The 72089-nt window shown below is 32.6% G+C and overlaps 5 protein-coding genes and 1 long non-coding RNA gene across 9 annotated transcripts; 4 read left to right on the top strand and 2 right to left on the bottom strand.

The window, feature by feature from the left end:
* Positions 1-12440: 12440 nt before the first annotated feature.
* Positions 12441-16005, top strand: LOC110693229 (upstream activation factor subunit UAF30-like). The gene is made up of 3 exons (XM_021870373.1): positions 12441-12598; positions 12719-13003; positions 15557-16005. Exons 2-3 carry the CDS (start codon positions 12737-12739, stop codon positions 15680-15682), a joined length of 393 nt encoding a protein of 130 aa, XP_021726065.1. The 5' UTR covers positions 12441-12598; positions 12719-12736; the 3' UTR covers positions 15683-16005.
* A 376-nt stretch (positions 16006-16381) lies between these two features.
* On the top strand, positions 16382-18933 carry LOC110693228 (probable disease resistance protein At1g12290). Of its 4 annotated transcripts, none has more exons than XM_021870368.1 (3): positions 16382-16646; positions 16902-16964; positions 17576-18933. In XM_021870368.1, the coding sequence occupies exon 3, from the start codon at positions 17596-17598 to the stop codon at positions 18745-18747; it is 1152 nt and encodes a 383-aa protein (XP_021726060.1). In that variant the 5' UTR covers positions 16382-16646; positions 16902-16964; positions 17576-17595; the 3' UTR covers positions 18748-18933. The 4 variants fall into 4 exon arrangements, with proteins under 4 accessions (XP_021726060.1, XP_021726059.1, XP_021726061.1 ...); XM_021870367.1 differs by having other exon boundaries at positions 17588-18933; XM_021870369.1 differs by lacking the exon at positions 16902-16964.
* A 1772-nt stretch (positions 18934-20705) lies between these two features.
* On the top strand, positions 20706-23828 carry LOC110693231 (putative disease resistance protein At3g15700). Its single transcript, XM_021870375.1, has 2 exons — positions 20706-21719; positions 22488-23828. Exons 1-2 carry the CDS (start codon positions 21707-21709, stop codon positions 23654-23656), a joined length of 1182 nt encoding a protein of 393 aa, XP_021726067.1. The 5' UTR covers positions 20706-21706; the 3' UTR covers positions 23657-23828.
* A 392-nt stretch (positions 23829-24220) lies between these two features.
* Positions 24221-28021, bottom strand: LOC110693230 (PAP-specific phosphatase HAL2-like). Its single transcript, XM_021870374.1, has 4 exons — positions 27538-28021; positions 25575-26244; positions 24723-25052; positions 24221-24289 (listed from the first exon to the last, which is right to left on the bottom strand). The coding sequence occupies exons 1-3, from the start codon at positions 27971-27973 to the stop codon at positions 24749-24751; spliced, it is 1410 nt and encodes a 469-aa protein (XP_021726066.1). The 5' UTR covers positions 27974-28021; the 3' UTR covers positions 24221-24289; positions 24723-24748.
* Positions 28022-47261: 19240 nt separating this feature from the next.
* LOC110693325 lies at positions 47262-48213 on the top strand. The gene has a single exon (XM_021870478.1). It carries the CDS (start codon positions 47396-47398, stop codon positions 47603-47605), a length of 210 nt encoding a protein of 69 aa, XP_021726170.1. The 5' UTR covers positions 47262-47395; the 3' UTR covers positions 47606-48213.
* A 2796-nt stretch (positions 48214-51009) lies between these two features.
* LOC110693326 lies at positions 51010-53524 on the bottom strand. Its single transcript, XR_002505576.1, has 3 exons — positions 52778-53524; positions 52602-52687; positions 51010-52376 (listed from the first exon to the last, which is right to left on the bottom strand). It is a non-coding gene; the product is annotated as an uncharacterized LOC110693326 (long non-coding RNA).
* Positions 53525-72089: the final 18565 nt, after the last annotated feature.

The raw sequence follows: 72089 nt of genomic DNA on the forward strand, positions 1-72089 counted from the left end.
CTCCAAAACATCTCCACGGTCATCCAATTACAAACAGCCGGCACATATTACATTCTACGAAGTCAGTCGGCACACCTAGCATAAATCAGCCGGCCTTATCACCGTTTGCATTACTTGCCTAGCTCACCGACTGAATCAATAACACAGATAGCGCCCAGCCCCAGCCAGGTGAATGTGTAAAGCGCACAAACTCACCTAAAACAGTCGACTAGCAATATAAACTGGCGGACTCCAAGAAACTCTAAAAGCCGAGTCGAATGAGTGTTTGTAAGTACAAAATAGGCGGCTAGGCGGCTGTATGAGTGTAGGGGAACACTGTACCACCGGTTGTTAAGCCATTTTAAGAAGCTAATAAACCCCCTTTCTCTCATACAAGCAGCAACATCATACCATCCGTCTAGAAATACAAGCGCCCCTATTGACGAGTCGAAAGGCACTATATTTTCATGTGTTCATGTGCTCATATAAAGAAACCATATATGCTCCGGCCGAGTGTAAGTGAAGCTTAGAATTTGGCCATGAAATCAAGCAGCTATAGGCCCATGACCCTACTACACCTCAAAAAACGATCCTTGAAAGCAAGGGCTGAAATGAACTTTGCTTCGAAATGCCCGCATGGTTTTAGCTCAATTCAATGATTATGGTGTCGAGCATACTTTGATGCAAATGAGTTTTGGTACCAGCTTGCATAATTCAAGGGACAGCCAAGCACGGATGACCGAGTATAATTATACAACCGGCAATTTCTTGATAAGTCAGAACCTTTATTACTCTTATTTTAGTGAACGGATGCGCAATAAAATCTAGCAACTTCTCGTGGACGCTTCAGCTTGGGTAGCCGGCACTTTGATGGCACCTTCATTGGTCCTCACAAATAGGCTGGCAGGCGGCATGAAATCCATCAAAGAATAGGATGTTTTTCAAACCAGGCGGCATGCCGAATGTCTGGTTTTATGGTTTGCGTGGTTTCATAGCCTTGTTAAAGCTACCTCAATCATTATTATGATTATCCCAGTTATGTGATCACTTGTCATTCTCATTTAAAGAATATTGCCTAAGTCTATGAAGCAAGAGAGGCGGCATGAATAGTAGTCGGCCCCCTATACAATGAAGTCTCGTAGCTATGAAAGCAGCCAACTCTCATTAATAACACCATCCATCCTTTATGGAAGGGAACTAGGTGATCCATCTGCTCTAACACTTGAAATGATTTCAATACTTGATACTGATTCAGAGGGGCAGGCCGCCTATACATTTACAGTCGCCTACTCTCCATTGAGTATTTCACTTTATCATCAGAGGGGCATGCCGTCTGTACCTTTACAGTCGGCTACTCTCCATTGAGTATTTTACTCTATCTTCAGAGGGGCATGCCGTCTGTACCTTTACAGTCGGCTACTCTCCATTGAGTATTTTACTCTATCTTCAGAGGGGCATGCCGCCTGTACCTTTACAGTCGGCTACTCTCCATTGAATATTTTACTCTATCACCATAGGGGCATGCCGTCTGGACATACAGTCGATTCCAAGACAGACGACCACCCTCCTATACTTAGCTAAAAAATGATGGTGGCCTGGCCGACCCTGTGCCTAAACATGCGGCTACCCTCCTCTTACTTAGCACCTACGTTCACCAAGAACTAACCAAGGCCACAAGCCGAATGATCAGTCCAGGCGCCAAGCCAACTGATCCAATCTTTAAACTAATACGACCTGTCCCAACATCATAGCAGGCGTCCGGCGGCATCCCTCCGGATGAAATTCGTCGCAGAGAGCAGCTCCCTTTTGGGTGGAACATTGCTCTATAAACTAATTACACGGCACCTATACGACTATCCCCAAGGGCAACCACGTAGCCGTTTTTGAGACAAGGATAACTCTATCACTAACCAAACCAGTGGTAGCAGTTGACATCTGAGTCAGATGACCGCCTGTATTACTTGGGATAAATGCAGGGGGTACCTCTTGAGTTAATAGCCAACAAACATTGGCGAATCAAGGGGTCTAGCCGGCCTTCGCCGCCTGGTACCTCTACTTCTCAAGCAAGAGTGACGGCGACTGAGTAACACCAACGTTAACTCATAGTCACTCCCTCAAACTTGGTATGGAACCTAAAAGGTTTGAGTAGACCGCCTGTTTTTTGGCAAATAGGGGCACTCAAACCCCTATTCCTACTAGGTAACCACTCCTTGGGTTAATAGCCAACAAACATTGGCGAATCAAGGGGATCAGCCGGCCCCCGCCGCCTGGTACCTCTACTACTCAAGCTAGAGTGTGACGGAGACTAAGTAACTCCTATGTTAACTTATAGTCACTCCCTAAAACTTAGTATGGAGCCTAAAAAGTATGAGTCGCCCGCCTGTTTTTAGCAAACAGGGGCTCTCAACCACTACTCCTGCTAGGTTAACAACCTTTGAGTTAATAGCCAAGAAAAACTTGGCGAATCAAGGGGACTATCCGGCCCCCGCCGCCTGGTTTCCCTACCACTCAAACAAAATAGGCAGTGATTGACTAACCGCAAGGTTAACCAGTCGCCCTCCTTAGTACGGAACCTAAAAGGTATGAGGAGTCCGCCTGTTTTTTGGTAAACAGAGGTACTCGACCACTATTCTTACTAGGTTGGCTATATTTAAAGTTGTCGTCTGTAACCCAACAGACGTAGCTACTTTGGTTGGACGTCCTGTCTGACGCCTGCTTCTATGCAGCCACCAAAGCAGACGACCAGCCATCCCCCAACGAAATAAACTAAGTACCGAACTTAGTATATTGAATCAAAAGAGGCCAACGGCCGAATAATGCTAAAACGCTTACCCCTTGTGCAATAGTTGACAGTCCACCTGATCAGGGGCTATCTGCATAGTAGGGCAAAGAATCGGCATCTGTCTAGTTCGGCGGCAATCATTATTATGATTGATTAACTTTGAAAATGTCATACCGCCCAAGGTATCAAAATTTTCTAAGTTAATCAAGTCCATCTCCCATTAGAACTAGACAAGATGCCGACCTAGCAAAGCTTCGAGGGTCTAACCTTCGAAAGGAGCAATCCCTCCTGGAAAGAGAAATAACTCCTTCCGAGGGGCAAATGTTTAGGGTAAAATTACCCATGACAAATGGACCAATCCGGACCTGCCACGTGTCCACCACGTGGGCCAATCAGCGTCCGCCACTTGTCACCCTAATAGGTCCAACATGGACTAATCAGGTCACATCATGTGGCCCATTATCCGCCAACCTGGAAAACGGCCATCGCAGGCCCAATTCCCGAGGCAAGCCCAATCAGTCTTAGGTTTTTCCCAGAAAACCTAGTATTGGGCACAAACTTCGAGGCTATATAAACATGTCATTAGCCTCCATATTCAGAAGAATGACTCTCACCTAGAGAAGTCTAAACACATTGATCACTCCTCCCCTAGAGGAACCAGATCTCCCCCCTTTAATTTCCGCACTTATTACTCCTCAAACAAGTACTGACTTGACCGTTGGAGGCGGAGCTCCCACCACAAGGAGTCTTCGTTGTTTTGCAGGTACAGGCGTCCGGTTCCAGTCTCGGTGTTGTAACTCTCCCGCAGGACACCAGAAAACCCCGAAACATATAGTGTTCTTTAGGACTTCTTTCAAAAAAAAATAAAATAATGAGAATATGAGATAGACCAGGAAAATGGATTGTATCATAGAAAATCAATTCGCTTTATAAGAATCTATATCTAAAACTAATATAATACTAAAATAACAACCGCTTACATCATCCTATTCTAAAATTAGACACATGTTATGTTGTTATTAAAAATTATCCTAATCATTTTTTGATTTTTATTAAAATTCTGGTAAGTTATATTGTTAGTAGTAATTTAGTATCAAGCTCTATTTTTTTTTATTATTATTATTATTATTTGATGTATTATTTGTTTTGGGATTTTTTTTTTTTTTGTTTTTTTTTAATATTGGTAAGAAAATATAAACAAATTTAGAAAATTTTATTTGTTCAAATAGCATCGCACGAGACTAATCTAGTAGAAGAATATATAAATTTTCAATTTTGGGTCTTATTTGCTTTTAAACCTTCTAAATAACAATTTTGGATGGACTAATTTAGAAGTGTTGAATAATACCCTCAAACTCTTGTAACAATATAAATTACTTTAAACAGAAAATAAGGTGAAAAATAAGGTGCTTAGAAAAATAAGAAAATAAGGTTAAAAATATATGGTGCTTAGAAAAATAAGGTGCACTTATTTTTTCCTTCAAAAAAAAAAAAAAAAGGTGCACTTATTTTAAGTAATTAGTGAAAAATAAGATGCTTAGAATAATGTATAAACATTCTAATTGTTCACCAAAAATAAATATTCTAATTAAATACATCATATAGTATAAAGTCAACTAAACTCACTAAATACTGAAACCTGTCATTATATTTTAGGACGATCTAGGCTAGAAACCGACAAAGTACCAATTAAACACATTAAAATGATGCCTATCACTACATGTAGAGAAAGGCAGACAAATCCAGGAATTGCATGATAAATCGCCAATTCTTCAACAAGAAGCCAGATCTAGAATTAACATTTAGCCTAATTATAAAGCTAATTGATGTTCCATTAAAAGAGAACTTTCGCATAATTGGAAATATGCATTATGCTCAAGGAAATGAAGTAGTTAGTACTATAATAAGAGAAGTGTTGAAGAATTCTGGTATAGATCAATTAAGTGTGATTGTTAAGCTCTATTTTATTTTTTGTGAGACAGATACCACAATTAAAGCCTAAAGAATCAAATCACATCTAATAAATAAATATACACTTTATATAAAAATAAATAAAGATTGAGTTATGAGCTGAGTGTCTTTAATTCAATAGTTACGAGTTTAAATCGGTTGCCTTCAAATAGAAGTGGACGTTTCTCTAACTTAATTAAATACTACATACTATTCACATATTTATTGCATGGCCACTTTACTTCATTCCAAAAAAATCTATCGTACATTCACCTAACTACCCTTGACCTTTTTTTAAAGAATGAACAAAACAAACTACTACTAGTGGGCTTGCTAGTTTACAGTAATAAGGGTACTACATTGTTTGAGGTTCGAATATGGCATTGTTAGCTATTGATGGTTGTATGTTTGATTGTTCCATATTGGTTGGTTTGATTGACTTATTTGACCAATTGTTTGATTGATTTTTTTGTTGGTTGTTTGACTTTTGATCTGTATGAGTATGATCGGTAAAAATTGATAGTTGGATGTACGAGGTAATAACTTAGGTACTGAAAAGTTATAAGCCAAAAGCTGCTCCAGGAAGTCTTTTCATTTAGCCTTGAAGTTAGCTTTTGGGCTTGCTGAAAAAGCCAATTATCAAACAAATGTTTAAGATGTTTGACCAAATGAAAAAGTCAAAATCCAATAAAAAGTCATTTACCAAACAGTCAATTATCAAACAAATGTTTAAGATGTTTGACCAAATGAAAAAGTCAAAACCCAATAAAAAGTCATTTACCAAATAAAATTACAGTAGCTAGTCATGTTTTAGAATAAATCAAGTATAGATCATCGAGTTTGATCAGAGATAAGTCATTAGTTTAAGGTTCAATTTTAGTAAAAACAAAATAGTATTATTTTGATTGATGGATATGTTGCTGAATAAAATGTTACTTCCTTTGTTCTTTTTTTACTTGACTTGTTTCTTTTATCACGTTTACCAATGTAAAACTCTAACAATCAATAACTTTAATTCTCCATAAGTAAAAATTATAAAAGTTATATATTATAATAGTATTTATTGAGACGAATTCAAAAAGATCTCACATGAATATGTTTTTCCTTACATATTATTCACAAAAGACGGTCAAAGGAGGGGGGTGGTGAATAGTGTAAAAGTTAAAGCGGGTCAAGTAAAAAAGAACAGAAGAAGTATGAAATACAATCAATAATGAGTCCTATATATTTTGGCTTAAGTCTAATCATGTCGAATTCATATCAAAATCAGACTGGATATTTGTTAGGAAAAGAGCAAATACGTGAGTTAAGATTAGTCTTCTCATACTAAATAAACTGAAAAAAAAAAAGATGGCCAACTTATAAGACTAGCGAGCTACTACATTTATTACTAATTGGTTTTAGAATGAAATCATGCTTATTAGACAATATAGTTGAGAAACTTTGTTTATAGGCCGGTTTTCTGATTGAGCTTACTAATTGTTGGTGCTTAGTCATCGTCAATGCTGTTAAGGTCGCTTGTGTCTAAAGATTTGGATGCCCCTACCTTAGCTTGTTGCAAGGTTGATGTCTTATGTACTTGCAATAATGATCGTGATTTGTGAGGATATAAATGTGTGGTTTAATTCGATTTAATATCTTGAATCAGTGTTACACCTATAGTCCTATCATCATATAGAAGCCACATTTTCTCCTTTCCCTCAAAAAAAAAAAAAAAAAAAAAGGCCACATTTTCTCCTAAAGTATGGTGTTAATGCCAATTATACCCCTTATAGTTTGTCCTTCGATATTAAATACAAGTACAGTTAAATTATTCTCATTTTGGTAGGTAAATAGAGTTGGCATATCCGAGTGGAACCCTGCATGAGTCAATCTAACCCACAGGCAAGGCCATTTAATTTGGGGGAAGATGAAGGGGCAATATAAGATGAGAAAGTATTGTGTGATTTCGAAGTTATAGGACATTTCACAAAAGTTTTTAAATATCTTGAGTTTTTGAAATTTATATGTAGGTTTTTGGACATGTCATACAAGTTATTAGACATATTACATATATATATATAATATACTCCCTCCGTTAATTTTTATTTGCAACTTTGGAGTGGTTTACTTTACGGTTCACAAGGCAAAACTTAAAGAGCAAATATTAGAGGAAGCAAATGAGGGTAATTAAAGTGATAGGAGAGAGAAAGTAGGCCTACCCATTTGCAAAATTGGTAAAATAAGGGTAAGATTACAAAAATCAGAATTTTTAAGTAAGGGTAAATATGTAATTTCTATGGTTTTTGTTTACTAAAAATAGAAAGAAAATAGAAAGTTGCACATAATGTTTAGCGGACTAAAATAGTAAAAGTTGCAGATAAAAATTAACGGAGGTAGTACTTCGTATAAAAATTTGATATCTCCTATATGATGATAAAATTTGACTCCAATATATATATACTATACTATATGTAGTAGTTTAAGCTTTGTCATTCCCAATTTAGTGATTAAATAGCTAGTGCCCCTAATTATATTGTTCAACCTTTAGGAGGCACTACTTGATTAATTCAACTGCTCTTCAAATCTAGATAAGTAGTGCACTGATATTTTAAAATTTTGTTAAATGATTAGATGATATGAATGGGGAATATTGCTTCTCAATCTAATTTAAACCCTTACTAATTTCAAACTCAATCTATATTTAAACCAGATAGTCACGAGTCTATGACCCAACCAATCGATAAAGATCAACATTTATTTTGTACCTATCTTACTACCCATCATCGAAAAAGATCAACATTTATTTTATACCAATCCTACTACTATATCCATCTAAGAAAGATCAACGTTTCGATACAACCTTAGCTAGATTGAACTCAATCCACATTTGTTTCTTTTGCTTCTTCATATATACACCAAAAAAATTAAATAAAAAAGACGCAAACAAAGAAATAATTTGGATAATCACCGTCAATGAACCGTTATTAGTTAAAACCCTTTTAGAAATTGTGTTGCATTCACATTAATGACATACGTATAAAAAGCTGGGTCATATAAATAAATGGCCAAAAAACGCGGCAATAGGCTTTAAAGTTTGCAACTTAAGGGTGAGTAAAGGGAAGTAGGTTGTAAATAATTTACCAAAAAGTAAATAAAATTATCTGGCACCAAAAAAAGGAAGATATTTTATCAACTGTTTAGATTATAGAGTACATTTATATTCTTGCTTTTATTTTGTTAGTTGGATTCTAAAAAGTACACTAATATAGTAACAACTCAGTAGTGTATCTTCATTCTTTTTGTTGCTTTAATTTTGCCTCCATTATCTTTGATTCTTTTCATACTGTTTGGAGTACTTTCATTGTATCTTTAAATCCTCTACTTTGAGTGTATGTATGTTCATATCCTACATTTGTAATTTTCATCTACGACGGGATAATATATAACTGATTCGTGTTATTACTCTCTCTCTTTATTTTTTTTTTTTTTTTTTTTTTTTTTTGTAGTATAGTAAGAACTTTAAGAAGAATGTATTGTGATCTAGAACTTCTCTTCTCCCTATATTTATTCTCTCATTAGGGTTATTTTAATTTATAGAATCAGTGAATTACACAATCTCAGCTAGATTAGCTATTATATTGCTAGTATCTGTTATATACGAAGTACTCCGTATTCAACAACAATTTCAAGTATGTAGATCAGAGGGTTTTGATTTTGAACCAAATATAACGTAAATAATGTAAACTATGTAGTGTTAATAAACGTCGTGAGAATGAATTGTTATTGCCATTGCAATCAAAATGATATTCAGTACTAGTAATAATTGAAATGATGGTATTTCAAGCATGTTTACATCAATATTTCTCAATTGTGCCTCATATATCAACTCAAGCAAAAGATCACATATATGTTGATCACAATTGAACTGTTCTATATTATAGGAACTGTTCTACATATAATAAACCGTTCGTGAAAAAAATGTGTCAAGTAACACTGAACCCCTCTAATATATATATGCACTATAAACATGCCACATTATCCTCTCAAATACTATACATACATTTTTTATGAGATAAAAAGCCTTATTATAGAGCTCAAACTCATAAAACATACGGAGTAATAGGTAGAAAAATCTTACCATCTTATCTAATATTTCAATTCAATTATGCTTGCAATCCTAACTCAACTATATTTTACTTGTATCAGATTTCCTTTATTTTATGTTCAAATTAAAAAACTGGAACATCACCCGAGCCACAAATACTTGTCATAGCTATTCCCCGGGTAACTCATAGCCAATTAGTTTGGGATGAAATCTTATGTAATTTTTTCGGTATGAGTAGTCTAATTCTTCTCCTCCTCCTGGCATTGCATGGATATAAACCAAACCTGTATTACATATATTGAACTTATCTTCATTTTTATATATATTTTTTTCCTTTATTCAAAGTCAACATCTGACTATTATAAATTGTAAAGTCCTGGTTTGCCTAACCTTGATTGAATAATAATAAATCAATCATCAGTTGTATTCTAATTTTTAAGGCTTAAAAGAATTGAAAGTGTACCTAGTTTGTATTTTACCTAACTCACAAAATTCCAAGCTTAAATTACAAAAACATTTCATTAGCCGTTCTCCAAACTATATTTAAGTTATAAAAAAATTGTAGCTCTAAAGTACTAATCTATACAGTCTATAAATTATATATAATATCACAGATATAATTATTGAAAACAATAATCTACATACTACTTATGATTCATACTTACCGTATTAGATTAGGTGAATAGTGCAAAAGCTCAGAACGTTTCACATAATTAAAAAAAAAAAGGTACAATTTTTTTTTTTTCAAAAAAGTGTCTTAAGTTATAATGCAAGTTGATTTAATCAATTTCAAACATAAGTTTAGTAGAATAGGGTGTTCTTTATTTATTTTTATTGTTTCAATCTTGTTCAAGTTTGACTTTTTTTGAAATTATACAAGTATGGATTGTCACTAAATGCCAAAAGTTTGAATAGATTCATGAGACCAAAAACATGGCGACAAATTTAACAAATTGACAATAAAGTCACCTAAAGAAACATACAAAGTCCTAACAAAAAGATAAACACTAAATTACCAAAACCTATCCCATTTGTTGATGGAAAACTTTAGGACATTATTGCTATATTTGTCACTACCGTGAAATTTTCTTTTTGGCCAACTTACTTTGCAATTTACTTATAATTTAACCTTTGAAATTATTATGGAGTATATGGAGTAGGTAGCAAGAATTAGACATTGTTCCTCTTGCTAATGTATTGCAAATTAAAAATAAAACATTAAACCATTTTTAGTCCCTATTTGTCAATACTTTTATGTGCAAATAGCAGCATACGAAGAATTTTATGAAATTGTAGATCAAATTAAACCATTTCTAGTCCTAATTTGTCTATACTTTGACCTTTTGCTTTTATTAAATGTTAGTCAAAGACTCAATGATAAGCTTTTTGTATATTCATAAAAAGCCAATGACAATAAATATTAAACTCTAGGGATCAAATTCATTTGTCACAAAATCAAACATTTTATGAATGTTGAAATTAAGGGCATACATATAACCAATGTTTTTAAAATCACAATTCGGATAGTAGAATTGTACGATCCCAATCCACTCAAACGACGTAAATCGTCGGTAAAATTGTTGTGCGTTAGAATCGGTCAAAGAATTGATAGAATCGGTGGAATCGGACCGATTCCACGATTCTCTACCGATTCTAACGATTCCACTCCTGCAAAAGTCTGATTTTTCGAAACCCATAACTTTTAATTACGAAGTTGGAATTAGGCTTATAATATATCGTTGGAAAGCTCTTGAGGTCTACTTTCTAATAGAATTATTCCCGTACCCATATCATTTATATATTTTATGTTATAACCTAAAGAGTGTAAGGGTGTCATAGTTAAGCCTAACTTTAGTCAGCGACTTATATATTATTCAATATAAATCATAATTAAGCTTATAAAACATCAATTTAAAGAATTTTAAAATTTTATTTAACTATTTAAATTTTTGGGGCAAAAGGATATATTCATGAGTCTTATGCACTCAACTTTGGGCATATAAAAAACACTTTTATAACATGAGTTTGTTGTAGTTGTCATTCTTTAACTATCTGTTTGACATGAACTAACTTGACACTTGGTATTCTATTATCATCGGATCTTTTATTAGGGGAAACAATTTTAGGAGTTAACAACGTTATTTTTTTTAATAATTTAACAACAACTGTCTCGTACTCTCGTGACTAAGAATATTTACCCTTATTCTGACATTCTAGTGTATTGTTTGAGTTATGCGTGAGCGGAATTACTTCTAAAACTATTTTATGTTTGTATAGTTGATATTATGTTATCAACAATATATATTATTATCATTCTCATTGCTTGAAAATTATGTATGTAATCATTAGTTACATTTTGAAGCCCAATTTTTCAATTTTGTAGAATCGTACAATTCTACGATTCGATTCTACCCCACTCCAAGGTAGAATCCTAATTCTAATAACTATGCATATAACTATATAAGCTCTTAAATGGCCAAATAAGACCAAAACTAGTCTCATAAGGTCCATAAGCCTACAATTTTGTTCATGAACTTTACAGGGTTGGTTAGCCCTTAAAACAAGCATTGTATTGATAAATCGCAAGCCCAATTTCGAGGTGTAATGAAGGAGATGTGAGCAATTTACCAAGACTTTTTAAATAGAAAAAAAAAAAAATCATTACTTCTCGACAAATAATACGAAGTACGAAAAAGCCTGTTTCTTTTTCAAAAAAATTTTCTTTTTCAAAAAATAATCCTCCCTCTACCACTTGACCACTTCCTATCATTGTTAGATGAATAAGATGATGGTTTGCATCCTATTGTCCTTCAACAGTTGCGTTAATCAGCCATAATGGATCAAAGAACTAACAACCCACTTCAACTTCAGTCTTCTGGGCCGCCTTCTTCATAAGCCCACAGCTACCCACTATAAACTTCCCCTACTATATATATGGACCATCCTCATCAGCCCATAATGCACTCAATTCAGTCTACACCAATCATCATTCATCAACCCCTACCCAAACACTTACCTCGTCCTCGACTAACGGTCCTTCTAGATAGTCTAACATTACTAATATGCAATAATATCATTAATAATTAGTCATACGACATTTATAAACTTACCGTGATGATACGACTATAGATTCGTAAACCAATAGTTAGAGAAAAAAAAAATTTCCTTTAAATTTAATATCGTTATTATTCTGCATTCTCGATAGCTCATACACTATCACTATAAGTTTGATTTAAGCAGTGATTTCGATGCCTTCACATCTTTCAAGTAGTAACCTTCACAATCTCTGTCGATATTTCAAATAAAGAGTCATTGAGTTCAATTAAAGAGTCGATGACAAGACCTAAACTCAAATGAATTCAAATTACTCCACTACTCTCCCAAATGCATTTTTTTAATTAAGAAATGTTTTGATTTGATTAACCCACTTACCTGCTAAAAAGCTACCGTCGAGGATATATATTGAACTCATTTAATATTTTTTTTATTTTAAAATATTAAAATGAGTAAAAAGAAAAAGGTAAAAATATTCATCCTTAGGTACACCTGTATCTATCTCTATATACACTCAAGTGTATAAAAGATGTTAGTCGAGCACGGCCTTATATATTTGCAGGAAAGGAATTCTAAATCACAAACCAAAATGGGCCATTAGCCCACATTAAAGCCATTACCGTTACAATCAACACTATTTTATTTGAAACTCAACAATTAAACCCCTCAATTCATTTGAGTTCTCAGTTACCCAGTTTCCGTTTCCACAAGTCTGCCGTTCATCTTTACCTGCTTACTATTCAAAGGTACCATTTTCTCTCTCCTCCATTGCTCCTCGTCCTTCTTCTAAACTCATCTCTCATTTCATCATTTCCCACCATTTATATATCTGCAATTTTTGTACTTTTTTTTCTTCTTTTTCTCAGCTTCATAGTTCTTCATTAATGGCGACTTTGAGGGCAATCGGAGGTAAATGCAGAGCTCTAATGGCGGCCGCGAAGACCTCCACTGCTGCTTCCGTTGAATCTTCAGCTACCAAGACGACTGCTGCTAAAAAATCGAAGCCCGTTTCTGCTGCTAGCGCTACTAAGGGTATTTTGAAGCCTGTACCTGTTTCTCCTACTCTCAGTCAATTCATTGGCTCTAACGAAGCTTCTAGAACCGAAGTTGTTAAGAAGGTTTGGGATTACATCAAGCTTCACAATCTTCAGGTATTTTGATTTGATTTTTTTTATTTTGCTTTGTTTAGGGTTTAGGGTTTTAGGTTTGATTGTCCGAAAATTAGTCACATTTTGATTAATTGGTTTTAGGGTTTCCTTTGATGGTTAAAATGTTGATTAGGAAGATTATTTGGGGTTTACTATTTGTGTTTAATGCATATGTCTTGTTTATAATTACATGGTTACTGAATGTTAAATGCCTTTTGTTTTTGTGGTTGTGATTTGATAATTTATGAAGGATAGTAGGACTTAGGGTTTTGAATGTTAATTTGATTTTGTTTGTTGCAAAATTTGTGTTATAGTTTGTTGATTGAGGAGAATGTGAGGGTTTATAGCTTAGTATGGTGGGAGATGTGTTGAGGTGTTTTCTAGTTGCTTCTGGTTGGGTTTGTGATATTCTTCTTTTGATATGTATATATGTATACTCCATTTCAAAATGAGTGGATTTAAGGTTGTCGTCCTCACGAATACTGGCTGTTGCATCGATATTGAAAACTGACAGTAATATCGCATTATTATTTCATCAACATGTACATAACATGAACGTAGAGTAGCTGACTGGACTGATAATGTAAGTAGCATAATAGTATGGGCATAATGATATTGAAAACTGACGAGTAATATCACATTGTTACTTCATTGACATGTACATAACATGAAAATTAGAGTAGCTGACTGGACTGATAATACCATGTATAGAATGCCTTTAATTGCTTATTCCCTCTTGAATTACGTAAGATTTACATGCAACCATATGGTGGTTGGTTGGAAGGTTGATGGGAAAGAGAGCTGTGTCTCACATCGGTAGTTTTTCAACCAAACAAACAATGTTTTAGGCTTGTAGGCATTTTAGATAACCTTTATGTATTTCATTGTTTCAGTTTTAATTTATGTCGATGGTAATAGTGACTGTAGAGTTATTTGAGGGATTGGCATGCTTTGTGTGGATGATGTTTTCATGATAACCATTGGGATATTTATTGGAATCATACAATTTAGAGCTCAATTCAAATTTTGTTAGCATTTAGGTATGTCGTGTTTCGTTGACATATGAATTGACTGAATAATTTAATCCTAGATGGAGGACTTATCTTTATTTTGTAAATTAAAGGACTTTGTTGTGCAATTGAGAATGGTATATTTCGGTTTGAAGTTTATTTTGTCTTCTGTTATTACTTTCTACGATACAAATTGATTATTCAATATTTATTGTTGAAGCATCATCATTTTTGCTGGTCAAAATAGCAGCAGACTATATGAGACGTTGTCTTGTATCATGTTTTGAAAAATGTAATGAATTTGAAAATTGTATATTCTCTTTTCCTTTCCAGTTCTTAGCTTGTCATTATACGCAATTATTGGATCATATGATTTATCTGTTGCCAGTCTAAAGATGAAGCCATGAAGGTGTTTGTTACTGAATATACACATAAGTATCTGAATTTAAACATCAGCTTAAACTTAAGAGGCTAATATAATCTCCTAACCTTATGGCATATCTTCCTTAGCTTACTATCATTTGGAGCACCAGTTAACTTTGATTTCTGTAACTTCCCCTTATCCCTGTTGGATATATCATGTGTATCGGCATTTTGAATTTTTTTTAATATACGATCTTTTTTTAATATGGCCTATGCCTATGCTTATAGCGCCACTATAGCTCTCTGAAGGATTGAAACACTCTATGCTGATTGAAAATTCATTCAAACAAATTCATGTTGAATCAATATAGAGCTATATATTTTACTTTTCATGAAGGTGTATCTATGTGCATATGATACAATTAGCAAAGTTAATTGTTGATGGAGGACTTAGCTTGGTTTTGCAATTTTAGGATTCTGATGCTAATACAGTTCAATACTTCAATTAACAATAGTAATTTTAGGCTTGAAGTTGTTTTGTTGTCTACTATTGCTATTTTCTGCCATGTGAAATTGTTTATCAAGATTTTGTGTGGATATAGTTTCATATAGCTGACCAATTTAGATGCATTTTTAAGTTAAGTGTAACAGATTTGGAACTTGACTTCTTTTTGCAGCATCCTCTTTTGCGTTTCAGTCTGGCTTGTGAATGTGTTTTTCTGATAATATGTGTCATTTATCTGTTACTAAAGTCTGAAAATAAAGTTGTCTGCTTTTAGACATATTATAAGCTTCAGAATAATCCATGTAGTTACTTGTTGAGAATGTATCGAGGCTTGTGTTTCTCTTTGACTTCTTGTGCCCTGTTTGCTTGATAGTCATCTGCTTTTGCATTTGCTCTGACTTGTAGGTTAATGATAGCACTTGAAATGCATGTTGTTTTGCTGCTATTGATTGATTGTAGGAAGTGAATGTCTGTCTTAGGAACTCTCCTTGTCATTGTCAGTGAACACTGATGTTTATTTTCTTCAATGTTACTGCCACAGGGCAACCCTTTTTCTTTATGATTATATGTATCAGAAAGGTTTATTAAAATTAAGATTTGAGTATCTGGTACTCTTTACTTGATCTATTCACGGCCTTTGCTTAACACGGGCTTATATTGTTAAATTGTTTTTCGCAGAATCCTGAGAATAAGAAGGAAATAATATGTGATGAGAAGCTGAAAGTGTTGTTTAGCGGGAAGGATAGAGTCGGTTTCCTGGAGATTGCAAAATTGCTGTCTGTGCACTTTGTTAAGGCAGGTTGACCGCTTGACCATGCCGCTGGATGGAGGAAAAGCTAGCTATATCTATTGATGGAATATGCTAGGTTTTTAAGTTTTAGGGGGTCGATATTGGAGCCTGTAATGTAGGTTTTTGTGCATCGCTTTAGTTGTCCAGTTTGATGTACTAGATTGCCTTTTTTATTCCACATTTCAATCCAAATGGCTTAACCTTTGAATGAATTGTGTAATATGCAAGCTTAAGCAACTTGATCGCCTTTGGGAATCCTCTTGAATGTATGCAAGTCTGGTTGTATATTAAATACTACATATTTCATTTGCTAAATCTTGATCAATTTGTTTGACAATCAGTTTAGCAGAAAATACTACGTAGTAAAATAGATGTATGGCTTTATAAGAGTGACTCAAGTATTGAATATATGAATGACATTTATCCCAAAGGGTTAACTTTCAAAGATATTTGCTTAAAATTAACAAGTACTGGCTTATATTTAATGACTTTTATATAGGGATACAAGTTTAGTACCCTAAAAGCACATAATTTTTCGTACTTAACAAACTAAAGCACCATAAGTAAAAATCACGGTATGATTTTGTATGCAACGGGTGTATTATATACAATAAGTTTAGTCATTCTTAATCGTGTAAAGACTTGTCTTTTATGAAATTGACTTTATACAATACAGTACGAAGTATATAAATTGAAATGACTAAACTTTTTGCATACACATGTTCACCAAACCAGCTCAAACCCTTCCCCCACCCCAAAATTTTTGGCATGGAATAAACTAAAAAGTAACTCTACTTGAATTTTCTAATTGGCAGGGGCAGGCCACTAGTAATTGGGACGAAATTTCCTCCCAACACAAAGAATAGCTTCAAAGACTTCCAAGTCAACTTCAACAGGAGAAAACTTCATTACTTCTGCTAAATCTTACCCAGAACTTTTGTCAAGCTACCATTCTTAAATTCTTCAACACTAGATCTTGTAAGCATTTTTATTTTATTTTGTGTTCATTTATCCTTTCCTAATTTAATACGAATAATCTATGGCTTTTACTTCGCCTTTTAATGCTTTGAGTTTTGTTTCTGATAGTTATTTGTTATAGTTTTTAAGTATTGTGAATTATTATACTGTACTTTTTTGTGGTTTGAATTTCTCAAAGATTTGATTGTTCTTGTAAAAATGATACTGTATTTCTTTTGCTTAATGTTGCTAAATTTTTTATTTGATCTTCTACAGTTGCTTTCTACATTTAGCAAAGGCTTTTGGGAATTCTCTTCACCAAATTATATAGGTTTTCTGGTAATTTAATAATTTACTGGTTTTACACTTAATCATTATCTTGTGTAGTTCATTACATAAACTAGTTAATAGGTTGATTGTATCAGCTTGTGTATTACTAATCCCCTTAATTATTGGTTAGAAAGTAGTTGTGAATATTTATCAATTTATGTGATAGATTAAACAAGCTAGAAAATAGATGACAGAGGACTTGATACTCTAAGAGACACTTTTGTCGCTGTAGTTTAGCTGAGTTAATTGGTTGTTATATACTGATTATTGATAAGTGGAGGAGGGTAGGAGACCTAAATAAAAGAGGAAATTATGGAATAATGCTTGAATATTTGTCTGTGATAATATCAATCAAAATTCTTTACTTCATGTAACTTTCAATGATTGTTAGGGAAGGAAGAAATATAGAAATTCCTGTAATGCTATGTCTTAAATTTCTGTAGTTGAAGAAGATTTGAGGTTTCAAATTTATATCAAGCCATTCCACAAGTTGTTTTCTTGAATATGAAAAACTATAGTGTAAAGTTTGAATGGTTATGAATCTAATGATTATGAGAACAAAATTTTCGATCAATATCATAATTTAATCCATGTAGACTTATCGTCCTGAATTTTAACAGACTGACTTGTAGGTGCTGCAATGGCAAGAGAGTTGTCCACATTGTTATTAGCAGGAACTGCTACTGGGACAATACAGCCTGTGACTGTATGGAACGGAATCAAAGTTGGGAAGAAAATAATAGAATTTATTGGTGAAGTTCCGGAGTGGATTAACTATAATCAGAACCTTGAAAATCATCTCCAACTTCTTAAGAGGAAAACGGAATTCTTAGAGAGTAGGGAAGCTGATGTTGTAATAGAGCTTAAAAACATCGAGCATCAGAGTGGCAGGAAGCGAAAAGAAGAAGTTAACCATTGGTTGAGGAGGGTAAAGACTAAAGTTACTGATGTAAGAAAAGTTGATGATGATATTAACACAGTGAGTTATTTGCCAAGATTTCTCTTTCGTGCATGGTTAGGGAGTTGTATAGGAAAGGAAATCGATCAAGTAAACGATCTTGTACAGCAAGGTTCATTTACTACGGGACTTCTACTTGATGCACCCCGAGATTGTGGAGGACCTTTAGTCACAAGTGACTTAAAGGGGGCAGTTGTGGTTCAAAAGTTGGATGAAATTTGGGGGCATCTCATCAGCCCTTTTACTGTAAGGATTGGTGTTCAGGGACCTGCAGGAATTGGGAAAACTGCTGTCATGGCTCATATCTTTAACCGATTATGCTCATCTTGTCGTGTTTTTTATGTTAATGTACCTCCAGACTTCAGTATCTATAACCTTCAAGCTTGCATTGCGGAAGAATTGAAGGTGGACCACCTACCACAAACAGAAGGAAGTGAAATCAGGAGGGCAGCTAGGTTATGCCAAGCATTCAAATCAATGAAAGAATTTGTTCTTATTTTAGACGGATTACCCAAGGACTTTGCTCCCGGAGATTTAGGCATCTCTTTGGAAGGAAACAAAGGGAAAATAATTGTGACATCTCAATGTCTTAATGTTTGTAAAAGAATGTTGTGTCAAGAAACTGTTGTGTTGGAATCCCTGTCTCGAGAGGACTCAGAGAATTTGTTCATGGAGAAACTAGCAGCAGATAGTCCTCTTTCTGAAGACATTAGGAGTGTTGCTCGCGATATAATTCAGAAATGTAGTGGCATACCATCGAAAATCATCGATATGGCTGTCCAACTAAGAGGAGCTGATGTAAATGAGTGGCTGGACACATCATCTGATATGTGAATTCACTCTTGCCATTAAGATGTATTAGCCCTATAAACACGCGATGTGTTTGTCTAACATTTGGATATCAGCTCTAATACAAGTATATTTTATTGTACTACGTATTAAAACTTCTAATATTGGTTGATTGTAGTTCAAATAATAACTTTTTTGACAATAAAATAACTATGTTAATGTTTTCTTGAATGACAAAGTAATCAAATGTGACATGACTGGCATGAGACCATTGTATTTGTTTATATACGATCTCCTATGCTGCTAATCTGCTATACCTTCCTCTTTAAAATTTAATGTATGATATATTATAAATTTGTAGTTCTTTATTGTTATAGATGCAAGATTGGTAATTCATTCAAAATTTTGATTGTATAAGACAGAATCTCCCTCTTGAAATTGATTGATTGAATATTGATTTTTGTTTTGATTCAATTTTTTTTTTTTTTTTTTTTCCCTTATAATTTAAGCTTTGGAAGACATCTTAAATTTGTTTTTCGTTTTTGGAAGATCAAGTTTTGAACGAATTTGTAGTTTTCTCTACCAATTTTTTTTAAGTTTCTTTTTCACTATTTTTCGAAACTAAAAAAGAAAACTACCAATTCTTTCAAATCTTAATTGCAGTCTTGGTTTGTCCTTACTACTAGGCCAACACTTGGTTTGTTGGAGCATGAAAATTTGATGTTATAGAATAAGCTTCAGCGTTGTACAAAACAAAAATTCCAGACATTATTTCATATAAATCCGGCTAGCTGAACCCACCCCGAATACCTGAGTACCTGATGAAGAATGGCTCGGCAGTGAAAGAGAAATAGAGGGTGCACTACGTTCTCGAGTCCGGTCAAGGGCCATCCTAATCATTTGCTGGTTCCTGGTCATTCCTGTGAGGCCTGGGTTGGTTATCCTGCAACGAACAGCTTCTAACATGTCATTGAGATTTTCCTTCCAGACCCTAATGTCATAATCTACTCCTCTCAGTTCTCTTGCCTTATCAACAATTTTGCCAGGCACACCCCAACAGCGACGAACAATTTCCCTAGCTACATCGTGCACTGGGGGCTCAAGCTCTGATGCAAGTTTAAGTTTTTGCTTAAACAACTCTAATGCTTCATAACAGCAGTTTTTCCTATTCCTTTGATACCATACAACCCGATATGAGAGGATCCCCTCGCTAACCATTCCAATATTGTATTGATATGTAAGTTTCCAGCATTACCAACCATTGGTGTTGTCGCATATTCCACTTTTTTGTTAACACGAACCAGCACCTCTTTAAAATCTCCTCTACTGTTTGATTCTTTAGCTCAACAAGATTTCCTAACCACGCGTGATACAGAAACTTCCAGTACTTATAACGAGTAGTTTGTCTCTTTATGTGTTCTAGCCACTCATCCAAATCAGTGATTTTAAGGTCAGCATTGTTTAACCAAACATCAACTTCTTCCTTTCGAGGCCTTCCAGTCTTAGACTCTTCGTGTTCAACTCGGTTTATCAGATCATTCCGTCTTCCCCACAACATATATATTCCTTTTATATTTAAGTTCTTGCACGTCGGCATTGTGGTTTTTGTAGATGTAAAACCACCGTGATCAATTAATTGAAAAATTGTGTCCTGGTTGATTGACAAAAATTATCAATTTATGCTGTTATTTTACTAATTTATATCAGTGACTTGAAGTGAATTTCTCATTCCAAACCCAATAAATTACCACCTGTAACTAGGGGTGAGCAAAAATTATGGGTACTCAGTTTCGGAACTGGAATTGGTTTAGACCCGGTGGGTCCGGACCCGGAACCAGTTCAACTGGGACCAATTCCAAAAATAAGAACCCGGTTTGTACCGGTTCCAGTTCGAAATTCTAAAATTTTGGACCGGTATCCACTGGGTACCCGGTTAGATATGATACATAGTATGTGGATTGTTTGTGTTTTTAAGAAACTAAAGAGTTATCTACAACCCATTTTAATTTCTAAGCCCAATTGCTTATAAAACTCTCAACCCACTATCAAACAAAACCCTAAAACTCTTAGCCTTTCATTCTTACGCCACCTTCATTCTCACTCCAACCTTCTTTTCCTCTTTCACAGTACTTCTTTCCTCTAAAAAACTTGTTCTCATTTCTCTAACAAGTAAAGGTTTTCAATAGTTTAGGAGATTATTCTTATTTTGAGCTGCATAATTCGAGAATTGCAAAGAATGAAGCAATGGAATATATTTGGGGATTTTTTTTTTATTTCATAGTGAAATTATAATCGTTTATTGATTTTTTTTTTTTTATTGATAATGTTTACTGAATTGTGACAAATCAATATATTGAGGTTTATAGAAATTAATTATGTAGTTAAAATTGTATTGCAATTTAGTTTTAACTTTGGGAAATAATTGAAATAAGAACTGGGTATCCGGTCTTGGAACCAGTTCCTATCAGTTCCGCCACTACGGGACCCGGTTACAACCAGTTCCAGTGCTGGTTCCAAAATCTCGGACCCGGTTATAACTGGGTTTGATTCCGGGTTCATTAAAATTGACCGGGTATTCGATTTTGCTCACCCCTACCTGTAACCCATTTTTTCAACCTAAAACTATTTATATTACTCATTACCCGAACAAGATCAGAGCTAAAGTATCTAGAACACGAAAACTCAACCTTATCTAAACGACTAGATTGTCACCTTTAATCGCTAGCTAGTAGCTACCCATTTCCCTAAAGTTAAATTGTTGATGTAACTTCCAGGAAATATGTACGAAGCAGTAAATTGCATAGGCAAGTTGGGACAGAAGACTTTAAAGGTTGACTCTCCCAACAAAGTTAATAATTTAAGCTCATGTCTTCTACTAAAGTAGTAATAGAGTCCACTTTTTTTTTTTTCTTTTTTTCTTTTTTTAACTCAAAACTCAAATATTCTGCTTCTGTTCTTTCTCTCTCTTCCTCATCAACCCTTGGGAAGATACTGATCGTTTCCAATGATTGAATATCGTAAGTACTTTACCATTTTATTTTCTTTGCATTTTAATTTCTTATATATATTAATTAATTGTTAGTTATTTACTGTATTATTAATTTTGTTCGTTTTTATATTTCTGGAGTTTGAGATTTGATTCAATTGGTTTCCCATTTAAATTCTCTGCTATTTATGCCTGTTACGGTGTAACAGGCAATAAATTTTTTGCAACTAGAGCAAATATTGATTGTTGCAACAGTTATAGGGAAAGCAAAATGTTATGAGCTAGCTGATGTAGCTAGTTTAGTTGGTAAAGTTTTCGAGGAATAATAGTAGTACAGACTACAAAGTATTAAATTATCTAAGTCTTACAGGAATATATCCGAGGCTAAACCCATCTTGATTTTAGTTTACAAGATGCTGGTTCTTGGAAGTTAATACATTGATTTAGCTGATTGTGAAATACTCCGGGTATGAACCATAAAAATAAAATAAAAGGAAGTGCAATTACTAACTTCGTTTCATATTATTTGCAACTCTGGAATATTTTATGTCTAAACACAAGAAATAAGAAATGTACAACAGTACAACTGTTCAGTTTACCCCTCCATCCGAAATTAAATGTCTGGGATAGTTGTAAGCTTGTAACTTTTATAGTTGTCACACCTCCTAAGATAGTATTTGGATTTCTCTATATGCCACTATATGAAATGAATCATGAGGATTTCTCTAATTTTGGGATTATGAAATCTGATCTAAAGCATGGACTGGGGAATTTCTTAGTACATTCCTTTCTTTTGCAGTTAATGCAGTATACACAGCGCTGCTGCTGTTAATTACAGTAGTCTGTTTGCTAAGAGCAGAACGCTTGGACTTGAAAAAGATCTCAGATGGGATTGGTTCGTTTAAGGATGCATTGGACTTCATTGGCAGTTTACCATGGTGGATCCACTTCTACAACAATCTCAACGCCAACGTGCAAACACTCCATGAAAGAAGGGACTCGTTACATGTAAGACTAGATGATATGATAAAGCAGGTTGAAGATAAAGAGTTTCAGACAGGAAGGCGGAGAAAAAGAGAAGTTGATAATTGGATATCTTCTGCTGGAACCAAATGCAATGATGTACAAACGTTATTGCTACAAGATATGTTGAGAGAAACTAATTATTTCTGGAAGTTCCTATATCGAGCTTGGTTAGGTAATCTTGTTGAGAGACTGATTCGAGAGGTGGATGATATTTACAGTTTAGGAGTATTTGAAGAGGTACTATCTCCTGTTAGAGAACGAGTGGAATTCGTGGAAACACTGCTGGTGGGCAAGGCTGCAAATGAGAATAGAAGGAGAATTGTTACGTGGTTACGAAATGGAGTTACTAAAATTGGGGTGCATGGAATCAAAGGAATAGGAAAAACTGCTGTAATGAAAAACATTCATAATCAGCTGTTAGGATGTTATGAACATGTTTACTTCATTACAGTACCTGAAGATCAAAATGAATATAATCTGCAGGCTGCTATAGCGAAAGATTTAGGAATTGACTTGAAGGAAGAGGACTTGCCAAAAAGGGCAGCTTTTTTGCATCGAGCATTGCGACAAAGGAACTTTGTGCTGATATTAGATGGCTTGAAGAAATATCTCTCGGAAGATAAGGTAGGGATTCCGCTTGGTGCAGGAACAGGAAAAATGATCATCACTTCACGATCTCCTGATGTGTGTCGAAAAATTGGGTGCCAGAACAATATAATAACAATCGATCCACTTCCGTATGATGAAGCCTTGGATCTATTTAATCAGGTGCAACAAGCATTCGAGCTTAAGCCTCCAATAGAAAAAGTAGCCCAAAAAATTGTTGAGCAATGTAGGGGTGTGCCTCTCAAAATTGTCGAACAGGCAACAAATCTAAGAGGAGAAGATGACATTGATGCCTGGGAGAATTGTCTAAATGAGATGTTAAAAGCATATGAATGACGACACGTTACTTGTGTGTAAAGTTGAAAAGAAAGTTCATGCTTATGTTGATAGTAATAACACTATACTCTGATTCTTTGAAGTAGGTGTTATAAACGTTCATTTCAATTTAAGAGCAGTTGTGACCGAAATTTTATGAAATATTGAGGCGAGGTTGCAGTTATTTTAAGCATCTCTATCTCTTGTTCTCTTCTTTATCCATGTTTGTTCTGTTGCTGTAAAAATCCAAACTAGATAATAGTCGTGAAGGAATTTCTCAAACATTTTTAAAATTAGTGTTTTCTTATTCAATGTATGCATCTCAATACATCCTCAAATAGAACATTGGTTTAGAACAGGTAACAACTGCAAAGAGAATTAATGCATTAACTGTAGATAAATCTGTTCTTTTAGCCAACAAAATTCAACAAGTGCAACTTGATACCAAGGAAAAAATATCGAGCAGTTCCACAAATTTAGACGCTTGTTTGAAGCGAAAAAATGGAAAAGCAACTGCACTAGTTGCTTGGGCGGTCTTTGCAGGAAGGTTTTTTTTTTTTTGTCTTTGCAGGAAGTTATTACTGGTTCTTCATGGGCATCCTTCCTGAGTTCACTGGAAGAAGCAGCGGCAGAAACCTCAAAAATGCAGTTCAGCTGTAAGAAAGGCATTGAAAGATGGTCTCAGCTGCTAACACCCATTACAATAGAAACTATAGGAGCTGAAATGTGCATGCATAATTCTAGGAGGTGATAATCAAGCAAAGGAAGTGGAATCGAAGCCTATCTACACCATTGCCTTGGTCTCCGGCCTCAACAGTGACCAAACTACCAACTCATAGGCATTGTTAAGAATTAATATTGTAGTTTCCCCCTTTTTTAATCACTCACAAGGTTTGGTAATTCTAGTGGACAATATGAAAGGTAAGGGACTGTCAGATTCTCAACACTCCAACATATGGTAAAATGAATGCCTCACTAATATAAAATCTTTGTTTATATGAAAAAATAGCCATAACTCACTTGCTGAGGCTAAAAGATGAACCAATAGCAAGAAATAAGAAAGAAGGATTTAACTACGACATATTACCTTCTTCAATGCAGATACTCCCACATTCACAGGAGAGAGCATTCCCAACTAGTATCAACAGCACCTATAATTTTCTCATGTAATACAGCTCCAGAACAAGCAATTATTCCACGATCAAGACCTTCCAAATACACTCCCCTTGAAAAGTCCAGTGGGCGTCCTCCTGCATCAGTGACCACACCACCAGCCTCTTGTACAATAAGCACACCAGCAGCATGATCCCATATCTTCTCTTTATAGCCAGCCGTAGCAAACCTCATATAAATTTCTGCATCTCCCCTAGCTATGGCTGCATACTTCACCATACTATATACACGCAAAGGCTTCTTCCTGGAAACAATTTAATAAATTGAAGCCATAAGGTTCAAATACAAACTGTAGAACTCAATGAATAAACAATGATGACATTAAAGTACGAGTTATCAGGGAGGTAACAAGCCTTTCATGTATGAACCAAGTTAAGATTTACAAGTGTATTATTTAACTGCATCGATAAAATTGCCACCAAAGCATTCAAGTTTAAGAAGATTATTCTCATATATAGCAGAGAAAAAAAAAGTGCATATAATTACAGGACAAACGAAATAACACAAAAGAAAAATACAAACCAATCCTTAAAATACTAAGTTAAATGTGCGAGCAGGTTGAGAACACGCCTAATTTCATACTTCATATTATATATGGACATGTGATCTAGACAAATGATGTCTTAATATATTCATGACTTCACATTTCATGATTGATATGAGATTAACTTCACCTCAAGGCTTAAACAATGAGAACATCATCAGTGAAAATAGAGTATTCTTTTGGTAGTCACACACACACACACAAACATTCAAATACACCCACCTAAGTCCTGCACAGTGAGCTACCCCTTCTGTGAAAGAATGACTGGTATTGGCTTTTTCCACTGGTTCACAAAATGTTGCAAGAGCTGGATCCTTAACGGAGGAAACTTGAATTTTTCTCGCAGATTGAAAGGATTTAAGCTTCAATTCTCCATGAATTAATGGCTGCATCCATGCCTTACCAGTGCCTCTCTTTGCATACATTACACAGCCCTTCTCCCACATATCAGGAGAGGCAGAGGACATTTCTGATGCGAGTTGATGATGGTGGTTCACTAGACCCTTCTTCACTGGGTAGTTGGGGCACCCCAGGACTCCAAGTATTACCCTTCCCTCCTCGATCAACGCTAGGGCAACCGCATACTGATTGCCACGTACAAAGCCCAGGGTTCCATCAACAGGGTCCAAAACCCAATGTCTTCCTTTAGGACCACCAGAAGAGTTACATCGACCAATGGCTTCAAGCACTTGGTTGGGGGAAAGAGGAATATTTGAGACTTTAAGACCAAACCTAGGAGCTTCTGAGAAGCTTTCGTTCACTGTATTCACCACTGCCTGCAATAAGTCAGACTTTGAGAGAGTTTGTGCATCTTCCTCAGCAACAATGGACAAATTTTGGCTTCCGAAAGATTCTGACAGTATCTGGCTAACAACAGCTTGTACACTATAATCTGTTCATGCAGTAATGCCGATCTGTCATCAAATTCATGTGCACAAAGCATAACACGAATATAAAGTCAAATTTGAATGAATACACAATTGAAAAGGCTATCCATCAATTAACAAAACCAAAATAACTTAAAAATTAATTGCAAAAAAAGAAAAAAGAAAAAAAAAAAAACAAACAAACAAACAAAAAAAACTGACATTGAAACACCAATGCTGTTCAAGCAAAGGTAAGACAATCTTCAAAACTAAAAAATAATACTCCTATGATTTAGTGTTTAAATAAGCTAGTGGTAGAACATCTTTCCAAGCTATCAAATCCTTTTATATACACCCGGGTGCACCTCATTTGATTTTTTTTTTTTTTTTTTTTTGCTCATTTTAAAATTTTATAATGAGCCAAAAATAAAAACTTTAAGTACACCTTGCACTCGGGTGTATAATTTTTTTTTTTTTTTACCAAGCTATAATTAAACCAGAAAAGTTCTAATTCTGATTCACGACTTGACACGACTACACGACAGGGCATACACAACATTACCCACAGTCATTTTATGAGTTGCCATTCTGTCCTTTTCGAAAGAAAGTAACCTCCAGAGACATAGATAGGACTTCTTTGAAAGGCCTCACTAGAGAGATACTTCAAAAAAAATTGTGAGTCTTACACTCCATTACATCACTTTCTTCGGCAGATTGTATTTCACTAATTGGCTAATCATGCAAAATTTTACCATGGAAAGTCAGAAATTAATAACAGCCTTCAAAGTTCAAACCTTTGTATAATTAATTAACACTTCAAACCATTATCATTTCTTAAGACACCCAAGTGTATGTATAACAGACATTCAATCTGAAGGTATTCGCATTGAGACACCATTATCAAATAATCAATACTAATGCAAGATTATCAAAATTAGTAAGAAAAATGTAACCAAACCCTCCATTAAAGCAATCTAAAGGCATCCCCATTTAAACACCATCATCAAATGAGCAATACTAATGCAATGCAACATAATCAAAACTATTTAATCAAACACTCCATTAAAGGGCACCCAAATTATCAAAAATAAAAATTATCAAAGCATAACAGCATCATACAAAATTTCATAATCAACCCACATTGCCATTAAAATCATAAAACCAAAACAATGCAAAAAAAAAAAAAAAAAAAAAAAAACCCAGAAAACATTCGTACAATTGAAGCATACCCATCAAACAAAACACCTCATGCCAAAATTCATGAAACCCAAATCATAAAAACCAAAAAAATATAAATATAAATAAGTAAAGAGAATTACCAGCAACGGTGACAAGAGAATCATCATCTTTAGAATTGACCTGGGAAGCATTAGTGGAAAGCAAGCTATTCTGAACTCTCTGGCATAAAGCGCAAGCCAAATGAACAACTCGAACAGCAACATCCAATTCCTTGGAAAACAAAAACTCACCTTCCGCCATTTTTAGTCCAGGTTCATTCAAAATCGAGGAGAGAGAAAATGAGGAGATTGGGAGATGGAAATTAGAATTACATGGTATATTTATAATAAATAATAAATAAAATAGATGGGATTTTAGAGTTTTGGAGAGGGTGGATGTTCCTGGTCCATTAATCTCTCTTCCATAAGAAAGGAATTTGTAACAGAGTTTTTGCGTTTTTGTTCTTTTTTTGGTTGGTTTTTGATTCGTAAATTGTACTCGTACAGTATTATTGAAAATCCAAAAGAATTGTTTCATATACACCTTCCGTTTGTTTGTGAGAGTGGCAAAGTGGCCTAACTCTTTAATTAGCTTTTGGCCAATGTCCGGTGTTATTGTTTATTTTTGGTAATTAGCTGATGGCTGATTGATATAACTACAGTAGTTGTTAGCTGGTTTGACTAACTAGTTTTACAAAATTGTTTGGTAAATAGCTGTTAATTGTTAGTTGTTTTAATGTATTTAGCCAAAAAGCTAATTGTTCAATGAGTTCATTTCAAATAGCTTTTATAATGAGATTTTTGTAAAAGAGTTTTTTAAGCCCAAAAAGCTCTTTTAATAAGCTATTTACTAAACACCCAAATTAGCTTTTATAAATAGTCAAACCTCTAATATGGTATAATAAGCTAAAAGCTCTCCAAAAAACTCTTTACCAAACAAGGCCAATTATATGCCATGTCGCACTTATATTATGTTAGAGGTTTAACTCAATTAAAAACTTAAATTGATGGTTGAAGTTCAAAATTGATATAAACTCTTTGTCTTTTTCACTATTTATCTAATTGACTAGACTAATGTTTGTGATTTATACATAAGAATAAATATAATCTTGTGGGTACTTGTTGGAATCGCCTCAATAAATAGTTTATTAACATTCAATTGTTATAATATTTATTTATTGATAATTAAAGTTATTATCAATCAAAGATTTGCATTGGCATATATTCGCAAGAGAAACATTTTATTTATTTAAATACGGAGGGAGTAACATATATTTATATCCCAATGTATGATTGTGATTAGATATATACATGCATAAGTGAACATTAAATATTTAAAATTCATTATTAACTCTTTTTAATATGACTTAATTGACATATAATGTGTTGTTAGACTAGTGGTAAAACTTAAATTTAATTAACACGAGATCATGAGTACAAGTATCAATGTAAAAAAAAAAAATGTTTATTGTTAATAGATGTATATCATGTAACTTTACAATTAATAATTATAACCTACAATATGAAAGATTCAATTTTTTGCCATAAAGTTAATATTAGACTATTTTGAAAATTTTATATGTAATCTTTGTTGCGACAATATATACTACGTAAATGGATTTACTGTGAGAACTGAGGGTGTTAAATTTTAATTGAACACGTAAAGTAACTAAGAAACGATGAAGTAAAGAAAACCAATTAAAACTTTAAACATATTCTAAAGAAGGCATTTAACGGAAAATAAAAGATCAAATTTTTATTCATACATTTCCCATAGGAAAGGAGTACAACTTAACATGCTTAGAAACAAAGCCAAGTAATCCTAAATATATGTTTTGATTAGTTTAGGTAAGCACTCCTCAAAACTCCTTCAATTTCTCATCACATAAGACAGTAATATCCTGCAACTCTACAAAAGAAAAGCTTTTAATATATTTTCTTCTTTTTTTGAATGTGAATTCCACAATTTTTCTTCTTATTAATTCGATGATGATGTTCCTTTTTCAACTTGAGAAGCTTCTCCTCGTGCATTTCTTTTTGTTTTTCCATAAACATTTTCTCCAATTCAAGAGCTTTCTCCCTTTGTTTTCTGTCATTTTTGGGATTAATTATGATAAGAGTTTTTGCCCATATTAACTAGACAATTCATATCTCTCTTACAAGGTCACTCACAATAATTTCAACTTTAGACATGGTTGCGTTGAGTGAAAGTGTTTTGAAGAAGGATGTGAATTGATTATAAATTAAACACATTAAGCTATTTATAGACCAAAAGTTGTTTGATATTTTAGAATTACTTTTTCTTATAAAAATATCTTTTGAAACCAATAGTATTGCTATTCACATTTTATTTTTTCATTAATGTAAAAAGTGACGGTTATAAAATACAAATTAATTAGTTTTCTAAATTATTGATTACTAAAGATATGAAAATCACCTTGGATTTCATATCAAAAATTTTTGATAGCATCCAGCATAAAATGATATGTACTATGTAGTTGTGTTATCTTGGTTTATGATGACGTGGATCTCTAAGGCTCGCAAGCTATAATAACATTGGATCTTCGAATTTATACAAAAATTAAAAGGATAATACTCTAATTCTCGCAAGAATAGAGGGTCTCTTCCTAGTTGCAACTAGAAGATGATTACAAGTCGCAACAAGTGATGTTTTTGATTAACAATCAAACGAGCAACGCTCAAAGGAGTAATTCCCAAAACAAATCTCTCTATCACTCATATTCAAAATCATTATTGATATGCACCCATATTTATATGGTGAAACATAAGATAGGAAATTAATAATCATATCCTAAAATAAGATAGAATATTAAGAATCCTAATCCTAATATGTTTCTTACCCATATTTGTAACCAACTATTAAATCTATCCTACCATAAATAAATTAAACAAATAAATATTCTAGTAACAAAAAGTCTTAAAGACTAAAAATAGGAAAAGTCCTTTCAAGTAAAAGGTAAAAACCCATAGGCAAAATTCCTAATAATTAATAATAGCTAAAAGATAGTGTAAGCTTTCTAAAAACTCCATGAATTTTTAAGAAAACCCATATTGGACTATTGCTCACGCATCATACTCCCCTTCTTCGAAAAAAATCCGCCTCGAATTTTCTCAAATCTTGAAACATGATAACGAAACCAACACGCCAAAATCCCGTAAGTGCCAAAAGGACCCACAAAACCTGAAAATCTGATACCATTATGATGTGGATCTCTCAAGACCTCACAAGGGTCGCAAGCTATAATAACATTAGATCTTCGAATTTTAGCAAGAACTAAAGAATTACACGAAAATTAATAGGATAGTACTCTAATTCTCGCAAGAATAGAGGGTCTCTTCCTAGTCGCAACAAGTGGTGTTTTTTATTAACAATCAAACGAGCAATGGTTAAAGGATTAATTTCCAAAACAAATCTCTCATCCATTCATATTCAAAATCATTATTGATATGCACCCATATTTATAGCGTGAAAACCATACAAACATAAGATAGCAAATTAATAATCATATCCTAAAATAACATAGAATATTAAGAATCCTAATCCTAATTTATTTCATACTCATATTTGTATCAACTAGTAAATCTATCCTACCATAAATAAATTAAACAACTAAATATTCCAATAAGTAAAACTCTTAAAGCCTAAAAATAGGAAAAATCCTTTCAAGTAAAAGGTAAAAACCCATAGGCAAATTTCCTAATAATTGAGAGTGAGGGATAGCTTAAGTGGTTAAAGCTCTCCTCCCGGTTCCAGGTGATCCTGGGATCGATTCTCATCACCTGCCCTTGTGGCTCTCTAAACACCAAAAAAAAAAAAAAAAAAAAACTAATAATCTAATATATATATATACACACACACACACACACACATATATATATATATATATGTGTGTGTGTGTGTGTGTGTGTGTGTGTGTGTTAAAGTAGGCATTTTTGAAGAGCGTTCGGAGCGCCACGTAAGAAATATACTTATTTCGACCAATAAGAAGAAAGATTTGTATTTTATTTTTGAGTTAAAAATTTATGTCACCACCTAGATAAAAGTAACAGGTTGGATTTGATATATCTAAAATTTTAATGCCACGTAGATTATAATCCACGAATTAAATTATTTTAATGAAAAAAATAAAGGAAAAATATAGGAAAAGATAAATTTATTAATTCAATACTACGAGTATAAGAAATCCAAAAAAATATATTAAAAAATATTTAAATGATAAACGCTTATAATAAAGTTTGATACCTATCATTATAAGATAAATTTTGATAGTATTTATGATAAGAAATACAAATTGTTCGCTAATTATAATTAAATTAAAATTTGTGATACCTACCATTATAAATTGACACATCATACGACCTAAACAGAATTTCGTATCAATAAAAAACCCTATCAAGCGAATTTTGTGTTAGTAATTTTGTGTTAATTTTTGGTCATCAATGGCTGGATAATTTTTAGCTTAATTTTTTAAAATCCTATGTTTAAATTAGTATTTCTAATTATTACTTACATTGTATTAATTTAAGATACTCAACGATTATATGTTTATATTTTATTTACTAAATGTTTTTTTACATGCAGATCTAACACATCATACGACACAAATAAAATTTCGTATCAATACAAAACCCCATCAAGCGAATTTTATGTTAGTTTTAGGTCATCAATGTCCGAGTAATTTTTAAAATCTTATGTTTAAATTTATATTTGTAATTATTAGTTACATTGTATTTATTAAGGATACTTAATGATTATTTGTTTATGTAATGGCATACGATTAGATGTTGTATACTTAATATATGGATGGCTTTGGTTATTTTTGGAGATGATGGAAAAATTCCAATACATAGATTTGATTTTATAGCGCAACAATTTTTCATTTATTGGTAAATATATTGATTTATTTTATATAAATGTAAAGATTTAATTTATATCAATTTCAGTTTGGCTAACATTTCACGGTTCAATTTATCCATTGATGTAGTAGGTTGGTTGTGGACGAGGTTGGTGATTCTATCGAAATAAAAGATATGGTAAAACAATGAATAATGATTTAGGATTTAAATTATTAAAAATTTATCATTTCACATTAAAGATTTTATATAGCGGAAAAAATATCATATTTCCAATTTATTTATATTTAATAAATTCATTATAAATTATAGTAAAAAAAAATATTAAACTTTTGTAATTTTGTCTAAAATTATTAAATACAAAAAATCAAATAATTAAAATCTTAGATGAAAAAACCGTGCATCGCACGAGCTTCCATCTAGTTAATAATAAAATTTTCAAAAAAACCCGTATTGGACTATTGCTCCCCCATCATATGAAATGAAATTGTATGTAATATCCTAGGTTAACACGAGCTAGTAGATAATGTCCTCTTTCGTCCTAACTCACAAGGATTTGTTTTGGTGAAAGACATAAATTCTATCCAAAAGGTCTTCATTAAGTTGATGAATCATCAATCCCCATATAAGAAAGTTTTCGTTCTCCTCAGCTTGCGATGTGGGAGCGCCATAGGCACATTCTCCTCTCCTTGTAAAAGTCTGTGTCCCGAAGGCATAACAGGTTACCAAATTTGGCCTTGGCTTTGATACCATTTTAACACCTTAATTAAGTGAACATGAATCGACTAGTAGATATAGTAAACTGAACTGCTTAACCATTAATCTTTTTTTTTTTTAATCTACAGTAAATTCACAATAGGCACTTAGAGGCTCAGAGCCTCAGAGCATATGTGATATGTCGTGTTTTGTGTATATTATTTGGCTTATTTTTAGTTAGTTTTGTTAGTTTAGTTGAGTATTTGAGTCCGTTTTGGTGTAATTTGGTTTAGTTTCGATGCTTTTATGCTTTTATGGGTAGTTTCCATTGTTTTTATCACAGCGAGAGTTGGGTATAAACGGATTTGAGTAAATCAATTTAGGGTTTGATTCTCAACACGAGAGTAGTTGGGTTTGATAATTGGGAAGTGAGAGTAATGTGTTTAATGTCTCTAATATGCATGATACCATGAGAATAGGATTGATTGTATGTTAGGGAAGCCATTGATACTCAAGAGAGATCCTTGGTATTTATTAGGGTTTACTTTTCCCCGTTCGATTGAAATCGTATGTTAAGGGTAGAATTACAATTGCATCGATAATAGTTGTGGTGAAGCTAGATCTTGGATGTTTTTAATTGCTTGATTTAATCATCTTAATTAGTTTATTTTCGAATTTTTCCTATATTTTAGACCCTTAGTTATCGATTATACTTGATTTTTGCTTAGTAAAGATTTGAGTCTAATTAATTGTTTCTGAACCTTAGTCTCTTGGGATCCGACCCTTACTTGCCAGTCTACATTAGTATTGGTCTGTTAGGTTATTTTTTATAGGTACGCGACACGCCTACCAATATGATAAATATATGTGCAGTTATTTTTTTTTTTAGCAAAATCGTGATTTTTATCCCATTCAATTAACGAATTGTAGATGTAATGTAATAGACCTATCACAAATCAACATAAAGCTATGACATGGTCAGCTGGTTGTAATGTTGAACCATGATGTCATTTATTTGAGCCTGTTTTGATCATCTTTTGGCATTAGGAAGTGATTCTTTAGGGGAAATATCCATCTTAAAAGAGTTTTATATATAGTTACCTTGTTACATTATCAATAATAAGAGTTTTTCTTGTCCCGATTGCTAAAAAAAAAAAAGAGAGTTATCCTCCTAGGTCCTTGCATGCATGTCACGGGATCGAATCTCACTTGATGGGGGTGGCTAAGGGAGTTAATGTTAATGGTTAAGACAGAGTAGCCCTTGAACATGTTTACCTCTTTGTTACGGAGATCAAAAGAGTAAGTTATTGAGACCGATCAAGGCTTAGACCAGCAGCAATCAAGATTCTTCCAAGGAGGTCAAAGAATGTAATATCAAGCACGCCAAGGAGGATTTTTTCTAAAAAAGGATCAAGAATGTATGTCAACCTTTGTAGGTCGTCTTCCCTTTATGGATCATACAATATTATGTATGGTAATCGAAATATTTGAAATTTCGAATTGGACTTTGATCTCATAAGGAATTAAGAATGCAATATGAAAATTCAAATGAAAATAAAAATATGATTAAAAAATATTAAATCCAATTACATTATTGTCTTATTTTGTTAGGAAATAAACTAAACTTACCAAATACCAACAAGATTTGTTTTGGGAAAAGAAAAAGGTATAATGTATCTTTTATTTATTTCTATCTTTTACGCTTTCCTAGTTTGATGAGGGTTGTAATTAGGAAACTAGATAGATTTTAGGTATGTATAATCAATGTAGGATTATTTAAGCTTGGAGAACAAGTAAAATAAGAGGGGTTAGGCTTACTTGAAAATTAAGATGATTCATCAATGATGATTTATTGAGAAGGAAAATCATCAAACGGGTTACTGTCTTATTTTGTAGAAACTTAATAAAACAATATTTTGTTTGAGGGGAGGAAATCTAAATTTCCTCATAAACACTTGTCTCTTTTATTATTTGATTTATAAATAATAATAATAATTTAAATCTTAATAAACCAATATTTTGTTCGAGATGCACGGTTTTTTCATCTAAGATTTTTAATTATTTGATTTATTGTATCTAATAATTTCAGACAAAATTACAAAAGTTTGATATTTTTTTATTACTATAATTTATAATGAATTTATTAAATATAAATAAATTTTAAATATGATATTTTTTCCGTTATATAAGTTCTTTAATGTGAAATGATAAATTTTTAATAATTTAAATCCTAAATCACTATTCATTGTTTTACCATATCTTTTATTTCGAAATAGTCACCAACCTCGTCCACAATATAAAATCAACTTGATAAAAATGATACAATTTCATACATATATCTCAAGAAAAGATATTTTCCTATATACTCTAAGTTTTTTTTTTATAATTATTTGATTTATTTTACAATATAATAATTTCAGACAAAAAAAAAAAAAACAAAAACAAATAATAATTTAATTAAAATGATATTTCCAATTACAAAAGTATAATTTATTTTAATATAATTTATAATCAGACTCAATTTATTGTTGTTTTGTATTTTATTCGTTGTTGTTAGTTATATGACAATAATATGATATCTTTAAAAAAAAAAAATTGTAAATATGATATTTCATTGATTACATATTAGGATAAAATTTTTAATGTGAAAAGATAATAATTTTTTATTTTTCAAATAATTTAAATCCTAAATCATTATTCGTTGCTTTTTACACTTGAAATTAAACTCTCAAATCTATATATCATTTTGTATATTTCTTGCGATCTCTTGATCTCTAACAAATTATTTGTCTTTTCAATTCCTTAGACATAAAATGTATAAAGAAGGTAAAGTTTTTTATTGCGTTATAAGTTTTAAATTTTTTTTATGCAAAAAACATCTTATTAATCGAGTATTTAGATAAAACCATTAATTTCATAAGATAAATTTTATTTTTTTAATAATTTAAATCCTAATATCCTACGGTTTTTTATACATAAAATCTCATAAAAATAATTTTTGTAATTAGATCATACTCATAATATTTTTTATTACTTTGCTATTCTTTGTTAAGGATAATTTTTATTAATTTTATGTAATTTATTTCCCTAATAAATATTTTGATATGAACATTAAAAATAATAGTTATTATTTGTAATATTTCGATGTAAAAAAATTTGTATAAAAAAAAAATTTCGATAGGATCACCAACTTTGTTCACACCCATATCTCTTCCATCTAATAAAAGTGGATAAACAGAACATGTTAGCAAAAATAAAATTTATATAAAATTAATCTTTATAGTTTTATAAAATAAATTAAAATATTTACCAGAAAGTGAATAATTATTGTGAAATTAATCTAAAAATTGTAATTATACAAAATTAAATCTATGCATTGGAATTTTTTCATCGTCCCCAATCACCCAAACAATAGAATTTTGGAAAATTAAATCATTATTTTGTTGTTGCTGACAATGCGTGCGATATTGCTTCTTATTTGTAACGACTGAAAAGTATCTAATTGAGTAAACTTTTCCTTCAATCAATTTTGAACAAAATTGAAGAACAAAGTTTAATTTAATTGAGGCATGAACGTAATTACCCTGTAATTAAAAATAAAAAATTAAGTTAATTTTATGACTTAATTAAGCTACCTAAATCACAAAAAAATTGTTTTAATCATAAATTAATTGATAAAAACTAAAAAGTTCATTAAAAGATTTAATAAATGTAAACGATTTATAAAGATATAATACCTCCTCATCCAATAGGATCATCAGGCGAGAAACTCGTACTTTGATATTCCAAAGATTTTTGCTCGAATATAATTCTTTGATTAAATTAGATCTGCATGTAAAAACAAAATTCAGTAAAGAAAACATAAACATATAATCATTAATCCCAAATAAACACAATCTAAGCAATAATCACAAATATACATTTAAACATGGGTTTTAAAAATTAGGCTAAGAATTACCCAGCCATTGATGACCTAATAAAACTGACACCAAATTAATGACACAAAATTTGCTTGGTTTAGTTTTGTATTGATACGAAATTTTGTTGGTGTCATATGATGCGTCAATTTATAATGATAAATATCACAAATTTTAATTTAATTATAATTAAGGAATAATTTTTATTTCTTATCATAAACACTATCATAATTTATCTTATAATAGTAGGTATATAAATCCTATATCTAAAGATGATTATTTTAAAAGATAATTTTTAGTTTTTTAAATAAATTAAATCCTAATAAATCAAAATTCGTTGTTTTTACTTACGTGGAAAAAATTTTAAATCTCATTCGTCACTTTTGTTTCGGTGGCAAACGAATTTTTTAATTCCAAAATAAAATAGAAATCTAATTTTTAATTGGTCGAAAATATAACTTTACTTATGTGGCGCGTCGAATGCTCTCCAAAAATGTCTACTTTATTATTAGATTAGATTTTGCTATTTATTTTATTTTGTGTTAAAGGGTGAGTTCCTAATTTGTTCCATTGCCAACATCTGTTATAACAAATTGGTATCAAGAGCTAGGTTGATGCATGGGGATTTTGGGAATAAATACAAAGTAGAATTATTTAATGGGAAGACGAATTTTTTTCGTTATGGCAAAGTACGGTAAAGGTATCGAGATTTGTGGTCGAGACAATGGGTGAAGACATAGTTGGAGGTTTTGTAGTTTTGTCCATAAAAAACATTACAAGTTGGAGGGTTTGTAGTTTTGTCCTTTAAAAAATTACATGTAGGAGGGTTTATAGTTTTGTCCTTTAAAAAATTACATGGTGGAAGGTTTATTGTTTTGGCCTCAAAAAACTAATGATTGGTTGATGGTTTTCTTGTGACTTTTCCGGTGCATAAAATCACTAGTTGGAGTCTCCAAAAATGAACGAGGGAAATCACTTCATGGATGGAAGAAGATGTTCAAGTTCAAGGGGAGGCATTCGATCGCGGGTTGATCAAGTTGGAAGTCATGTTGGGTTTGAGGGGAGGTTTCTTAGGATGACAAGCACAACTAGAGGAAAAAGATCGTTGGTACATGTGGATGTTTAGACGTTTAGTAAGTTGAGTTTAAGGGAAGGTTTGTTAGGAAATAAACTAAACTTACCAAATACCAACAAGATTTGTTTTGGGAAAAGATATAATGTATTTTTTTATTTATTTCTATCTTTTATACTTTCCTAGTTTGATGTGGGTTGAAATTAGGAAACTAGATAGATTGTAGGTATGTATAATCAATATAGGATTATTTAGCCTTGGTGAGCAAGTAAAATATCGTAATTGATGTGAGTTTCTTAGTTAGCCTATATAAGAGGGGTTAGGCTAACTAGAAAATTAAGATGGTTCATCAATGATGATTTTCCTTGGGTTATTGTCTTATTTTGTAGGAACTTAATAAAACAATATTGGGGAGGAAATCAAAATTTCTTCATAAATACTTGTCTCTTTTATTATCGTATTTTGCTATTTATTATATATTGTGTTTGAGGGTGGGTTCCCAAATCATTCCATTGCTAACATCTGTTATAACATATTTTATATTCATATCTTATATAATTTTTTTTTTGCAAATATATACAATACATCTATTTGAACATTATTAAAAGGTTATGTCATTGCTATCCACTTATTAGCACGAGTATATTTTTGTTTTAAAATCAATTAAGCGAAGAAAAATAATAAAAACCCTACATTTAAAATTTAATCAGACAAAACAAATTAACATTTATTGATAGACTTCATTGTATACTTTCTTGTATTTCAGTTTGCACCATTTGCCTAAAGTCATCATCAATAGTCAATTGTCATTCGTCCAACTTTTTCTCTAGATATCTCTATCAATTAGAACTAAGTAGTAGTAAATTGTTGTTGCATTAATTCTATACATTATATATTATGACATTTATATTGGTAGGCTCCATCAGTCCATCACATTGCACTTTGCACTTTGCACTATACATCACTGAATTATCATTGTCTAACTTATTTTAAGCTATTTTTGTAAAAAAAGATATTATATATTTATTCTTATAATGTTCAATTTAAGCTTAGAACACCATTAATGATAGATAGACTTGTAACTCTTACTACTTGTATCGTATATATAGTTGTATAGTAATTTAATCATTCCTTTTCCTCTTTCTTCATGCCCTTTGATTAAAAACTAACCCTATTTTCTTTCATATAAATGTTAGAGCATGCATCATCAATCAACGATATATACTCTTGTTCAATTAGTCATTTGCCTTCTAAGGTGTTGAGAATAGTGATGAACCTAGCTCACAACATGGAAGTCCAGCTCGTCTTCAGCCCCAAATAGCCTAACAGAATTCTATTATATTATAATTTCCAGTTGTATTTTCCTGCTTTGTTTTTTCTATTAAATGCTGACTATTTAAGTCATGCAAAGCTGTAATAAATTCATTGTAATTACTCTCAACTAATTCTCTCTGATTTTTTCTTCTTCTTCATTCGAAACCTTTGTACAAATTCTGAGTTTTAAGCTCTTTTAATGGCGAAAGTGAAGTTTTAACATGGTATCAGAGCAGGAATTTCGATCGGTTCTTCGTTGGTGATTTTGGATCGGAGTTCAAAGAAGCTTTCATTGGTGATTTTTCTTCAATTGGTTTGTTTTCTTTCGTCGCCATTTTTGAGTGTTTTGGTTTGGTTCTTTGATTCAAATTGTTTGAGATTGATTAGTTTGGAGTTTTTTTGGTTTGGTGGATTCGATTTGATTGACTGAGATAAGCGTTCTGTGTTTTTTGAGTTTTGCCTTCTGGAATTATTTGGAGATTGTTTGGATATTCTTCGATTGAGATTTATTGCATGTAATTGTTTTCAATTTTCTTAGATAAATTGATTGGTTGATTGAAGTTTTGGTGAATTGATTTCTTGAAATTAGATAAATTGGTTGAAGTTCTTGATTGATTGGAAATTTTTTGATGAAGTAATTGATTGAATATGGATGAAGATCAAAGTTTTGATAGTCAGAATAGGTCTTTGGATCTCACTCAAGATCCTAGTACAGTATACTATATACATCCATCTGATAACAATATACACAAATTCATCTCTGAGGTTTTTGATGGTGAGAATTATACCTCTTGGAAAATATCAATGGTTATTGGTTTATCTACCAAAAATAAACTGAGTTTTGTTGATGGAAGCTTGAGTGTTCCATCATCTGCTGATTCTTCTTATAAGGCTTGGGTCAGATGTAATGATCTGGTTATTGGTTGGATATTGGGTGTTTTGGGACCAATAACAAAGAAGAGTGTATTCTTTTATAAAACTGCTGGAGAGATTTGAAAGAATTTAGAGGAAAGATATGGTCAAGTTTCTTTAACTGAACTATATGGTATTTAAGAAGAAATTACTACAGTTCATCAAGGAAATGAGGAGATAGCTGAATTCTTTGCTAAGATCAAATTTTTATTGGATCAGTTGGATGATGTCAATCCTATACCAGTGTGTACTTGTAGTGGTTGTGTTTGTAATGTTACTAGAAAATTTCTCAAAATACAACAAGATTACAGACTGCTGCAGTTCTTGATGAAGCTGAAAGATGAGTACAAGCTAGTCAGGAGTAACATTTTGATGATGCAGCCTCTTCCAACTCTACCTATGGCCTGCACGATGTTGTTACAGGAACAGAAACACAAGCAAATTAGTGAGCATACTACTACTCCTACAGAAGGGTTTGCTTTTGCAGTAGATATAAGAAGATTTTATGATAATAGAAATCATAACAATGGAAACAAAAATGGTAGTCAGTACAACAATAATAGAGGTGGTTATCAGGGAAATTTACGGGGAAATCAAGGAAGCTTTCAAGGAAGAAACATGTCAACCAATTTCAGAGGAAACAAGTCTAATTTTTTTTTGTGAGTTCTGTAAGATGACAGGTCATTTGGTTGATAGATGCTACAAACTTTATGGTTTTCCTAGTGAATCAAAGGTGAATAATGGACAGAAGAAATTTTCTAACATGGCTCATGCAAATAATGCAAGAAAATTTGTTGATAATGGTGATGATAGTGTTATTGCAACCTTGTCTAGAGATCAGTATACTCAGTACATGAACTTCTTGGAAAGTCCTAAGGATGCAACAGTTGCTGCAATCACTCAGGAGCAGAATAACTTCAGAGCAGCTTATTTTGCAGGTAAATTGTGTCTTCTTTCTGTTTTTTGGTACTGGATAGATTGTTGATAGTGGGGCTACAGACCATATTTGTAGAGACTTAACCTTGTTTGATAGTTATAGAGCCTTAGGATCTGATGAGGACACTATTACTATACCTGATGGAAGAAAAGTGTTTATTTTCCATATAGTTTTTGTTACAGTTAGACAGGACATAGTGTTGAAAGATGTACTATTTGCCCCTGATTTTCAATTTAACCTAATATTTGTCCATAAACTCTGTAAGGACCTTCCATGCATTGTTAAGTTTACACCTGATTATTGTATTATACAAGGTCCCACCTTGACCAGGGAACTTGTTCTTGGTAACCAGAAATCAGGCTTGTATCTTGCAGATTGCAGTCCCATTGCAAGATCTCTTTAGGATAGTTTTCACCTAGATTCTGCTGTAAGTAGTAGTAATTCAACTTCTGGTTGTACTTTGAATAATGATGCTAAGCTTTGGAATCTTAGGCTAGGATATTTACCTTTTGAAACAGACAAGTCTTGTTTTACCTAGTATAAATGTGAAAGACTGTGATGATAACATTTGTCAAATATGTCCTCAAGCTAGACAATGTAGAAAACCTTTCTCTCATAGTCAAATAAAAACTTCTTTTCCTTTTGAGCTCATACATGTGGATATTTGGGGACCTCTTAGGTTTAAAACTCACAAAAATTGCTCTATGTTTTTTACTATTGTAGATGATTTTACTAGACACACTTGGATTCACTTATTGAATTTTAAAAATGATTATGTCAAGATTTTGATTGATTTTAATTGTCGTTTTTGCTGAGAATTAACATGGTTACAAAGTGAAATGCATTAGATCAGATAATGCCAAGGAATTGTGTGAAGGAAAAATAGCTGAGTTTTATCACGCTAAAGGGATTTTACATCAGACTAGTTGTAGTGATACACCTCAGCAAAATAGGGTTGTAGAAAGAAAGCATAAGCATCTTTTAGAAACAGCTAGAGCCTTGTATTTTCAATCTAAAGTACCACAAAAATACTGGGGTGAATGTGTTCTTACTGCTGCTCATATCATTAATAGGATGCCTTTGTCAGTTTTACATAATTTTTCTCCTTATCAGAAACTTTTTGATAGGCCACCTGATATTTCACATTTTAGATCTTTTGGCTGTCTATGTTAGTTTCTACTAACAAAGTGGGCAGGACAAAATTTGATCCAGGAGCAGATCCATGTGTTTTTATTGGATACTCACCTACACAAAAGGATACAGAGTTCTTTATTTAGGTGACAAACACATTTCAGTTACTAGAGATGTTCATTTTTATGAACAACATTTCCTTTTTCATGTTCTCAATACAGACAAACCTCCTTTTTAATTTTTTCTACCTAATGAAAACAACAATCATATTTTCATTGATCCTTTTGTAGACTGTACAGAAGGATATCCTGTTCATAAAACCACAACTAATATTAATTCCAGACAATCCACACCCAATCCTAATCCTAATTATTCTCCTATAAATATTTCTACTTCCTCTCATTTTTCTAATTATTTTCCCTCTAGTTCAATGTCTAATTCTTTCAACACCACCAATTCTTCTTCTTTACCTTATCCAATCATTCCAAATTCAGAGATTACTGACATTCTAGACACATTACACTCTGAGCCAATTTTGGAGCAAAGACAATCTTCAAGACCAAGAGAGCCTCCTAAGTGGATGAAATATTATGTTTGTAAACTTCCCACCAAATCATCTTCTCATTGGTGTAACTTGGTTTTCTACTCTGACATACCTTGTTCTCATAAACCCTTGATAGCTCAGTCATCTTCTCTGTCTGAGCCAACTACATAAAAAGTTGTTGCCAAACATCCTGAGTGGATTTCTGCTACAAAAAAAGAGATAGAAGCCCTTGGAAAAGAATAAAACATGGGACATTGTTGATCTACCTCCTGGTAAGAAGGCTATTGGTTGCAAATGGGTCTTCAAGATCAAGCTTAGGGCAGATGGATCAATAGAAAGATACAAGGCCAGATTAGTTGCAAAGGGCTACACACAAAAGTTTGGTATTGGTTATGAGGAGACTTTTTCCCCTATAGTCAAAATGACTACAATCAGATGTGTTACAGCTTTGGCAGCTTGCAAGAAATGGGATATGCATCAATTAGATGTAAATGATGCTTTTCTACATGGAGAACTCAATGAAGAAATATACATGACTCTTCCTGAAGAAATGAATGGTCTTCCTAGTAAGATCTGCAAGCTGAAGAAATCCTTATATGGCTTAAAACAAGCTTCCAGACAGTGGTTTGCTAGGTTGGTTGTTGAACTGAGAAAGCTTGGGTTCTCTCAGTCTCATAGTGATGCATCATTGTTTATAAAGAGAGTTGTTGGGAAGGTCATAATTGCAGCCATATATATGGATGATATTATCTTGACAGGGGATGGTGTTGATACAATATCTGATCTCAAGTTTCATTTAGACAAGATTTTCAGCATTAAAGACTTGGGCAAGCTAAGTTTTTTTCCTGGGAATTGAGGTCAGTTATATGCCAGATGGTTTTCCCTTAACTCAAAAGAAGTTTACTCGAGAACTTTTGCTGAGTGTAATTTTCCTTTGAGAAAAAGTGCAGTTACTCCTTTGCCTCAACATCAAAAACTTGCAACTGATGATGGAGTGTTGCTTTCTGATGTTACTCTTTACAGAAGTTTGGTTGGAAAACTAAACTTCTTAACAAACACCAGGCCAGATCTTTCTTACAGTGTTCAGACTTTGAGCCAGTTCATGCAAAATCCAAGAACAACTCATATGGAAGCTCTTCAACATACTCTTAGATATGTGGCTCACACTACAGGACAGGGGATTTTGTTAAAAGGTTCTGATGCTCTTACTTTGCAGGCATTAATTGATTCTGATTGGGCATCATGCTCTGATTCCAGGAAAAGTATTTCTGGTTATGTGTTGCTACTTGGTTCTTCTCCCATCAGTTGGAAGTCCAAGAAACAACCAACAATGTCTAAATCATCCTCAGAATCAGAGTATAGGGCAATGGCCTCTGCTGCTGCTGAAGTTACTTGGGTAGTTAGGTTGCTGTCTGAACTTGGTGTTCTAATTTGCAACCTGTCACACTTCATTGTGACAACTAGTCTGCTGTTCATATAGCCAAGAACCCTGTCTTCCATGAGCGCACCAAGCACATAGACATTGATTGTCACTTTACTAGGGAAAGATTTCTTGAAGGGCTAATTCAGTTGACTTACTTGCCAACAAAATCACAGCTTGCTGATATTTTTACAAAGATCCTTCCTTCAGCTCAGTTTGCAGAGTTGTTGTCCAAGCTTGGCCTGTTCATTCCACAGTCCAGCTTGCGGGGGGGGGGGGGGGGTGTTGAGAATAGTGATGAGCCCAGCTCACAGCATGGAAGTCCAGCTCGTCTTCAACCCAAAATAGCCTAACAGAATTCTATTATATTATAATTTCCAGCTGTATTTTCTTGCTTTGCTTTCTTTATTAAATGCTGACTATTTAAGTCATGCAAAGCTGTAATAAATTCATTGTAATTACTCTCAACTAATTCTCTTTGATTTTTCCTCCTTCTTCATCGAAACCTTTGTACAAATTCTTCTGAGTTCTAAGCTCTTTTAATGGTGAAAGTGAAGTTTTAACATAAAGTGTAATATTGTGTCCTGGTTACAGTTTCTTAAATACGCCTCAGGTATTAATTCATTATGTACAAAGTTAATTAATGACATAACATGTTACAATTCGATAAATTATTATGAATGTTAGGAACTATTTCTAGTTCCTGCTTAATTGGTTGTACAATAAACGTACGTGTCATCTTCGACAATGACATAATTAAGTTTGAATTAACAAGGATTTTCAATATATATGTTATCACATATATATAAGGATTTTCAATATATATATATCTTGGAAGGAAAAATACTCGACTAAACCATGGGTTATTGCTCATCTTTTGTTTTGTACCTATAAAAAAAAATAATAATAAAAAATCGTAAAATTTATTCTTTATTTAAATTTTAATAACTTCGTGATTTCTTCAAAAAAAAATAATAATAATAACTATGTGATCTTTTATCGAATGTCGAGGAGTCAATTTTTCAAATTCAACTAAGACCTCCAAACTTTTAATACTCGATCAACTTTTATTAACTCTCAAACATATTCTGGTATTCAATAACCTCCATAGTTCCACTACTAGAAAATTTTTATTAATAATAAAAATCGAAAATGTACCAAATTAATATACCTTGTCGTCCTTGTGCATAAACACAATAGCACAGATATGTTTTAGTCGTGATAAAACTTAGAGAAAAAGACTAGACTTTCATACAATTGTTACAAACCGCGATACCACCTAGCTTTATACAGTTGTAAGTTAAAAGGGTGACATTCAATTAATGTCTAAGTTGTTGTATTAATTGCTTCAGTAATGCTTCAACTTTTCTTTTTTTTTTTTCTGTTTTTTTTTTTTTTTTCCTTCCGAGAGTCGTACGATAAACTAGCTACAGTACAGAGATAGAGCTCCAAAGTGTTGAGGTCACGTGCCAGTTCCCGAGAGAGGAAACTGTTAACTGCAAACCCAAACTGAATTTGCCGCCAACAAGTTTTGTGCAGTTGCATCGACCTTCTTTCATTAATTATTTCACTAATGAAAAGATATGGCCAACTTGGCTAGTATTTCATTATTTCACTCTCTTTTTGTAATAAATTAATTATTTTCATGCAAACTTTGAAGCATAGTTAGCTGTTTTAGAGTGGTACTCGTATTATCTTTCTTTTTATGTCATCCTAATAAGATTATATGTAACATTCAAGTACAATGGGTTTATGAGCTTCTTTTAATATTTCATCATATATTATATGAGACGGAATTACAATAATTTATCGTAGTTCAAAATCAAGAGTTTTATGGGAGGTCTTGATGCACAATTGCACATATTGACCTATTAAAACTATGTTGTTATTAAGATTTGACCATAACATTCACACCTTCTAATGTTAACACGATATAATGTAAATATGTAATTATTGGATTCCCTACAAGACAATGAAGTAGGAAAATTCGTAGTTGCTCTATATTCTACTCCTTGTGATTTTGCTTTGTTGCCTATCCTCTACTTTCTTCCTCTCTTTCAATTCCTTTGTCTACCTTACCATAGCTACCACCTATCCAAAATAGGATAGGGACATATGTAGTTTGGATTAACTTATCTTGTTTATCGATCAATTCTTAATCAGTTATTGTCAAAAATCACATGAAAATACTGAAAGTTTAACGATTTATGATCGTTAAATAAAGTCATTCGAATTAAAATAGGTCACTACAAAAGTATTTGTCATTTGTATTATACATGCACAATATTGGTCATATGAACATATATACTAGAAATTTGTACTTTGAGGCAAGTATAATTAAAAGTGAAAATTAAATTGGTTTACAACAACAAAGAAATTACATTTTCATGATAATAAGGAGGAAATTTGCATAATTCATTCTTCCTCTAGGTTAAGGAAACTTTCTAGATCATCTTTTTTATATATACATGTCCTATTTTGGGTTGTCTTTTCTCAAGGACCACCAAGAGGCCCAATTACATCATCAAACACCCTTGGATTCGTTCTACCCTTGTTTTAACATTAGGATTCAAGCTGACGGTTAAACCTTGTAATTGTATTTTGTAGTTACCTTCGGTAAAAATAATATTTTTTTTTTATATTCAAGTACAAAAAAAATAAAAACAAATTAAGAAGGAAATAAGTTAAACAGAGCTAATAAGTTAAATTCAGCAAAAATAAGTTAAATTCAGCAAAAATAAAACGTCGAGATTAAAATCGACCTTCTAGAAGGTGTCATCATAGACTCATAGTTATCACAATCTATACCACTAGCTACACTACAATACCTCCTTGATACATTCTTATCTCCTCAAACTTCAAAACTAGATAAAGCTTACAAATTCTAATGGAAACTAATCTTGAATAGTTCATACATCTCATCAAACAAACTTTTACCTAGAAAAATCATACATTATACCCCACGTCCCCACCCCCAAGGAGGTAACGTGATAATAACTCCTATAAACAAATGCTTTTTACTAGGACACTCCAAATATACAACCAAATTTACAGTAGTTTAATAAGCTAAAACAAAATACTAGTACAAGATAAAAGAGAGTAGCAAAAGAACTTGTACTTTATTTAACAAGTCATAAGAAAAATGGAGTTTTCATGTTTTTTAGTGGACCAAAAGAGGGAAATGCAAAGCCAAAGGCCGGTTGCGGGGATGTGTTCGCGGTGTGGTGCGGCGGCGAGAGTGGCGGATATGAAGACGGCCACCCGATTTTGTTTCGTCCCTTTCTATTTCAAGTATTGGAAAGCTATTATTTGCTCATTTTGTGGTGCCACCCTTAAATCTTATGGTAATTAACTTAAATTAATACTTGTAATATTCTCATGCATTTCATTTTAACTAATTAATGTTACGTAGTTTTTTTTCTTTTTATTTTTTGTATAATTTAATATATATCCTAATGTATTTGTTCTCTTTGTAATTTTAGAATAATCCTCATCTTGAAGTTTTAAGTGTGAATTGTACGTTAATTGCAAAATATTACTTTGTATTAGTTGTAGAGAAGAAATAAAATCATGAATTTAGATAGCCGAAATGGGATATGTAGCGCAGTAGCGTATTGATTGTATATGGTATTGTGGTTAATGTTGTATTGTGTTATAAACTTGATAGAGAATATACCAACTCAATTAAAAGTTTAAATTGATATTTGAAGTGTTTGAAATATTTTATATTCTATCTTCTTTTTGAGCGTTTAATGTTCTCATTTTTTGTTTTGGTTGGGGCCGGAGGGATAGGCCGGGTGGTAAAATCAAAATGAGAAGTATAGTCGATTAAAAAGAGAGATGTGGCCAATTGATTAAGGACGTCCATTCCCGTAACAAAAGGTCACTCAAATGTATGTACGAATTGAAGTATATTCTGCATGGGTACGGTTCAAAGAGCATATCATTTATATCAACAAATTAAATCAAACTTGCATTATTCAATTTGTTGTAGAGTTGTAGTGGCGAAGAATATACTTGTATGCTTCGTAATTTGGTACTTGTATTCATCTATACATAGCATATAATTTCAGCAAGTACTAAGCACAAATTATTAGCTAGGCGAACTTGTGTAGTTGTGTAAGCGAGCCAGGTTGGCGGAGGAAAGTCACAGGTCCACCTAGCACGGTAGTAAGATGTAGGCACGGTTCGGAAAGAGGTCAAAATCGCTCTATTTTTTTTTTTTTAAAAAAAAAAAACAAAAAAAACCGGTGAACAAAATACAGAGTAGCTTAAGGGATGGCACATCCACTTGGCAAGACATAAGTCATGACACAATACAACACGATACAACCTTCACGAATCATGCCACAACCTAGAGGCCATGGCATAGTCCTAACGACCCACTACCAATCTGCCACGCATGTGGTGAGTACCTGCTTTAAGTAAATATGAAGAGTACAATTCATGTTCATAAAAAAAATCCTAGGGATGAATTCTTTATCTCCTCTAATGTAGCCTAATTTAGAGCTTATGAAATATCTAGTAATGTATACAACATGATGCAATTCATAGTGCAGAACAAAGTATACTTAAAACTCCAAAATTTAGCATCCATACCAAAACTGTTAAGTTACCTTTATAGCATAATAAATGACACAATCCTCTCCTTTTAGGAAGGATTGCCAACAACCATCATAACTTCTACTACCAGAAAAGGGTTGTACATTTATTTTCAACAGAATGCTTATTTTCAAGAGAAAATAATTTCACTAAATAAGTACTTGTATTATAATTCCCTCTATTATTTCAGAGTAGTGTTTCTAGTATGATTGCTTTGTGGTACTCTATGTGTCTTTGAAAGATATACCCAAATTTTATTTTTTGTTCGTCCATTTGAATATTAATATTGCTCCATTTCAATTTCGTTGATATGGTTTTGACAATTTCTCTCTAATTTGTTGCTAATCCCACATGTTAATCTCCAAAAATATGTGCTCTCTCAATACAACTCTTGATAAAGTCAAATGTGAGAGTTGAAACTTGAAACAATATCAAGAGTGAAATATAGGGATCTAATGATAAACTCTCCTAGCGATTGGTCAAGGAGGGACCAAGGGAGTTAGTGATGTAGCAATATTTAAGATCCTATGTAACTTTGATTTCATTCTATATTTTAAATTACAATATGATCAAAATTGAACTTGTAGATTATATAAATGTATAAATAATGCAAGTAAAAAAGAATGAAATGACCATGTTGTCAAAGGTATAGTCAGTGCCGGGGCTAAAATTGCAAATTATTTATGGGATCCTGTTCAACTTTTCAAAATGGGGCCTTTTACTCAATAAATTTAATACCCAATTTTTATTTGATAAAAGAATTCATTACATCAGAAAATTCGTCAAAATTAAATTAAAATCCAAGAAATCACTTAAAAAGAGTAGCTCTTTTTGCATGTTTTGTAGCAAAATCATCGATGACATTCTCTATATCGACTTCATCTAAAAGATCAGATTCAATTGCCATCAAAACGAGTCCATTTAATCTTTCTTGTGACATGGTCTTCCTTAAGTACGATTTCAGCAACTTTAACTTTGAAAACTCCGTTCTGCAGAAGCAACAGTTGCAGGAATTGTTAATAATATCCTATATGCAGTTGTTGCATTTGGGAAGCAAGTATATCGTTTTAAAAAATTTAATAAATCAATATTGCTCTCATTTTCTCCTTGGGTTAAAACTCTCTAAACCATGTTAACTCAACAAATAAATCCTCTCCATCAACATCAGAAACCTCACCTTTCTTAAGAGCACTTTCAAAATTAAAACAACAAGATAAAAGTTTCTCATCATCCATTGCATGCAATTTATCAGAATTGAACAAAAAGCCAAAGATATTCTCATGCGATTCATATTGTTCAAACCTTTTTTCCAATGATGCAATAGTTTGATCCACAATGTATATAAAATATTGGATTCTAAATGATTCCTTAGGAGATAATAGTGTTTCATCACCATCTATTTCATCAAATTGTCTTTTTCTAAGTATTATACGTCTTTGAGGAAATATAGGATCGATTCCAATTTCAATAGCTAATTTTTTTTGCAATATCCATGGCCTTTGAAAAACCATTCTCTCTATATTTTTTAAAAAAGGAAATCAATCCTTTAATCTCACTAATGGCAATATCAATCAGCATATCCTGGGATTGTAATTGTTTACTAACAAAGTTTACAACACATAAAATTTCATACCAAATGATTGTAGCAAGCAAAAATTCAAAACTACCAAGCTCATTATTTGCTAAAGATCTAGCTTCACTTTGAAGTTTATGGTAATTGTCAGCATTAGCTACTTCAGCTACTTCAAGTAATGCTTCACGTATCTCAATTATTTGAAATCTAATTGCTTTGATACTTTCAACACGACTTTTTATCGAGTGGCAGATAATGATTTAAGAGTTAAACCTTTAACATTTTCTTTTAAAATATTCCATCTCTTGGTAGAACTAACAAATATAGTATAAATGTGTTGGACTATTCGAAAGAATTCCCTTGCTTTAGGTGAAGCATTTGCAATGTCACACAAAACTAAATTAAGACTATGACAGCCACATGGAGAATAAAAAGTTCTAGGATTCAAATCCAATAGTCTCTTTTGCACACCTTGATGTTTACCTTTCATGTTAGAACCATTATCATATCCTTGTCCCCTGATATTATCTATGTCAAGATCATGAGCTACTAACACATTCTCAGACACTTTAAACAATCCTAGACCAGTAGTATCATTAACTTGTAATAACTCAATGAAAAATTCTTTAACTTTATAAGAATTTGAACATTTATCAACACACCTTAAAATTAATGTCATTTGTTCTTGATGACTAGCATCAGGTGTATAATCCAACATCAACTTCTTTTATTTTTTTCATAATAGCATCATTGATTTTAGAAGCAAGTAAGAATACCTATTCATTCTGAATATCATGGCTAAGATAATGATGATGAATAATTCCATTCTCAATATGATGAACATGCTCAATAATCACAGGATCAAACTCAGCCAACATTTCAATCAGACCTAAAAAATTTCCATTGCTACTTTGATATAACCTTTCGTGTTTCCCACGAAATGCAAGGTTATTTTTACCAAGAAACTTCACAATAGCAATTATTCTAATTAATAATGACACTTTTCCAATACTCTTTTTCTTTTTGAAATTGGTCTTGGGCAACTTTGTCTATTGTTTCATGATTTTTCAATCTATTTCTTAGTTCACACCAAGCAGCCATGTTAAAAACGTGATCAACACTTGTTTCATGTTCTTTAAGTCTATGACTAATATGTGACCAATCATTATATCCTTCATTAACCAAATTGCCTTTTCCATGACCCTTTTGGAAGATTTTACAGCAAAAACAAAATACTTTGTCAATTTCTTAAAATAAACAAGCCAATCTCTATCATATGTTTCACCATTAGGCAAATATCTAACATACAAATTTGAAGTAAATCTCCTAGATACTTTGTCTTTAGGGCCTTTCACTATGGTTAAGTCTCTTTTAGGGCCATTGATAGCCAAAATATCAATCGATTTTTGATCAAGAGCTCCCCATATCCTTGGATGGAACATATATATCATGAGAAACAAAATCATTTTCTTCAACATTGTGAATATTATGGTCTGAATTTTCTTCCACATTTTGTTCAAAATCATCTACATTATTCAGATTCACATCTTCTCGCTCAACATTAATATTATTATCATCAACATTAACATTGGCATTATTCGCATCTACATTATCATTATCAACATTAACATTATCACCACCAACATTATTTTCATCTAACAACTCTGAGTCAATAAGATTTTCACTTGATTGTGGCACTTTAAAAAAAACCTTATCTAAAGCACCTTTTTGTGATTGAATGAATTGATCTTCCTTCTTTTTTTTTATTCCGTTTTTCATGTCCAGATGGATACTTTCGAAACATATTAAATACAATTGCACAAAATATTTGATAGAGAGGAAAAATATCACCAGAAATAGCTTATAATAAGCCAACGATTGAATTCGACAGATCCAAGATCGCTAATTGCTATGTATAATCCAATATTCCATCATCAATCTCTGTAATCTGTGTAAAAAAAAATAAAAAAAATAAAAAAACCTATCAGTAATATAAAATAAAATTAAATGAGCAAATGAAAAAATAAACAACAAATTCCACAGTAAACTACACGAGCCATTTCAACTTCAACAAAATTCAATGGAATTATTAACCTCAAATTCGACAATAATGCACTAAAAATTCCCAAGAAAAAAAAAAGTAAATAAAAACAAAAAAATTAAAACTGTTAACCTGTTTTAAATTGCGGAAGCCTTCGTACACAGCAAGAGTCGAATCAAAAGTCTTCACCAATGACAAAAGCGTCGATTGTTCAACTTCTACTCCCACCCACAAAATTCAACAAAAAAAAATTAATAAAAATCAGAAAAATACACTTAAATTAAACAACAGGAAATAATTCAACATACCCAAATATTAAAATTTAACAAAAAGTCGTATCCGGTGTTGAATCCGAAGAGGTTCGTGATGAAATTTTTTCCGATTACTAGCTATAGCCTATACTCACAATACTTGCAAAGAATTTTGGAATTAAGATTATCTTAAAGATTTCTTTTTTATTTGTAAAATTGAAAGAGTGAATAAAATGCATATATAGGAAAATTTGGGAGATTAACAACGGTTTAATAATTAATTTCATCTTAAAATTGAAGATTTAACCGTTGAAATTATGAATTAATATGGGAAAAATAATTTTGGGAGATGAAAAAATTTGAAAATTAATTGAATAATTGAAGAAAATGAAGATAATAAAAGAAAGTAAATAAGAAATTATAGAGTTTTGGAAGATATAGAGTTTTTTTTTTGGGAATTAGAATGGTAGATTGAAAAAATTTTGGGAAGAAAGATATCTGAATTTTTGGGAAAAAATTTTGGGAATTAGAATGGGTTTGCTGGTTTGGGTGGAGGTTTCTAGAGGGAGGGTACATTCAATGTATTTGGAGGTTTCTAGAGGAATGGTACATTCAATGCCAGCTGTCCAGCTCCCAAAAAAATTAAAAAATTGTATCATGCATGGCTCGAACCCAAGATCTTGTATACACTACTCCAACTGCAATTTCACGATATTATACCAAACTTAATTACATATATCTAGATTTTGGAGCCCCTCAAATTTGAGTGCCCTGTTCTGTCGACCACCTCGCTCCGGCCCAGAATCGCCCCTGGGTATAGTAAATTAGTAATTAGTAAGTGAAGGACTTTAATTGACTAACCTCAATCGTCATGATGGTACAATATTTATGGCCAAATCATATATGAGTAACATATAGGAATACAATATACATAGACAAGTAGACAACATAGTACTCTATAATTCTTAGTGACAAATCAAACAAGAAGGAAATCTAACCTTGCCAAAAAGCCTAGTGGCCCAACCACATACACAAGCAACAATGCATAATTTTGCTTAAGAATCAGTGAATCTGTTGAAAAATAGACTTCTCAAATATCACCACATATAAATGTCCTACATTGATTGAAGAAGAGAAAGTTAATCACTTTATAAGGCTAAGAGACTATGGTTTTGGGATGGAACCTCTTTTGAACTTGTGAAATGGACTCTCTCTTGGTTTGCGGATGCGGCCCACACCCGTATTTAACATGGTATCAGAGTCAGGCCCATGATTTGGGACCTTTAATGGATTTGAGTATATTGCCAGGCCCATGGTTTGGAACCTTTAATGCATTAAGTATTCTGGGCCAAAATGAATTGAATCATGTGATCCTTGAGTTAAAGGGACCTTATATGTGTGGGGGGGGGGGGTGTTAAAGTATATATCCTACCAAATAACACATCTAAGCGTCCCGCATTGATAAAAGTTGAGAGAGTCAAACAATTTATAAGGCTAAAGGACTACTCCTCCTATTGCCATATGGTTTTGGGATAAAACCTCTTTTGGTCTTGTGAAATGGACTCTCTCTTGATTTGCAGGTGCGACCCAGACCCATATTTAACAGAATCAACGATGCATTCTTGAATTGTTTGCTTCATTTCCTTCTAATCTAGCATGCACGTACATTATTGTAATCGGACCCAAGTTTGGCCCAACTATGTCTCAAGCCCTTGTCCATATATGTTTTTTCTTTTTTTTTAACATACCAAAAATCATTTGTACTTTGGCTATTTTCTTGCATAGATTGCAAGAGGATTTCAATAGATTGACTCTCTTGATTTTACAAGTTCTAATCCCCACCTTAGGGATAGCGATTCTAAATGGATATCTGCAAATTCGATCCACCCGATATAAATAAATGGACAAAAATCCGCGTTAAACGGATGAAGGGCGGGTGACGGATCGGGTCAGATTCGAGTGGGGCTCCATTACATCCGTCATCCGTTTATCACCCGACCCGTCATCCACCCGAATACATTTATGTATACATATAATTTATTTTTTTCAGATTTTTTTTAACCTTATAGTAGTACGTTTATATATTTCAAATTATTTCTAAAAATTATTAAATTTTTTTTAAAAAAAATATAAAAGGCCTCCCTAATTTCACAAACCCTAACCCAAATGTTCCTCTGTATCTTTACGCCACCCCCTTTCGCTCTCTCTATCCTCACTGTCTCACTAAAACTCCACTGAAAGATTTGAAACTCCACTAAAATACCATTGAAACTCAGTCCCTCACTCTCTTTCCTCACTGAAACTCCACTGAAGACCTTTAACTTTGTTCAAATTTTTGGGTTTTTCTTTCTATTTTAATTTAACAAAAGGAAAATGTTAGGATCTAAGTTTTGTTGGCTAAAGAAAAACGTTAGGGTTTATGTGAGGATTGAAACATGTTTTGTTCGTGATTTTATATTCTAATATTGTTGTAATTCATGATTTTGAATTGAGATTATTGCTATAGTTTGCTAAAGAAACACGCAAGTTCATGATTGGTTTTGTGATTATTGTTATAGTTTGGGATTTTGGAAGCTAATTAACGGTTTAATATTCAAGTTTAAAATTTGCTAAAAGATTTTTTTATAATATAAATATATAATGTATTAAATAGTTAGAATAGGAATCACCGCTAAGCATCCGATCCACTCGTTTCATCCGCGGATGACGGATGGATCGAATGCGGGTGATGGGTTTTGTGGGTAACGGGTGGAGCGGGTGGATGCGGGGGAAGCTCCCCCCTACCCGAATCCGATCCATTGTTCCTATCCTACCCCCTCAATAGCTCCACAACCTCCATTTGTTATATGATTACTCTCCTTTTGCAAGAGTTTTCAAATATTCTTACATGTCTTATGCAAAACTAAATTTAAGTGTATCGAAGAGTTTTATTTTTACTCATATGGCCGTGTAAAATATAATCATGAGAGTAATATTGAGGAATTAACAATATATACTTTTGATATACCTATACCAACTCAACCAAAAGGTTAAGGTAATGGTTGAAATCCAAAATCGGTTTGATAGAGTTATGAGAAAGAAAATGTTGAAAAGCTTGATTATATTGAAGAGTATACAAGACTATTTATAGTACATAAGTAAACATTATACTATGACTAGATACATTAGATTATATGTCTAGGTACAGGTAATAGTTGAAATCCAAAATCGGTTTAATAGAGTTATGAGAAAGAAAATGTTGAAAAGCTTGATTATATTGAAGAGTATACAAGACTATTTATAGTACAAAGTAAACATTATACTATGACTAGATACATTAGATTATATGTCTAGGTACATTAGACAATAAATAGGGAAATCTTTGACAAACAACCAAAATAAGTAAATCAAGGGATTACACAATAAACTAAAAACAGTAATTAATAATGATAATGATGATTTAGTCATTATTCTCCTTTACATGGATTATATACTCTATTATACCTCCTCACATGAGAACCCATTGGAGTTGAAGTGTGGATGTAGTATGGGTCCACCATACTCAGCTTTTAATATTACGCTTTAAAAGAAAAGGTGGATGAGATTGACTTCGTGATCTTTGTGTCACGTTTGCTCTTGAAACATTTTTATAGTTTTATCCAACTATTGACGATCGGTACATAAAAAAGGACGGAAGCAAGGAGTTAGAAACAAAAGAAAAAAAATTAGTGTGTTATAAAGGCTAAACCACTCCCAAAGAGGAATTGGGTCCCAACAAAAGTTGTTACTCGTAACAAATACGATGACTGCATAATAGACTAGTTAACGTACCACATGCATGTTTGACTTAAAAAAATTATACTTAACAACATAATTTGAAAGGGAGATCCGAAATTAACTAAAAGATTAGACAATAAAACATTATATTCATGTTTAAGCCAAATCACATCGCACCGTTCGCCTTCATTCACGCTGTCTTGTCCTTATGTTTATTTTTTCACACTTTTGTCATACAGTACATACAGTACTTCACAACTTCATCATAGTCTTCATTCACATTAATGCTAATAAATATCATAATTCTTTCTCAAAAAAAATACTACGTACTTCTTATATTATAGATAGAAATTGAAAAGGATATTAAACAAATTGAATAGGATTGTAAGTGTTGATTTGTAAAATTTGGACATTTATTGGTGAGAAGGGCATCATACTAGACATACTATCATTAGTTCATTGTGTTAAACAACCAACTCAATCAAAAGCTTAAGTTGGTGGTTGAGGTCCAAGAATATGTTTTATACTCTATCACGCCCCCTCATACAAGAGCCAGTTGGGCTTGAAGAGTGGATGTAGTATGGGGCCTCCTCATACCATGTGACCTTTGTATCACGTTGGTTCTTGATACTATGTTAAAGGACCAACTCAACCTAAAGCTTAAACTAATGGTTGAGGCCCAATAATATATTTTATACTCTATCATGGTTCCGTTTTGCGTTTAATGTCTGGCTTTTTACAATTAGTGAAATGCAGAAATCTTATCCTAGTGATTAATGTAATTGTCCCTATTGCATGAGATGATTTAAATAAAAAGGGGTGCTTCGATATATCCTTTAGGAGACGTTTGGTTAGTGTATCTTTTGGATTGAAAACGGATTCGATTAAACCGATACCATTACCGTGTGTTTGGTTTGAAGGCATGATAACAATTACCATTACCTAAGGGTAATGGTTACCTCTCATTTGTTACCTCTCAAAAACTTGGGGTAACAAATACTCTTACCCTCCTCTTAACAAATACTCTTTCCATGGTTAAACCAAACAAATGAAAAGGTAATAGCTAAATGATTCATTTCCCCCCTCTTATTTGTTTCCTTTCCACTCCATTTCCATTTTCCAACCAAACGCCCCCTTAATTTGGACCTCAACAAAGATTAGCTTCTCATTATGTTTGGGGAAAAAAAGTATGTTATATCCTTAAGAGCTAGGTAGAACTAAATGATTTTGTTGGCCTAGATCACAACTTGCAAATTTTTATGTGTTTTTTGTTCCAAACTTTAGAATATGCCTTGAATATGTTTGCTTTTTTAAATGGCTATTATAGGGTCTCGTTATATGTTATGTGACTATGTGAGCTACGATTTTTTGTTATTGGGCTTATTTTTTTACCTATTTCATTTTATGTTAGTATTTATTACTCCGTATATAAACTGCATAAGGGTTTTTCAATTATTATAGTAGTATAATTTATAATTTGTATTTGTCTCAATTTGGTATTATATCTCTTTGTAATAAAGAAATTGAATTAATCAATCTCTATTTATTCTAATTATGTCTAGTTGAATTGTTAATAATATAAGGTTTTTGCTATTTGTTTATGTTTTTTATTACAATTTGATGATTGATTTTGGATTATTCCTCACAACAACTGATAAAGATAAACAATTCTCATTAGGGTATGCAATCACATACAAGTACATAGTATGTACTTTGTATCATTTTTGACTTGATTGTGTATAATTATTTCAACTTGACTTGATTGTATTTTCCATTGACTCAGAAGAAATCAAAGAAGATAAATTTCATAAAATTTGGAAAAGTAACTTTCTTTTTTTATTTTTATTTTTTATTTTTCTGGAAAAATAACTTTCTAGTTTGGCAAAAGTATACTGAATTATTTTATATAAAATAAGGATCTAAAATTGGTATTTTTTCAACCTTCGAAATCAATTTTTTCAAAAATTAATAATTGTTTTTTTTTTTTATCTCATATTACTTGCATTACTTGAACTATTTTGCGTTATATTATTACGTAGAATTATACAGAGTATCTTGTACTGTTAAGCCATATTATTCTTTGGTAAAACCAATATGTAATAAAATATACGAAGTAATCTACTAAAAGGTGGTTACTCGCGGGTTGAGCTAGTTAATATTTTTTTAAAAAATTATATCATACGAAGGATTATATAACTATCCACCGCTAAATATTTTTTTCTAGATCCGACACTGTATATTTTCATACAAAAAAAAAAAAAAAAAAAAAAAAAAAAAAAAAAAGGAAAGAGGATAGGAAAATATATGCGGAGTAGGAAATTTATGGGAAATGCAAGGCTGAAGTAGGGCTGGCAAAAGCTGACCCGACCCGACAACCCGACCCGAACCCAACCCGAAATAAATGGGTTTTGATAGAGATTTTCAACCCGTTTATGTAATTGGGTCAACCCGAACCCGACCTGAAGTTAAACGGGTCGGGTTCAGGTTGAAAATCCCAACCCGAAACCAACCCGCATAAACCCGTTTATTTAATTGGGTCGGTTTCAGGTCGGGTCAACCCGAACCCAACCCGCTTAACTTAAAACACTAATTTAAAAATATGGGCCAAGCCCAAATTATCTAACCCTAAGCTTTTCCTCTTTCACTCGCCGCTTTCTTTCAGACTTTCACTCAAACTCTCTTTCTTCTCAGTTTCTCTCTCTTCTCTCCTCTCTTTTCTCTCTCTAACTCTTGAAGATTGAAATAAAAATTCTTGAACCTTGAAGATTGAAGCTTCATCTCAAACATTCTGAAGGTAATAATCCTATTATTCGATTTTTTATGAGTTTGTTTGCTCATGAGTCATTTGTTTATGCAATTTCCTTGATTTGGTTATGCAATTTTCAGATTTCTTTGATTTTTTAAGCGATTTTTTGCTATTATGGTTTATGTATGCTTTGTTTATGTGATTTAATCATTTAATGTTGTTCGTTTGTTATTTTCTTACTCTGCAATTTCTTTCGAAGATTTGATTTGTTATTTACTTATTTTGCGATTATTTGCGATTTGTTTATGCGATTTTTTGCCCTGATTTGATTTTCTTACTCTGCAATTTCATGAGTTTGATTCTTTATGTCATGACTCATGAGTTTATACTTCTGTTTTTCATGTTTATACTTCGGATATGAGTGTAATTCTTTCTTTAATTTATTCACAGATGGCTAATAGCCCTAATCCTGATGAACCCATTGATCTTCCGGATTCTGATTCAGATGATGAAGTTTCTGATTCTCATCAAACGGAATCAAAGAAGAAAACCTCTAATGTCACCTCGCTGAATAAGCCTGGAATTCATTTCAAGCGCCAACGAAAGCTCACTTCAGATGTGTGGGCAAATTTTGAATTCCTTGATAAACCTGACGAACAAGGTAACATCATTTGCATGTGTAAAAAATGTGGGCAGAAATATAATGCTGAAAGTAGGCAAGGAACTGGTAATTTAAAACGCCACATTAAGAAATGTAAAAAAAGGACCTTTAAAGATGTGGGTCAGATGATTATTGATTCAAGCAGTTCTGGTTCTATGATGAATAGGGTTCCTACAATTGATTATGATATTGTTCGTGAGATGTTGTCTATTGCTGTGGTGAAACATGATTTGCCTTTTCAGTTTGCTGAATATAGTGCTGTTAGGAAGTTGATTAATTACATAAATCCTGATGTTAAACTTGTGTCTCGAAATACTTTGAAGGCTGATGTTCTGAAAATGTTTAAGAGGGAAAAAGATAAACTTAAGGAGGAGTTGAGTGTAGTTAAGGGTAGGATTTCTCTTACATCTGATTGTTGGACTTCAATTACTACTGATGGTTACATGTCTTTGACTGCCCATTTTGTTGATAATCAATGGAATTTGCAAAAAAAAATTCTGAACTTTCGTTTTTTGCCTCCACCTCATACCGGTGTCCATATGTCTGACCATGTCTATGATTTTCTTAAAGAGTGGGGTATCCAAAAGAAAATCATGTGTATTACTCTTGATAATGCTTCCTCTAATGATGTGTTTGCTGATGTAATTAAAAATGAACTTGATTTGGTATGTGGGGGGGATTATTTCCATGTGAGGTGTTGTGCACATATCCTAAATTTAATTGTGCAAGATGGGTTAAAAGAAATTAATGAGGCTGTTGTTAAGGTGAGAGAAACTGTGAAGTATTGTAAAGGGTCTCAGGCTAGAAAGCAACGTTTTTTGACTTGTGTGGCACATGTTGAACTAGACTCAAGTAGAGGATTGAGACAAGATGTCCCTACTAGATGGAATTCAACTTATTTGATGTTAGAGAATGTTTTGTACTACAAAAAAGCTTTTCTTCATTTTCAAAAGGTTGATGCCAATTACATTCATTGTCCAACAAATGAGGAGTGGGGGAGAATAGAGAAGTTATTTAGATTTTTGAAGGTCTTTTTTGATGTGACAAATGTTTTTTCGGGTACTAATTATCCTACCGCTAATGTATACTTCCCAAATGTGTTGAAAATCCGTTTACTCTTGAAAGAGGAGCTTGAAAATTCTGATAACTTCATGCATAAGATGGCAGCAAGAATGAATGAGAAATTTGCTAAATATTGGACCAACTTTAGCATAATCATGGCTGTGGCTGTTGTTTTAGACCCTCGATTTAAGTATGAGTTTGTGGAGTGGGCTTTTAAGAAGGTGTATGGGGAAATAGAGGGTACTAATGAGTTGGTGAAGTTCAAGGAAAGGTTGGATTATTTATATGGTGTTTATGTGACTGAGGCTTCCACAACAACACCACGAACAAGGCGTCGTTCTTCTAGACAGCCTAATGAAGAGCAAGTTGATGTTGCTTCTGATTCTTTTATGATGGTAACTGTGAACACTTGCTTTTTGTTTGATAATCAGCTTTAAATTCTGTTTTTTGTATGCTTTATTGTAATTTTTGTTTAAACATCTTTTAGGACTTTGATAACTTCTCTTCTAGCAAATCATATGTTGCTGCTAAATCTGACTTGCAAATCTACTTGGAAGAGCCATTGATTCCTCGTGCAACCAACATTAATATTCTATATCATTGGAAAACAAATGTTGTGAGGTATCCAATTCTTTCAAAGATGGCAAGGGACATCCTTGCAATCCCTATTTCAACAGTAGCTTCAGAATCTGCCTTCAGTACTGGTGGTCGAGTTTTGGACTGCTATAGAAGCTCTTTGAAACCAAACACAGCAGAAGCTATCATTTGCCTCAAAGATTGGACTTTTGGTGAAGGTATGAAAATAGTTTATGTATTTAAAATTACAATTTTTTTTGTTTCTTTTTTGTACTATTTTATTTATGCTTAAGGCTGAAATTAACTTTTGTATGTATTCTTTTGGTTGTAGCTAATATGGATCCGCAATTGCAAGATTTATGTGGAAAAATCATGGCCATGAAAGTCAACGATGATGTGGGGGATACTCCCAGCCCCAGCCCTCCACAAAGTGCACCAGAAAGTCCTGCTGTCATGGAGAGTCAAACCTGATTATGTTGTTAATTTCTTCTAAAATTAGTTGATGAAACTGTTACTGTTATTTTGGACATGTATTTGGTTTTCTAGTTGAACTTTTATTTGCCTACTTGGAAGTATTTTGGACATGTAACTCTTGAATTATGTTGTTAAGTTATGTTTGCTTGAATTATGTGTTGAATTTGAAGTCTTGAATACTTGAATCTTACAGGTTAAAGAAATTAGTCAAATTACAGGTTAAAAAAATTACAGTATAAAGAAATTAGTAAATTACAGGTTTTTATTTTATTTTTTTTAATTAAAAAAAATCAGGTTTAGGCGGGTCGGGTTCAGGTCGACCCGTTTATAATCAGGTCGGGTTCAGGTTGGTTTTTTTGACCTGTTTAAGTAAACAGGTCGGGTTCAGGTTGGGGGGTCCTGACCCGTTTATGTAAACAGGTCGACCTGAACCCGACCCGACCCGACCTGTTTGCCAGCCCTATCATTGCCTGCTCTTCGACCGTGAGATGGGTGGATTGGAGCATTTTGAAAACTTGCTTGTTATTTAACTTATTTTGGACGGTTTGGGTTTTTGGAGACTTCCCCCCACCCTAGCCTTATAATTACTTCCTTTATACCCTAGTTTAATTGCTATCCTAGTTTAGTTTAATCTTTAAGCTTTTCAATTACATCTTTCAAGCTTTAATCTTTAGAGCTTTCGTTTAATTCTTCATCAATCCTTTCCAAAAGCTTTTAGTATATCTTTCTTGTTATTCCCTTATATATGCATAATTTTTTTCAATATCAACCCAAATCAATTCAAGATATGTATGCATTATAAGAAATAAACTCATAAAAGGCAGTGTTTCAAAAAAAAAAAAAAAATACTAAAAAAAAACTCATACAAGGCAGTTTGAATAATTAATTTATTGCTCTCATAAATCAATGCATACATGCATCACCAAATTTTAAATCAAGCGCATTATTAGATACTACAGGTGAACAACATGAATGCTTTACATAAATCTATCATACATATACTCATAAATTCCCACAAATTTACCAAGAAAAACATATCACAAGTTCACAACCATGCAACTCAATCGCAATTTCAGCAGTCCATACTTGCAAATTTACACACTTTTCAGTTTTCACATTGAGTTGAGTATAAATCAAGCAGGGAATGCTTGATTAAAATTCTATTTTAAATAATACAAATCCCGACTGAAAAAAAAAAATTACATATTTGATAAAAACACATTAATACAAATCTAATGAAATTTCATTTGACATTTTACTCATACAATGTATATATACTATCTATAAAATCTTAGAAATTGTAAGAATAAAACTCCATAATTAGAAATTAAAGTTTCCAAGACCCATGTAGCACATAAAATTCATGGTTTTGGAGGAAGTATTGAGCATGATCGAATGTGACCTTTTTCTTAACTCTCCTTGTGTACGTACACTCTCTTCTGATCTTCTAACAATGTACTCCGTACCTCATAACTCTTCAATTCAAAATTAGATTCAATGAAATTAGAAATCATGAATGAAATGGAACGGAGTCATATAGGGTAGCTATCATCATTAACAACTTTGAAGTTGGGGTGATGATGTAGCTTATTAATTTGTACGTGCATGAGATTTAATTTAAATCTTTTGAAAATTACTAGACTATTATTATGTATATAATCATGAATTTCATAGAAAAGTAAACCCTAAATGTGTAAAGGAAATAAGCGTTTACTACCTAGGAACGTGAATCCGTTATAAAAACATGTGGATTACATAAGCATTTAATTAGTTGAATTTTTTTGATAAATATATCATGGGATGTTCTGGTATCAATCAATTTCCCTTCTCATAGTAAACCTAATTTGCTCTTTACTTTCTCTAAGTGAGAAACAAGTAATTTTACATGTGAATGTCAACACTCTTATCCTAAAACTGGCTATGTCGTATTCTCACCTCATGATTTTCACACTAAACATACTACTATAACACTTTCACATTCTTATATTTACCTTATTTGATTTCCTTTTGCTTTTATTTCACGCCGGATCCAATGCTAGCCAATGAGTTGATAGCAGTTAAGCAAGACTGAGCAAACTTATTTAAAAATCCAAAAATCCGATCAGATATTCGATTTGAAAGATAGTGTATGTATCAAAGAAAAGTTGATATGGCTATCGGATTTAATAACCAATTTGAAAATCTGGCAGTCAAGTATGATGATAGGTTCTATTTTAAATAACACTAATCCAATAAGCTTTTATATATATATAATATTATATATATATATATATATATATATATATATATATATATATAGGATCATGTGAGAACACATCTCGTGAGAACTCAAACTTATGTGAAAATAAATCTAGACCTTTGAATTTTTTAATCTAAGGGTTATGATTATTCCCTAAAAAATTAAAACCAAAAGAGTATTTTTAAACCAACCCCCTTGTTTCTCTCTTTCACCTCCACATTTCTTTCTTTCTCTTTCCTCACCTTTGCTTTCTCTCTCCTCTCACCTATTGTTCTGTATACATCATTAACTTCACGCCATTAATTTCAAAGAAATTAAGCTCAACTTCTAATCAACCATGACGTTTTTGTACAGTGCTCATATCACCATCGTCTTCACACCATTAAAAAGAAGGAAATTAAGCTCGAATTTAGGTCGATAATTGCGTCTTCGAGCTTCAATCGACGAATCACCATCAACAATATCACCATTAATATCATTGTTATTAACTTTGCAACATCAATAACAAAGAAATAAGCTCAAAATTCAGACCAATTACGTCATTTTCGAGCTCCACTCAACGACGATTATGGTCGCGCGTTTCGATGAAATTGAAAGATTTCGGCGATCGAAAATGAGTTTAATGAGTTTGTATTATATGATGATAGTATGGAACAATTTTTTAAGATTCTAATATATGTTTGTTCATTTTCATTTATGCATTTTTATTGTATTGCTCATTTTAATTAAGTTTGCTCATTTTAATTTCAATTTGCTCATTTGTCAAGGATATGAGCAAAACAACATGTATTAAATTAACCTTGTGAACTATCTACTTCAAAAATAGGTAGAAAATGAAGTGCATAATATAATCTAGTATATGGTGGTTTCTTATGGTCCAACAATTGTTTACATTTTCAGATATATATAGTAAGTAAGTTCAAGGTTTCATATTAGTTTGAATGTTATAGAATTGTTGCTCATTTGATAAATGAACAAAAAATAGTTGCTCATTTGATAATGAGCAAACAAAATAAAGAAATATTGTTTGCTCATTTAATAAATGAACAAAGAATTATAGCTCATTTATCAAATGAGCAAATATTATTTGCTCATTTATCAAATGAACAATAATTATTTGCTCATTTGATAAATGAACAAATATTATTTGCTCATTTATCAAATGAACAATAATTATTTGCTCATTTGATAAATGAACAAATAAATGTTGCTCATTTGATAAATTAAATTTTTTTTTTGCTCATTTGATAAATGAACAAAAAATTGTTGCATTGCTTATTTGATAAATGAACAAAAAAATTATTGCTCAAAATGAGCCAAAAAAAAAATGCAAATTACATTTTTGACATTACTATGTGAGCAATCTCAACACTTAGATCATGAGGTATCCAATGGTTGAGATTTATTGTCATATATAATAGGGTTCTCACATATAGACCTATTCTACTAGTTTTTTTTTTGTTTTTGTTTTTGTTTTTTTAATAATCAAGTTAAACTTTGTTGTTCTAGGAAACATAAACTTATATTATAAGATGCTTACTAATTACTATATTATTTGAGTGTACAATATATGTATTAATAATGTAGCTAAAATAATGTGATAATGTTAATTGGTAATTAATTAATGCTGAAAGATCTTATATAATAACTAATTATAAATTAAATTCTAACTTTACGAATTTAGATATCATATTGGGTATTTAATAGCAAATTCAAATATTCAGATATCCAAAATTATTGATTCAGTTTAGGGATATTATCATTTTTAGTGTTATATATATATATATATATAAATATATAAAAAGAAAAAAAAAAAAAAAGAAGAGAGAGAGAGAGAGAGAGAGAGAGAGAGAGAGAGAGAGAGAGGAGAGAGAGAGAGAGAGTATCCGATACACACTAATTCAGAGATCCCATGTTTACCCCTAATAGCGGGCAGTGTATAGGATCACTTTTGAATCTAAAACAAAAGGTAGGCTTATTGAAGGTGGTCTAGACTAGATCACTAGAACAATATGGAATCTTGAATGAATTTGTTTCGTTGCTTGTCAAAATGAACTTTCCTTGAAAAAAGTCAAAGTAGAAGCCGTGTAATTTCCACGTTAACATATATGGAAAACTTGTAAGATTGATTAGTCACTAATTAGCAAAATCGCGTTCTAAAATTATCATCGGAGGTAATTAATTTTTTAATCCTTTTCCCTTAATACCCTTACTAGCTAATCCCTCCTTTCATGCAAGAATATATAGTAACATTTTCACCCCAAAAAAGTATATAATGTAACATTTGGGATTTATAACCTAATATTTATCAAAATCATGGGAAGATTTGTTTTATCTACTTTATTATAATTTGTAGCCTCACTGATCATCAATCTATATATGATCTTAAATATTTTAAAAATAATATTTAATTGGCTTTATAGTTTTTGTTTTTTAACTATCCAAAAAGGAGTCTAGCTCGCAACTGACTCAAGTCAGCAAAGAGAAAATTTAAACCTTTTAACCAAACTAATACAAAAACTAAAAAGAGGATTGGAGTTACAAACGCTATGTACTGCTTGGCAATACAAATAAGGGGGTTGAGAATATCTATCGCCATAACTAGCCCTAAGCTGCTCCAAACTTTTTCCCTAGCGTTTCTTGATCCTGCAAAAACGAATAGAATACCTTTTACCTTTCTTGTTCTTCACCCTTGACCTGATTGGCCTTCCATTTTTTCTTGACGTGGCAGAGAACATGAAGGTGGTGAGTGGTGAAAAGGACTACACATGGTCGGGTTCAACAGTCATGGGGTCTTCGGTGTTAGAACCTACAGATTCCAATTCATCGAAATCAGTGGTAGTTAAATCTGTTACAAGTTACTCGTTCCCCTCCTAGATATTCGAACTCTCATTATTGCTAGAAGTTAGACTAGTAGGTATATGATCATTTAACTTGTCCACGTTGGGAAGTCCAACAACGTGGCCGACCACGGCGGAGTCTAGGGTTCGCTTGACCTTTTCCTTTTGGCCCTTTCTGTTGCGACACCTCTTTTTTGGACCCATCATCTTAGTGGGCATGAGTGAGTTTTCAGGAGCTTTGGATTCCTTTGCCTTATGGGATTCTGAAAGCCCATCATAGGTGGTCTTTTCCTTCACTCGTACAGTCATCCATAATACAACAAATGTTTGCAGAAACTCAAGGTTTTCCCTTGACAGAGATCCGAATAAGACAAATCGGTAATCTTAAGGGACTGGTTATTTAACCCTTTTTAGGAAATAACCAAAATATTACCGCCACCGTGATAATAGCTAAGGCTAATTTTCATAGTCACACAGCGCAAGTCTAAAATAAAAACCAACTATAAAAATAAAACTTGAGTTCACAACCTCAAAACGAAAGTGAGTTTGAATCAATTCAAACATGGCCCTTCTTAAAAACCAATTAAAAATAAACACAATAACGTTAGTCCATAAACAATAACCAATAATTCAAAATATCAAAACTAAGAAACATAACAAGTAACTCTCTACACTTATTCCCATCATGCTCTTCATCCTTCAAGTACCTGTTACTTTTTCTTTATTTCAACCCCTCTACTCACCATATAAATGGGTCATAGTAGGGCCAATCCAAAGGAAAGCCAAACACAAACACAAAAGTACGAATCAATAAAAGCTGAGTACATATGCACCACACTAACATGAATATCCTAGCATCAAATAAAATAATTAAAACATGCTCGTCATACAATCACAAGTCAATGAACCTTTGACTCATAACTAGCAATATTAATTATTAAATAATAGCTTTGGATTACGCATCAAACGGGTTTCCTTCCTTTAAAAATAGCCCATTAAACCGGGAGCTTCCAATTAGGGAGCTACCCCAACTGGCACCTACTATGTCACACTTGTGACGGAATTCCAACGCATTAATAATAAAAGAAAGTACAACGTCATGTACCCCTGTAGAAGCTATGGTTAAATATAAAACCCCATAACTCCCCCCATATGTTCATACTCCAGGTATATACGTTCCAAGAGTTTTGGTGCATATCCTCTTACACTTTTCGTGATTTACCAATTTAACTTGTAATAACTCCAACCAATCAATCAAGAATAAATATGACAACAATCAACACATACTTCCAATTCATTCTTGAATTAACTAGTGAGCACATACTATTTATTTAATTAACGTTCCTTGCCTAGTTTTGTGCACAAAATTACACTATTACTACCTTGGTGCATATATTGCACAAATAAACTTCATTGACCCAATTTCAACTTATGTGAGTAAGTAAATAAATAAACTAACTTCCTTGACTCAACTCCAATAATATATGGTGAGAATATAAATCATGAATCATGCTCAATAAATATAACTTAGCTTTTTTAAACATATATAAACCTTGCTTATTAAATTCATGCTTTCTTGATATTTGAAAATAAAACATACTTCCAAGATTCATACATATTCAACTTGTATCATGCCTCAAATAATATATTCACATGCTTGCATAACAACTCATGCTCAACCAACATCAATTCCAAGCATAAAATCAACCAAACATGCGCTACTAATTCATCACTTAAACCATACTTTACAATCCTAGCATGATACTATGCATACACAAACTTGTGCACATACACACCTTGAATAATGCCTAAACTCGGCCACACTCGCTAGAAATCACCTAGCTTGAAGCTTCCTACAAATAATAGTACATAACTATAATTAATCCACTATTCTCACAAATTTTTCAGCAACTATAATACACTTTAAACCTTACTAATTAACCCAATAAAAGGCATAAAACCTTTTCTTTAAGTGGGTACTTTAAATCCTTTCAAAAAGACTTAGTTTTTATGACTTAAATAAAATTCCAGCACACCTATGTAATATAAAACATCACTAATAGACTAGGAAATTATATTTAAATCATTAAAACCTTTTCCCTTTTTATGGGTAATCAAACCCTAAAAAAATAATTAAAAAGTAGTGTGTATAATTAAATTCCAACATTAATTTGAGAGCTTTAAACTCATCAAAACATGTTTAAACCATTAATTAAACAACCACAACAACCTAGCTAGGATCAAACCCTAACCATAAACAATAAATTCCCAAATTCTAGGGTTTATAAATTAGGGTTTTTGATTAAATAAAAATCTGAAATTTATATAAATAATTTAACAACATCAAATACCCAAAATCAGTACCAAAACATAATCAAAATCATGCTTTAAATTAATAAAACAGCTAGAATAAAATTATGAAGAGAAAAGAGTTTATATATATATATAATTTTGGTAAGTAATTTTCGAATATCATGCCCTTAATTTTGGTTTTTCATTATAATTTTTGAATTGAATTATCTCAATTTAGTATTTTCATCATAATTTTCGAATTTGATGTTCTAATTATCAAATTTTGGTGTTCTAGAAAATTTCGAATTTGAATGCTCTTATTTTCATGGTGAGGAGGGCTGGGGTGGCGTTTTTAAGGGGTTAGGCAAGGTTAGGGTTAGGCGTTTCGAGGTGTGGGAAGGCTGAAATGAATCGATTTGGGGTGAGGATAGGTTAGGGTGGGGTGTTTCGACGGTGCGGGTGGCTGGGATAAGCTGTTTTAGGGGTGGGCGTGGCTGGGGTTTTGTGATTCGGTGGTGGAGGTGATGGGGACGGGTTGTTTCAGGGATGGGCATGGCTGGCTCTAGTGTTTTGAGATCCTTGGTGGGAGTGGCTAGTTGCAAGGGGGGGATAGGTTGCCCTGATAACCTTTTATTTACATGGGATTCAGTTGGTTCCACAAGTTCTTTTAGCAGGAGCATTGCTGTGTATATGCATCTTCATTCCCTTCCTTGCATTTCAAGCTTATGACTATTATAATGTCTGTCATGGACACAATCCAGATGAAATGAGGCCTTGGTGCAAAGAAAAGATTCCTTTGTTATATGGTTTTATCCAGAGTCATTACGGTATGCAATCTCTCTTTGCCAACAATTTTCACTGATGGTGCAGTCAACCTATGCTTTGTTGTTCCATTGTGTTGGATCTTGGATGATTTTTTGTATTCCACATTGTTTATTATTATGGGGTCATCATCAGTATGTGTGATCCACTAAACAACTATATTGATGCCATGGCATATGGAGATATATTACAGACTTTCTTTGGCGGGTTACCCATGTTATGTTTTGCCTAACGATTCACCTCAAGCTTCAAAATTTCCGAAAAGTGCTCATATTTATAAAAATGTGATCTGAGAGGACTGGAAGTATGGGACTGATTCATGGATTGACTACCTTTGACAATTATAGTCATTGCATATATGGTAGAAGTTTAATAAGGTCATAGGCATGTAGTTTATCTTTCCCACCTTAATTGTCTTGAATCGTTCCTTGTTTCAAGGGTGTTGGCCTTTTGCAGTATTTCCAATATAAGCAGCTACCAAATTTTCTGCTTGTATTTCCTGTGCTATCTTTGGCATTTTGCTCAATTATTTCTTACTTGAAAGCTGATCCAAAGAACTTTTTTTCACTTGGTTTTGGAGCTACATTAAAAAAAATAAAAATTATTTGCACATTTGACAAATGAGCAAAAAATTATTTACTCATTTGACAAATGAGCAAAAAATTATTTGCTCATTTGACAAATGAGCAAAAAAATATTTGCTCATTTGACAAATGATAAAAAAATTTGCTCATAAAAAATGTGCTGTGTTACATGTGTATATTTAGGGGCTTGCAAGAGAGTCTGAGTCTAGGACAATAAGGGTCAAGTGCGTTCATGTGCTGTGTGTGTATCGTGTAGATGTTGCGGCTATTGGGCTGTTTTGGTATGCGTGGGAGGCTGCAAGAAGTTTGCTCTAATGTGGATGCACTTTGGGCAGCGAGTGCAGATGCTATAGGAGGGTTGTAGAGTGTTACATGAGTGTGTTAAGTGCAAAATAGGTGGCTGGTTGTTGCGCCTGTTTGATGAGTTGCCTAATTTGTAAAGTTGTGTGTTGCATACATAAAACAATCGACATAACTATAAGATATGATTTAGTAATTTATATTAACCAAAATGAAAAGAACAAGTAAAAAGTAAAAGTGAATTAGCTGAAGATTAGAACATAGGAAGAAAGTTTAGAACATGAGAATAAAAAATTAGAACATTGGGTTAAGAGTTTCGTCCAAGATCTTGTGAGAGCTTGTGGTGCCATGAGGTGTTGGGGTGTCGGCTTTGGTTTGAATTTCAGGCTTATTGCCTTGCCTCCTAACTTTAGGAAAGCTCAAAGTATAAGAATAAAATTTAGAACATAAAGAAAGCTCACAGTATAAGAATAAAATTTAGAACATAGAAAATGATTTAAAACCTATGATAAAACCTATTAGCTCAATTGGTAGAGCACTATGCAAATTTATAGGGGATGTAGGTTCAATTCTTACATAGGTTATCTTTATAAACAAAGTTAATTAAAAAAAAAAATCAAATTTGTACTAAATTATATAAGCAAAAAAATGGTTTGAAATGATTTATAACTATAAAAACTTTGTTACAATTAAACTCTCATACAAACTTGTGTCTCCACATTATATAAATGAACTTATGTGGGATTTGAACCCATATCTTTTGTGCATTTGCACAATGCTCTACCCTTGAGCTAGTAGGCTAATGTATTTAAAACATTCAAACACACTCACAAATGAGCATTAATTTTTGACAATATGAGCAAGAATTATTTGCTCATTTGACAAATAAGCATTAAATAGTTTGCTATTTTGATAAAGGAGCATTGAATTTTTTTGCTCATTTGACAAATTAATGCTCTGATGAAGCTAGATAGGCTCTGATGATCAAAATTGTTTAGTTTGTGCTGATGCAAATGA

Source organism: Chenopodium quinoa, unplaced genomic scaffold, assembly GCF_001683475.1.
Source record: "Chenopodium quinoa cultivar QQ74 unplaced genomic scaffold, ASM168347v1, whole genome shotgun sequence".
In the NCBI taxonomy this organism is placed as follows: Eukaryota; Viridiplantae; Streptophyta; class Magnoliopsida; order Caryophyllales; family Amaranthaceae; genus Chenopodium; species Chenopodium quinoa.

Bases quoted from the DNA above. Each gene is read 5' to 3' on its own strand.
- LOC110693325 (XM_021870478.1), top strand. From the start codon at position 47,396: ATGGAGTTTTCATGTTTTTTAGTGGACCAAAAGAGGGAAATGCAAAGC.
- LOC110693230 (XM_021870374.1), bottom strand. From the start codon at position 27,973: ATGAAACAATTCTTTTGGATTTTCAATAATACTGTACGAGTACAATTT. The intron at 26,245-27,537 runs GTAATTCTCTTT...CTGCATGAACAG, and splicing joins TTCTCTTGTCACCGTTGCTG to ATTATAGTGTACAAGCTGTT. The intron at 25,053-25,574 runs GTGGGTGTATTT...AATTGTTTCCAG, and splicing joins GCTCACTGTGCAGGACTTAG to GAAGAAGCCTTTGCGTGTAT.
- LOC110693228 (XM_021870368.1), top strand. From the start codon at position 17,596: ATGGCAAGAGAGTTGTCCACATTGTTATTAGCAGGAACTGCTACTGGG.
- LOC110693229 (XM_021870373.1), top strand. From the start codon at position 12,737: ATGGCGACTTTGAGGGCAATCGGAGGTAAATGCAGAGCTCTAATGGCG. The intron at 13,004-15,556 runs GTATTTTGATTT...TGTTTTTCGCAG, and splicing joins TCAAGCTTCACAATCTTCAG to AATCCTGAGAATAAGAAGGA.